At 36.8% G+C, this 72,089-nt stretch overlaps 1 protein-coding gene across 1 annotated transcript; it reads right to left on the bottom strand.

The window, feature by feature from the left end:
* Positions 1–35,710: 35,710 nt before the first annotated feature.
* Positions 35,711–62,243, bottom strand: HPGD (15-hydroxyprostaglandin dehydrogenase; the record flags this gene model as incomplete). Its single annotated transcript, XM_080631346.1, is given in 7 exon segments — positions 35,711–35,846; positions 36,999–37,162; positions 39,166–39,242; positions 47,243–47,339; positions 57,794–57,900; positions 61,866–62,147; positions 62,150–62,243. Coding segments are annotated over 7 exon segments (957 nt in total).
* Positions 62,244–72,089: the final 9,846 nt, after the last annotated feature.

The following is a 72,089-nucleotide window of genomic DNA, read 5'->3' as shown; positions in this document are numbered from 1 at the left end:
TAAAGTGAGTTTTAAATAATAGCTTAAAATAGAAGGATGGTAAGATGGGGGGAAAGCTGCTTAAGGAAGGTCATTGTATGATAGATATTTGCATGCAGTATGTGTATTTGCTGTTATCCATCTTAGGCAGTTTTTGCCAAGAGAGATTATTTGCATCAAATCACTTTCCCCTGGTTTACTTTAAATTAAACTGGTTTATTCATTTTGTCTCCATTCAAATGGCATAAACCCAATTAAAATGTGGATACCTTTATTTTCAGAGAGCATGTTTGCTTCATCTACTTTTCTCTGAACCATTTCATGTTTTCTTTTTAACTTCTCTTTTTTTTTTAGTTGTCTTTTGAACATATGCTCACCTGTTTCAATGGATCCAAAGCTAGTAATAAAAACACCCCTAAATATATAACAGATGCAGAAGTGAATATAAGTGGAAACAGTTGAATAAGGGAAGCAGACCCAGAGCTGTCATCAAGGTCTTCACAGTCACTTGATTTTTTTTCACCTGCTCATGCAGTGCTTGCTCAAGATCTGTTGGCAGTGACTATGTATTTCATATCTCACCATTTTTTTTTCTCTTCAACCTCACAGGCTCTTCCTGAGAGTTTGTGACTATATTAGAGTCATCTTTAAATCCTACTAAATGTGCTAAACAACGTAAAATGGTTGCCATTAAAAAGGCAAATTTATATGCTGCCAATAGTAATCTAGGGCCTCCTTCTAAAGTTTGTTCCTGGAGGCTCTCTGGAAATCTTCCAGCTTGTGAGAATCTGGTGTGAAAGGGTGCATGTCAGCTTGGTGAGTGGAGAACTGAAGAACTAGGAGTTCATGGGTTTGTTTTCCTATATAAACAAAATGCATTTTGTAAAGAAAGGTGGAAATACCACTTGGCAAACGTATTTTATGCAGTGTTTTGAATCCAAGGTGTGGTACATACAGAATCAATTAAAAATATCATGACCCTGTGTCATTGTGACTTAAGAGCAAAAGAAATCGCATTTGTCTTACTTCACAAATGTGTTTGAAAGCAATTGATGCTTGCTGTTCTCTGACACATTCCACATATGAGAGTTGTGTTTACAGAGATTTTTCTAGATGTGTGAAGAAACTTCTGGGCAAGATGGCTTTAAGCAGGGTGCAGAGAAGTTTTGATTTGGTTACAAAAATAAGGATTCCAGATATTATGATATCTGGATTATTATTTTATATGCATTCCTTTCTTTTCAGAAGCATTCCTAGATCCCACTAAATACACCAGGCCTTGTTGCCTTTTGTACTTCGTGAATACAAAAAAGAATATAGACGTATCAACACAAGCTTAACAATCTATGATTTGAGATAATAAAAACAATTATATGCTTCATTGTGATCTTTATCTCCATTTCTTGGTTGTAATAATGTAGTTGGACAGCAAACTCATCGTAAAAGGATTGTCTCAGTGGCACACCAGCATGATTCTATTAAGTTAAAAAAGAACACTTAAATGAAACCAAATTGACAATTTGCTTTTAAGTTCTGCCTACATAGACATAAGGGTCTTTTTAGAAGCATTTTCAGGGACATGTGATTGGACTTCCTCCGTCAGCAGCATAGAGTTCCCCGTTCCCTAACACAGAGTACAGACAGAAAAAACACTTTGGTCACCTTCCCTTTCTCTATCCCCTTACACGTATTCAAATGAAGTGAAATGCAGCATTCCAGTAAATAGTCACAGGGAATTTTTTCAGCCAATTAAACAATAGCATTCTGGTGCGTGTTCAAAGGCATTTTGTAATTTGTGGTGCTGATTGAATTGATCTATCTGTGTTCAACATGACTGCTTCATTATCCTTCCAGAACTGAGCTGCAGGGTCCTCTGCTTTCTATTCTATAGATCTCTTGAAACCACATTTTTTTCTTTGTTGTGCAATGTAGTGATCACTTGCCTGTACAGAGGCAGAGCAGGTCAGTAGTGAAAGTCAGTTTGATGGTGGCTTGTGAAACTGCTGCTCTTGTTATACTGTGGACTTCCTTTCCCCCTGCTGAATATATGCCTTTAAATATAAAGTTCAAACTAGCTTTGCCATACAGACCCATTTCTCTGTTTGTGGACAGATGCTTTGTCCACTGGGCATACAGACAATTTATAAGTAGAACTTTCCTTTGTTTGCAGCCTCATTAGTTCTATATGGTTCCAAAGCTCTAAATATGCATAGAAGTAACTGTACACTAAAACATATGGATCCAAGTGCTGACCTCAGTTACATCATTGTAAATCTAGACAGTAACTGTTATCATTTGGATTTATGCTAGTGCTATTAAAATGAGTGATTTATTAGCAAGGAACAGAGTTTTTATGGCCATGTCAGCCTTGCACAAGTTTATTAGGTTGTTTAAGTCCCGATACTCACAAGTTTAACTCTTTCTTTTATTATGTGTAAAGAAGTCTTTGGCAGCTCATTCATTGTGCAGTAAGTGAATGGTATCTAGAGTATATTAATTAAAAGTCCCCTTATTTGAGGAAATGGCTTGTTGGATTTTCTTTAGAGTCTCACACACAGTCTTTAATGCCTTTTTTTTTTTTTTTTTTTTTTTTTTTTTTAGTTATTTTTTTAGTCTTTATTTGACACATGCATCACCATTGCATGTGAATATCTTTGGCTCAAAGGAAGAGAATTAGCAAGACAGTGAGCATGTTTATAATTTCTTTCAGGGATACAGATGTGAAAGTATTCCCTGTGATACGTTTTTTTGCAGAAATTGTAACCAGCATTCATCAGCAAGAGCAGAGGGGGCCACAGGGAAAACTTGTTTCAGGGGTGTTGATTGTGATTCAGAATAAATACTGCTGTTAAGTCTATTGTCTTTCCATTCACAGCTCTTTGTGTTGTTCCAAACTGCACTGAAAAGGAGATATATAAATAGATTTACATATGTAGAAAGAATAATATAGGAGAATGATAATCAAGCTATAAAAAATTTTGTCTTTGATAAACACTTTAAATATGTGTTGAGCATAAAATGCTGTGATTTTATGTCTTTTAAGTAGTCTCTAAGTAAATTAATATCTTAGGATATACTTAATAACTACATTAATGAATGCTTTGAACATTGTAAACATTCTGTAATGTGCAAAAATAAGGCTCTTGTGAGAAAACTGCAGTAAAATAATATGAATTTAGAGTTCACAGAGAATAGGCAGTAGTGACTTCTCTTGTAAGACCTGATACACCACCGTTTAAGCCTGTGGCAATGCTGTCTTGTGCAGTAATCACTGACTCTCTGAATAAATCATACAATTTCTCTTTAAATGAGCACCACTGTCAATTCAGATTTAGGAGAATTTGAAGGCTCAAGCTGTATTTATGGACTTGAGCATAACAAAATCATAACTTTCAGGAGGAATGCTTTAAAAATAAATCTTTTAAAGAAGGTCCCTGATCTCTGCATCCTGAAGAGCTGTTCAGTGTCTAAGAGTATAGCACAGAAAGAATTGTGTACCATTGTGTCATTAATATAAGCAACATGTAGAAAGTAGGAATTTGTCTGAGATACATATATGAATAAATACAAAGTCAAGGCCCTAAAGCAGGCCAGAAATACTTAGCTCTCATGATGTCTACAGCTTTTCAGAATAGATCCTACTTTTACTGAAAAAAAAATATTGTAAGTGGCTATTCTCATCTTGATACACATGCATAAAAGCTCTATGAGTTCCCAAGAATCTGTGAGAAATTATGCAAGTATACTGTGGGGAAAAGGGGCACAAAATCCCCTAAAGGTAGGTGTTTAAATGATACAAAGAAATTGTGAACTAATATAAAATCCTGATTGAGGATACATAAGAAAGCGTGGAGCTGTAGTCTTTTCAGACACTGAATCAATAGATCTAAAATACTGAAGTGATTTCTGATGTCCAGCTCTAAGGCAATAAAAATAGATCTTCAGATTTTTATGTATGAAAACTGGGCTTATGGAATAATAATGGCCATCAGGAGGATGCTGCACATTTGCAGACCTGCTATTCTCAGTGCTGATATGCTACCCATATGTTTCTGTCTTCAACTTTGAGACCACTGAGGCTGCATAACAAAAGCTTTTGTTCATCCCCAGGCTCTGAGTAGCCTCCCTCTCTTCTGAGTACAAGCAAGGTAGTTTGGACTTTGTCTTGTGGGATTGCCTTGCAGTCAGCTGTCACTAAAACCAGTTATTGTACTGGACAAAACAGGTATTAATTAATTTCATTATCTCTAAGGAAGAAAATTCTGTCTTCATTTAAAATCAGTTTTCAAGAGAAGTGATTAAGTATAGCTGTCAAGGACTTCACCTGTAATTAGACATGTAGAAATGTTTTCTCATGGTGTTCTGCTGTATTGTGATTTTTAACTGCAGGATCTGCACAATTTGCATAATAACAGAGCACTGTGATTTGGTGGAGTTTCTGGTTTTGTGTGGTTTTTGTTTTGGGTTGTTTTTATTGTTTGCTTGCTTGTTTGTTTGTTTTGTTAGGCATGTGAAGTACCCCTGATATTTCATTCATGGATTTAAGCTTATGTCTGTGCCTAAGGTTTGAAAGATTCCAGTCACATGCTTCCTAAGAAATACATTAAGAAACACCATATGTATTTATACATGAAGCATATGATGAATTCTGAAGGTCTTCCAACTTATCTGAGCTAAATTCAAGGTAGAATTTCCCTGAGTTTAACTGAATTCTAATTTTAATGTGAGTTCTTTTCATTGCAACACATTTCACAGTAGCATTACATAGTTCTAATTTACTTTCAGCCCAGTTAGTGAGGTACAGTTGATATTTGGTCTGCTGTCAGGATAAGCCAGCAGGATAAGGTTATTTGTCCTTGGATTTCATCTGAGAGGATCTTAGTTTTCTGAGAAAGTTAATGCAGACCTTCCTCCTGTGGTAGATACTGATTTTTCTAAAAATACTGTGACAAAAAAATATTAGCATAATGCTTTCTGATTTCATTATTCCAATCTCTGGAACAGACTTAATGTCATTTTATTTTTGATAACACAATGAGAAAATACCACATGTGACAACATATATTTATAGAATTTATGTCATAGAAATAAAATTAGCTCATGACAACATTTTGCATGAGTATCCCTACAGGCATGTTGTGCTTGCTAGTTATTTTACAGGCAAGTATCCAATATATGTTATATCACATCCAGGAAACAGCAGCTCTTTGCCAGCCTTACTTCTGTCATGCCAAGTTCTATGTTTGAAGTGGAAATTATTTGCTAAAGTTTTATTTGTGTAGCCTATTAAAGTATGTTATACATTAACAAAGACAGATACAGAGATAGCTGATCTTATATTTGCAGGATAAAAATACAGCATATTTTTGATAGAATAGCACTTCTTGCTAATGCAGGCTCCAGCTCAGCCCAGGAGCTGTGAAAGAAATAAACACATTGAAGTTCCCTATCCATCTAGCCACTTGGGGATGGAGAACTACCTGGGGTTTGGGCGGTGGGTGGGGGGGGTGTTTTTGGTTTTTTAATGCATGACTGCAATAAAAAAAGCTGGGTTTTGTGATTGAGAATTGAACCCCTCTCCAGGCATGAGGTCCTATATGTCATAAGGATGATGGTAACTTTATTTTTACATTCAGCTCTGACTGTAAAGCCCTTGACAGTCTGTGTTCTACTTTGTCAGAAAATTTGCTGCCGTTTGTCTAGTTCTGAAGTGTACCATGCTGAGATGAACAGAATTTTATGGAAGTTTCAAGGTATCTTTGTAGAATCGTAGAATCACAGAATGGTTTGGATTGGAAAGGGCCTTGAGATCATCTAGTTCCAACCCCCCTGCTATGGGCAGGGACTACTCACACTAGACCATGTCGCCCAAGATTCCATCCAGCCTGGCCTTGAACACTGGGAAGGATGGAGCTTTTACCAGTTCTTTGGGCAACCTGTTCCAGTACCTCACCACCCTCTCTGATAATACCTCTATAAATGTATCTTGTAAAATACTGTATCATGGAAGCTAATTGTTATGGTACATACTTGAATTATCAGATTACCAACATCTACTTTCTCTTTGCTCTTCCAGTAGTAATTGGTATTTATGGTCTGAACTGGGCATAGTAGTGGTCTCTCAGTAGTCCCATCATAACTGAGGTGGGCCTCATTGTTTGTTCAATTTTTCACTCAAGTAAAATATGTTTCATCCTACTGTTGGTCTCCCAACCCCCTTTGCGCAGTAATCTCCTCTGCCCCATACATGATGGACAAAGGTTGGCTTGTTTGTGTTTTGAGGGCAGACAATCCCCAAATAGCCTCTCTTGTGACATTCAGGACCTTGGAATTCAGTAGTTTTCCTGCTGGGGAAAATAAAGTAATACTGTATTAAGAAAATGCTGTAGAATCTTCATCATCTTAAGAATGCCAAAGTATTTTCTTAGAGCTATTTGTGAGATGTATTGTAAGGGAAAAGAATTAGGGAAATTAACTTGAAGATAGAGTAGATCCAGGTGAAAGTGTGGAAGACTTCACATGTTTCTTAAATATATCAAACTGACAGCTCAGAAGAGGCATCAGAGCATATTTACAAAACTTTGGGCTTGATCCCAACTGTAGTTTTGCTGCAGTTGCAGTTCATGCTGCAAAGTTTTGTCCCTGTGTTGTGATACTTTGCTTTTTTAACTTCTATGGGTGATTCCTTCAACATTATCAATCTTGGTATCATGAAATTTTGGTAAATGGAAAATTGCACAAGGTCTTATCCTTTTGATGACTTCCTGATATAACCCTAATTGTAAATGAATAATGGTTGCTTATAAGACCTAAGTGAAAAAATACGTATGTTGTGGTTCTTACAAGGTGCAGATGGGAGGAAGTGTGTTTTAAACTGTGAAAGGTGATGGAGAGCTTCTTATACAGGTGCTTCCTTCATATTCGCAGCAAGAGCTGGTCCCAGTATGGCCATGAATTCTGCTCAGTGATGCTGGCCTTTTTAAACAACTTTTACATGTCTAATAAGAGCAACATACTAAAAGGAAAGGAAATTTCCCTTTGATATGGTGCTTGTTCCAGCAAAGTACAATCCACGAGATGGCGGTGTAGGTGCACTTTTAGCTTTTCGAAGCTAAACCAAACTGTCCTGCAAAAAACCAAAACAGTGTTGGGATAATCTAGCCATGTAAAAATGTAGGAATTCCAAAACAGGGCTTTTATAATGCAGATAAGTACGTTTTAAATAGAGCCTAGAGGCATCCAAAGACCTTAATTTTCAGACCTATGTGCCATTTTTGATATTATAAGATGTTCATCAGGGACTGTAGCGATAGGACAAGAGGGAATGGGTTTAAACTTAAATAGGGGAAGTTCAGATTAGGTATAAGGAAGAAGTTTTTTACTGTGACAGTGGTGAGGCACTGGAGCAGGTTGCCCAAAGAAGTGGTAAATGCTCCATCCTTGTCAGTGCTCAAGGCCAGGTTGGACAGAGCCTTGAATGAAGTGGTTTAGTGCAAGGTGGCCCTGCCCATAGCAGGAGGGTTGGAACTAGATGATCTTAAGGTCCGTTCCAACCCAAACCATTCTATGATTCTATGTTAATGTGTGTTCTGCCAGGCTTTTTTTTTTTCTTTTTTTTAGACTGTCCAGTAGGAAAAATGAGGAATAACCATATTTTCTTGTGGCCAAAGGATGATTGTTTTTTGTGCTTGTTACTTTGTTCATGACATCTGAGTGTTTTAATTTGTACAAAACTGGTGCAAACATTCAAAAGAAAATGAAGGACTCTGAAAACATTTGTATTTAGAATATTTTGCAATATCATCCTTAAGCACTTGAAAGAAATGTTCTATCTTACTTTCTGCATCATAAAGTAATAAATTACTGTAATACAATGTGTATTTGATACTAATAACATGGTTATTTATCTTAGAGTGGAAAAGGGAAATTATTTTTCCAGTCAGAATGACAATTAATGAGAATATAAGGCTTCAAATTAAATCTGGTTGCATTATCTCAGTTCTTTGGAAAATGTTAAGGGAACTTCTACTAATCATAAGCAGTCAGCAACTGTGTTGTCATGTCTTACAAATGTGGAAAATGGGCAATATATTTTGAAAATATCACTATTGGACTGATAAAACAGATTTTTTTCAAACGGGATAGTTAATGCTACTTTTTGTCTGAATTGGACTCACTAAATATTTGAAAACAGACTTCTGTGCAGTATTGTGCAGTCAGGATTTCTATGTTTATACACCTGTGGTCCTTTCTTTAGATACCTGTTCATCTGTGCAATTCTTAGAGGCCTGATAGTGCATTCAGTCTGTTTTTTTGCTACTGTCTGTGTTACAAGTTTAGAAGCAAGGCAGGATTATGCTCTTAAATAATAGGAACTGTAGTATACAAATATTCCATGCATGTTGTTCGAGTTTTTTACTATGCTTGTGGAATTGTTTCTGCCTATACTAATGGCATCATGATAAGAGTTAGAAATGAAAGCACTTTGAAACAAGGAAGGTGGAGAGGCAGAGAGACTGGAGGTTAAACATTTGTCAAGCAATAAATGTGACCGTAGAGTGTGTTTTGGAAATTGAACTATAAATGCTCTTCTGTAAATGTCATTGATCAATAAATGGCAGGAAAGTTTCTAAAGTTAAACTATATTTCCTGATTCATTTTTTTGCCTTTCTCTCAAAAAGGAGAAAAACTCCATTACCTTACATTAATCTTACATAAAATAATCTTACATAAACCTTCTGACATCTAGGAATTTCTACATACCACATTCAGTGGTATGTCAATCTAATCAGTATAATAAAAACTGTCCAATAATATGTGCTCCAGCTGGCTTTTGCACACAGTGCTTGAAACTTTTCAGTTAAGTGAGCTCAGTTGTAATATGTGAGTTATTTAGTTTTCTTGACTTGGATTAAAATGTGCTCTCCCACCTGTGTTCCCAAGTACCTGAAAAGGCAAACATACAGCTACAAAAGAATAAAGGTCAAACCATGGTCAGTGTGCCTTGCCCAAATAGGGCATTAAGAGCATATTGCATCTCTAGTGTATTATTTCTCTTTGATCTCAATTTGTAGAATTGTCGTTGAAGAAGAAGTGATAGAAAGTTTCTTGGGGTTTGGTTTGGTTGTTTGGGTTTTTTGTTGTTTTTTTTTTTTTTTTTTTTTTTAAGAATGGATGGGAACCAGATGATTGCTACAGAATACAATTTGACAGTGTAACAAATGCAACTGGGCCTTTAAATCCCATTAGTTCATTGGTTATCTGTTTTGCTCTAAATTTAGTGTAGCAGTAATGAAAATCCAGAATGTGAAAACGTGTTTCCTACAACTTGATTTGACTGCAGCCGTGGGAAAGTGGGGGAAAAAATAAGGGGGAGCTTCAGTAAGAAGGAACTATCTATCATCACTATTTAAAATGTAATGCTGTTTATCTGTATCAAATACCTTGCTGTGTTGTAACAGAGCACAATACCTGTGCTACAGTCTTGGAGGACTAACCAGTTTAGCTTTGTTCTTTTGGTCTATTTATTATCTGGTTGGCAGAGCCAAATCTGTATGGTTTTCAGGGAAATGTTGAGGCTTTTAGTGCTTTACACAGGTAGGTTATTGATTAACGTTGCAGCTGTTGTGTGTGTTATATGTCTCCATGAGTTTATTGAGATACGGTGGAGAGAACATCTTGCCGGTATATGGAAGATAGCTAACAAAGAATGCTTGGTTAATCCCAACAACCAGGATTTGGTGCAAATATGTTTACTATTTTGGTGCCCAGTAGGATTTGTGTTATGTTACCCAGGTTATTGAACAGTTTCAATATACTGCTTAGATTTATGTCAGCTTCTGAAGCTGATAGGATGTTCAGGATCTTCCCTAGTTTGCTGGCAATTATTATAGTGAAAAGTGTTTGGCAATCAGTGAAGTCATGGAAACTTACTGTACAGGTTAACTACTGGTGTTTGTTTAGCAGATTTCAGTACCTTGTTGAGGTTTCAATCACTGCCCTGAGGAATTTACAATCAAAGATACTTACAGATAACAAACCCACATTGCGTTTAATTGGTTGAAAATTGTTAGCCAAGCCAAGCATGACACATCAGGCATGCCAGATATCATATACCTTGCATTCCAGTATTAGTAAGCCAGTGAAAACAATTTGCCTATTTAAATTAAATACAGGAGGAATTAAATTGAAATTGGGACTGGAGGAATACAGTGGAAAATGAGGTAACTCGCATTGCTCAGTAAAAACTTTTAGAAGGGGTAGATTTTTGTATTCAAAAAAGGAGATGGAAGTTGGAGATAGGATTAGTTTATTCTTCAGAGCAAACTGTTTACACAGAAAAAGTGGCCCAGAGAAGTTTGACCTTCATTATTGTATATAAAAAATAATCCTGGAAGATTTTCAGTTATTCCTCAGCATTTTGAAGATGAAAAAATAGATATCAGCTTTGTGTGGGAAGTGGCTTATCTGACTGCCTTCAGAATAGGTTTGTTTTTTTTTTTTCTGGAAAGCAATTTGTCTCATTTGGTTTATTGGGTCAATGACAGCCCAGACTTGAAGCTGAATCACAAAGTGTGTCAATTACTTAGCGACCTAAATGCAAGCCTGCTCTGTGCGCAGTTTGCTCTGCTGAACACACTACTTCATCACATTGGTGTCAGTACTTCATGGAGCATTCAAGTGCAAGTCCTGCATAGTTGTGTGCTAAAACAGGCTATTGAATTTTAATGAAATTTAAAGCTGTCCTTTCTTATCTAATAGTGATAGTGATGTGTTTTATTGCTTACAGGAGAGTAACATAAAGTGAATGTCTTGTCAGTAAAACCATAACTATCTCTATAACACAATTGTTACAGATCCATCATCAAGGTCACCCAATTCTTGCTTGGTTTTACTGAACAGATTTATCTTGGCTTAGTGCAGTTAGATGGAGAAGATAAAAGATGAAAAATAGTTTTTCTTTAATATTAATTTGAAGGTTGGTAAGGTAGGTGGAGTGAGTAAATACTGATTTGCTTTATTGAAATTCTGCATGGTCTGCAAGAAGAGATAGAGGGAGGATCTGAGGAACTACAGGCCTGTCAGCCTGTCCTCGATGACAGGGAAGGTTATAGAGTAGATCAGCTTGAGTGTCATTATGTGGCATGTACAGGACAACCAGGTGATCAGGCCCAGTCAACATGGGTTTAGGAAAGACAGGTCCTGCTTGACTAACCTGATCTCCTTCTATGACTAGGTGACCTGTTTAGTGGATGAGGAAAAGGCTGTGGATGTTTTCGAAAACATAGAGTTTAGTAAAGCCTTTGGCAGTATTTCCAACAACATTCTCTTGGAGAAACTGGCTGCTCATGGCTTGGATGGGAATACCCTTCCCTGGGTAAAGATCTGGCTGGATGGCCAAGCCCAAAGAGTGATGGTGAATGGAGTTAAATCCAATTGGTGGCCAGTCACAAATGGTGTTCCCCAGGGCTCAGTACTGGGGCCAGTTCTGTTTAATATCTTTATCAATGGTCTGGATGAGGGGATCAAGTGCACCCTCAGTAAGTTTGCAGATGACACTGAGTTGGTTGGGAGTGTTGGTCTGTTTGAGGGTAGGAAGGCTCTGCAGAGGGATCTGGACATGCTGAGGCCAACTGTAACTCAACAAGGCTAAGTGCCAGGTCCTGCACTTGGGTCACAACACCCCATGCAATGCTACAGTCTTGGGGAAGAGTGGCTGGAAAGCTGCCCAGTGGAAATGGACCCAGGTGTGTTGGTCAACAGCCAGCTGAATGTGAGCCAGCTTGTGCCCAAATGGCAAAGAAGGCCAATGGCATCCTGTCTTGCATCAGAAATAGTGTGGGCATAGGGACTGGGGAATTGATCATCCCCCTGTACTTGGCACTGGTGAGGCTGCACCTCAAATACTGTGTCCAGTTCTGGGCCCTTCACTACAAGAAAGACATTGAGGTGCTGGAGCAAGTCCAAAGATGGGCAATGAAGCTGGTGAAGGGTCTGGAGCACAAGTCTTATGAAGAATGGCTGAGGGAACTGGGGTTGTTTAGCCTGGGGAAAAGGAGGCTTAGCGGGGACCAAGCTACTCTGTGGTAGACTTGGCAGTGCTAGGTTAATGGCTGGATTCAATGACCTTAAGGGAACAGGCCATCAGACTCAATGAAGGTAATTTCTTAGAATAAAATAAAGTAAAATTAAGTCTGGTTTTGACGGTGACGGAAGAGGGCTGATTACTAGTAATTAGGTTTATCCTTTATGGTAACTATGTTTGTGAATATTGAGTGTAATAATGTAGGTGAACTATCCTGTCCGGTAATCACACTTTATGTTAAATTCAGTAAGCAAATTTTTTTGATATTTCATTTACTAAAGGGAGGTATGAGAAGAAGGAAGAAGTATATTTTTATAACAAAGAGTAGTTATTTCTTCTGTCTTATCCTTCTGAACTCCATGTATAATAAAACCAGAATGAGATTAGAATAACACTCCCAAGGGGTCTGTACATTACAGTCTAAGCAAGCTCAGGAGTATGCTTAGTTAAGATTACCTCTCGATCTTGTGTATTGATGTACCTGTGAATTATTCTCCTATTCAGTTTCCTAGTGGCAAAAGCTAATGGGAAGAACAGGAAAGGAAAACATCACTTGGAAGACAAACCCAAGAAACTGCTCCACAGGAGTGGGAGGCTGATTTAGTGTAGAGGCAGTGACCATGTAATTGATCTGCTATTGAGCTTGGTAGGAGTTGCGGCTGTATTACCTGTGAACTGGATACACACTTTGTACTGATGGGAGTTACAGAAGGATTATTTGTAACCTGAAGCTAAATAGTCCATTAAGGGATCATGCTACTGCATTGTTACTTGTACTGTCTCTGAAATCCTTAGCAAAGGGTATTTGACAAATGGATCTAAGGAATAGCACCTTTTATTTTACGTGTTTCTAGTAAGGTAGTTCTGGAGTTGTAAAGACATGGAGCCCTGACAATCCTGACTTGCTCTCGATCTTGCTGTAAGCACCTATCATATGTAATTGGTAGGCTTATAGTAACACCCTTTAGAGCTTGCCAGGTATACACACATTTATATATACACATTTATAATAGATTCTTCAAGATTCTGGAGAAACGTGAATGAAAATGGTCCCTAGGGGTCAGAGTGCACTTCTGCTTTATTTTCTTGAGGCAAGAGCACAAATGGGGAAGCTTACAGTCGATGATGCCCTGCCTGCAAGTGAATGATTTCCTTCTCTATTTTCTTGGGACTTTGTAGGGCTCTTTTACCTTCTAATTCAATCTACATCACTCGAGCAGCAATGTATTGCTGAGAGCTGTCAATTACCTTGTTTAGTTGCTAATCCTTTAACAAAAACATTTCAGATTTCTGATTTTATTTTTTATTGTCCCATACATCCTGGAGTTACACTGTGCTCGCTGGCAATATGCTGTTTGGGATGAATCAGATATGTATTATGGCACTAGTAGTATGGACTAGAGTATCTCACTGGAGTCCCCATAATAATAATAATAGTGACTATGAGTCAGTGCAGGAGTGGCTAAGATTAACTCAGAGTTTTGAAGAGCCAAGAGGTGATTCATCCTTTGAAATAAAGAGAAGCTGCTAATAAACATTAATAGACATTTTCAGAGTTGTTTGCACTGTATCAGTACTTGCTGTAGTTAATGGGGAAGTAACACGAGGAACTGAGAATGTCATACCAGCAGCAGCTCAGTAGGCAATGACTTAGTAGATGCACACTGAGTTGTCATTGCTGTTGGTATCAGCACTCTCTAGTACCAGGATGTATCAACAAACTTTACTGGTTTTGCTAATGCAGCAGCTGACTTTTTTCCCCAGTCCTTAGTGCTGGTTTTTTACGCTTGAGATTTGCTGGATATTTGCTTGAATTACTGTATGTTAGGTGCATTTTGTCAACAGAATATATGTTTAATTTTATACAGTCATAGAATGGTGAGGATTGGAAAAGACCTGAAGTTCCAAACGCCCTGCCATGGGCAGGGACATATCGCACTAAACCATGTCACTCAAGACTCTCTCCAACCTGGCCTAGAACACTGCCAGGGATGGAGCATTTACCACCTATTTGGGCAACCCATTCCAGTGCCTCACCACCCTCACAGTAAAGAACTTCTTTCTTATATCTAACCTAAACTTCCCCTGTTTAAGTTTAGACCCATTATCCCTTTTCTTATGCTACAGTCCCTAATGAAGTGTCCCTCCCTGGTATCCTTGTAGCCCCCCTTCAGATACTGGAAGGCTGCTATGAGGTCTTCATGCCGCCTTCTCATCTCTAGGCTGAATGGCCTCAGCTTTCTCAGCCTGTTTTCATATGGGAAGTACTCCAGCCTGCTGATCATCCCTTGTGGCCCTCCTCTGGACTTGTTCTGACAGTTCCAGATCCTTTTTATGTTGAGGACACCAGAACTGTGCACAATACCTCCAAGTGAGGTCTCACGAGAGCAGAGTAGAGGGGCAGGATCACCTCCTTTGACCTGCTGGTCAGGCTCCTTTTGATGCATTGCAGGATACGGTTGGCTTTCTGAGCTGCAAGTGCACACTGAAGCCGGCTCATGTTCATTTTCTCATCAACCAGCATCCCCAAGTCCTTCTCCACCCCACCAGTAGCTGTGCATGGGATTGCCCCAACCCAGGTGTAGGACCTTGCACTTCAGTTTGTTGAACTTCATGAGGTTGGCATTGGCCCACCTCTCAAGCGTGTCAAGGTCCTTCTGGATGGCATCCCTTCCCTCCAGCGTATTGACTGAACTACACAGCTTGGTGTCATCGGCAAACCTGCTGAGAGTGCACTCAATCCCACTGTCCATGTCCCTGACAAAAGACGTTGAATAAGATCGGTCCCAACACTGGCCCCTGAGGGACACCAGTTGGACATTTTGCCCTTGATCACAACTCTTTGTGTGTGGTCATCCAGCCAATTCTTTATCCACTGAGTGGTCCACCCATCAAACTGATGTCTTTCCAATTTAGAGACAAGGATGTCATGCAGGACAGTGTCGAATGCTTTGCACAAGTCCAGGTAGATGACGTCAGCTGCTCTGCCCCTGTCCATCAGTTCCATAGCCCCATCATAGAAGGCCACCAAATTGGTCAGGCAGCATTTCCCCTTAGTGAAGCCATGCTGGCTGTCACCAACCACCTCCTTGTTTTTCATGTACCTTAGCATGCCTTCCAGGAGAATCTGCTCCAAGATTTTGCTAGGCACAGAGGTGAGACTGACTGTTCTGTAGTTCCCCGGGTTGTCCATTTTCCCCGTCTTGAAAATGGGGGTTATATTTCCCTTTTTCCAGTGGTTGGGACCTTCACCTGACTGCCATGATTTTTCAAATATGATGGTCAGTGGCTAAACAACTTCATTCGCCAGCTCCTTCAGGACCCGCAGATGGATTTCATCAGGTTCCATGGACTTGTGCACATTTTATGCATTATTTGTGGTGTTTAAAGCAGCAAATGACTCAGATAACAGGAAAGAAACTGAAGTAGATTCACTGGTCAGGAGAATGAATTTACTCTCCATAGGGTAGATGTGTTTGTTCCTCCAGCTTGCAGTAGTTTTTGCATATCTGCCAAATCATTTTAACTGGGATCTCATGCTACTCTGCCTGCTGTGACAGTCACTGTGAACCCCTACTGCCTCAAGCCATCTTCCCAATTCAATACTGAACTGTACCTGGCTGGTTTCCCATGTGCTTCCAGCTCACAAACTCATTTGCTTTAGATGAGCAACGGTGTGCCACTTATTTTGCCCAGCCATCAGACAATATCTTGGACTTTCTTGCTGGTGTGTCCACTTGTAAGAGAGCTTTTATGCTTTTTAGTTGTTTTAGATGTTTGCGTTTTATCTGGTCAATGGAAAGAGAGAGATCCAACCAGACTCGAGAGTATCATGATACACTCCAATTGGTATCCAGCGTGATACATCTGCCCACAGGGATTTTGTGCCTCCCTGCATGTTGCTCAAAGTAGAAGCTAGCATGATATGTCATAAACTGTCATTCTTTTTGTGGTATATCTAATACACATACAAGTGCTACTTTTGTTGTCTGTGCGGTGCCTCAGACTGTGGTGGCCAATGCTCTACCTTTTTTCAGACAAAATAGTTTAATTGTATAAACTAATAACTGATGTTACTTTTAGAGGCAGAGACAGGAAAAAAAGCACCAAGGATACTTTTACTGGCCGCATTTGTTTGTGTCTTTGATTTTTTAAATCATGTATTCATTTTCTTTTCCAGTATAAGGTGTTAAGTGGGCCAAGACCTACTTCACAAATGTTTCCAGAAAAAAAGTTGTCAGGCACTTTTCTTAACACTCATACACTACTCCCATCTATGTTACTGTAAAATTGATGGTTTTGAGACATGCTTTTAAGATGTGTTTTTCATTCTTTTTTATCAAGAAAAAGTTATGTAACTTTCATTGCAATTCATCTGCATTAAAGGCTTTTCACTGACTGTGTAGATGTTTTGAGGCCATCATTCACACAAACAACTGTCAAGCATTTTACTCAGCTTTCCTGTTTGTTTTTTTTGAACAGAATTCTCCTATACCATGGGGAAAACACCTTTGTGTCTGTAAACTCAGGAGTACTTTTGCAATTTGTCATCTCTTTCAATGCTCAGCTATCTCAAATTCAATGTGTACACTGTTGAATGTTTGCTAAATTCCTCCTTTTCAAGAAATGATTGGCTTAAAACCTTAGTTGGCTTAAAACCAAACAAGTGGTGTTTGGTTTGTGTCTGTATACCCCTGCTTTCACAGGAAAAATTCCTTTCAAAAGAAAGACTGTTAAGTACACATCTGCCCTTAGCATTTTATAATGTTTTACTTAAGGGGAAAATGTGGAGTAGATGGTGTTTCCAGAGGTACTTCCTTCACCCTTCCTTTTAAAGTTTTTTCTCTTCTCATGGTCTCTAACTGGCTGGTTTATAAATTGGGCTGAGCTGACTCTGATTACATATTTGACCTATATATTTTTAAAATATTTTGTTTGTTCTGATTTCTTTTGTGTGTGTGAGCACACTGGTTTTGGCTGGGATAGAGTTAATTTTCTTCACACAAGTTTGTAGGGTGCTACATTTTGTACCTGTGACCAAAACCAGTTTTGATGCAGGGGTGTTTTTATTGTTGCTGAGCAGTGCTTACACAGTGTCAAGGCCTTTTCTATTTTTCTCACTGCCTTGCCAGGTCACAAAAATGGCTGGGACAGCTGACCCTAACTGACCAAAGGGATATTGCATACCATATGAAGCTTGTGCTCAGCAATAAAAGCTGGGGGAAGGAGGAGGAAGAGGGGACATTTGGAGTGATGGCATTTGTCTTCTTAAGTAACCGTTACACGTGATGGAGCCCTGCTTTCCTGGAGATGGCTGAATACCTGCCTGCCAACAGGAAGTAATGAATAAATTCCTTGTTTTGCTTTGCTTGTGCCTGCAGCTTTCATTTCATCTATTAAACTGTCTTTATGTCAACCTAGGAGTTTTAACACTTTTACATTTCTGATTCTCTCCCCTAATCCACTGTAGAGGGAGTGAGTGAGAAGCTGGGTGCAGCTTTGCTGCCTGCAAGGGGTAACCCATAACAGTAAGTAGCCTTGCTCCCAAATTTTCTTATCAACTCTTTCTTAATGAACTCAGGAGTACTGTGCTGCATGTGAAGAGTTTGTTGATCCATCCTTCTTACATATTCGAAAGTGGATTGTCCTTGGCTTCAAGTGAGGAATCTGCTTGCAAGGAAAACATTCAGGTGACACTGTATGGGTAGCTACCACATAAGATTGCACAATGGAATTGTCTAAAAAAGAGATGGAGTTAAGAGCATGTAAAAACATTATTTTGTTTCACAAAAATGCAAAACATACTTTTGTGATCAGTGAAGTGATTACTATATTTTTTTAATGCTTTTGTTTTGCAGGCTTTGTTAAATCAGTAAGGCACCTGACTAGTTATGTCCCATCTGGCAACTCTTCTCTAAAAGAGTTTTGTATTATTGTAATAATGTATGTAATCTTAGTGAATTTCTATCCACCACAGGCACTAGGGATCTTTCTACCTTGGAAACTGAATTACTTTGTACAAATACTTTGGGTTTTTTTCTCACACTACTCATTTAGTACATGCTACTGCTGCAGCATTCAGGCAGATTAACTTTCATTTCACATTTGAGTATATACATACTCTTTTTCTCTTTCCTTGGTAGAACTGGTAAGCATTATATAAATCACATACTTCCCAAAACTCAGTGTTACTTAAGAAAACTATGCAAGTTTTTCCAAGTTGAGACATCTTTCTCCATACCTTCTTACAAAAGTTGTGTCAACTTTATTTAATTAGCATTGACGTGATATCAACGAGCGACTGTACAGGCTGTTCAGAGACCTTTGTGTTGCAATGTGGTGTTCCTTTTCGTTGTGGGATGACTAGATTGCTCTGCAGTACTGGCCTCCCTCACAACACATTAAAATTTAACCCATTCATGTTCTGCAAATGGCGGGGTTTGCCAGATACCATTACACTTCAGTGTAATAGTAGAAACCTTCCTTTGTGGAAAGGTTGCAGCTTGAATAATTTAGTGGGAAAAAATGTAATTAGTTTAGGATTCCTGACTATTTCTTAGACAACAGTTAGCAATACCCACATGTACAAAGCAGTTCATATTGTTGAACATGAAGGGAGAAGGGAAAGAAGAACAAAAGAAAAAGATGGAAAATTGTCTTTATGCTGAAGCTATTTCAAGTTCTTAGTAAGGTAGAGAAATAATCAGAAAACTACAAGACAGTTTAATATTGAGCTCTCAAGCAGGTGGAGTCTATTGTGTTTTTGTTCTACTCTAAACAGTTGATTAATTCCTTCAAATTAAATGGACGTTTCAAAGTAGGAACATTCCAGTGGCCTTGCGAAAGCCAGCCAAACTCAAAGTGATTCATAGTAAGACTCTCCTTTGTGGGGATCCTGAATTAATCAAAATACTTACAGAGAAAATAATGCAGATATCCAACATCCAGAAAGACTGTATAGTTTTATTCAATTTCTTTTGGTATGATCTATTTTTATTAATCTAACTCTGCGTGCACACTGGACATAAAATGATATTGCTACACAAAAAGAATGTAAACATACTTCCCCTCTTTCTATTGTGTAATAAGTCTTCACATTGTTTTTTATTTGGAAATTTAAAGTATATTAGTCTGTTACTAATTATTTATTAAACAGAATAGTTGGCAGTGCAAGTTATTTTGGAAGTTTGCATCTCTGTGCTGGCTCCCAGTGTATCTCATAATAACTGTGAGCTATTTCTCTTTACTCTGTGAGCACTTGGTGGCCTCTCTCTTCGCTGTCACTCTTCTTTCACACTCAGCTGTGATATGGCCTTCATCTCTGTCCTGAGATTGATTATTAGGTCAGAAAAGTGAAAGAAAAACAACAGATGAAAAAGAAAGCAAACATCAGCTTGTACTTGCTTATGTTTTTCATGTGCAGATACAAAGAATAAGAGGAATTATTTAGTATAATCCACTGAACTAGTAGCCAATACAACAGGATGAAATCTGTAAAATAAAATTAGGACTTGAACATGTGAAAGCTTCTTAAGAATAAAATGATGAAGAAAGAGACATTTGATTAAAAACTGTGGGAATTCCAGCAGGGTGGATTTTATAGAACAAACTACATCAAGTCCTTTCTGTAAAGAGCAGCCTGTATTGAGGTATGCTGGATGATCTAATCCAGCAGGTCTGTCTAGGTGTTCTGAGTTTTTTTGAGTGACGTAGAACGGCTGGATGCCAAAGATAAAGAACAAAAGTTACCTCTGAAATCCTAAACTAGTGCTCTAATTATCTAATGTGATAATATTCGGCAACAAGAGGAACAGAAGCCGGCATTAAGGTGAACTGCAAAACGAAAAGTCACTCCCAAATTTCATCTAAATCCTTCTGCTAAGTCACTTAATTCCCACTCAATACAAAAACATATTTTCATTGTAACTTTTCATTATCTTTAGAAACTATGTCTTTTTTTCACAAGAAATTGTACTTTTGTGACCTCAGTTGTCAGAGAATAACATTTTGGAAGCTTTTGATGGAGAAATTTAAATGAGTTCACAAAGGGTGATATTATTATTATAAAGCTTCTTTAAACTTATTTTATGCTGAATTTTCTTTGCAGTTTGTCCAGTGGGAACGTTCAACATTCATGTTGAAAAAGGTCCTTTTTCCATTTTGTTTTTCAATTCACATTTGAAATTACTTTGAAGAAGATACGACTTCTTAAAGGTAAAGAGACTATCAGAGCTGTGGAAAGAAAAAGAAATCATTCTTTAGACTGGTTTCGCAGGATGCCTTAAAAATTGGAAGCATTTTAGGAAGGTCAGAATGACTTTACCAAATTGTGATGTTGTCCTAAGAAGCAGGACTGGGCTCACTGAAGTCCTGTAGGCGGTTATTGTTAAAGTAGATAATATAAGGGGAACTACTTTGATATTGCTAGTACATTTCTCTAGAAAGTTGTGTAATATTTTATCCTGAATTTTAATGGTGACCAAACACACTGCATAATTCAAACCTCATTGATAGAGCTTGAGGGTGGTTGTAGAGTAAAAACCTCATACAATTTGTTTCTGTTTGCTACCATTGGCAATCTTGCATTAGAAGTGTGTGTGTCTTGGCTGGGAAAAAGAACGATCTTCTATCATTAGGCAATAGACTTGAGCAAGAGATGGGATCTTGTGCTGTGATGGAGAAATTAGATGTTTTTTTGGAAATACACCAAAAAGTCAAGAATTTTTATGTAGCATCGAAGCCAAAGGAGTGAAGAACAGGCTGATCCTTTGTAGAGGTAGCAAGATCATTCTTGGATTTTACAGTTATTTTCAGGATAAGTATCTTCTAGGCAGGAATGAGTCAGATAGTGGGAACAGCTTTCCAGGACAGGGATATCTTGTTACTGCTGCCTGTTTTCTTCTGACAGTAATAGGGACTACTATCAGTTTGACAGTTTCTGTGTACTCTGTAATACCTTAACTGTTTACACAAAGCAGAGGGAAATATTTTCACTCTACATTGCTTTTACTTTAAATGGAGAAAAGGAATCCAAAAAGACTAAATGAAAAGTCTGTGTGCCAGAGAAGTACTTTGTAAAACATGCAAGAGAAGCTGCATGCATTTCAGATATGAACTTTTTGAGTTTTCTTTTCTTACCCTGTAGGCAGAAGGAACAAAAAAGACTGTGCTGTCCCAATTGTTGGGATTTCATAACAATTTTGATCCTTTTTTCCTGTTTAACCCCCCCCCCCCCCCCCCAAAGACTGTAACCAGTTACAGAATGTTCCCACGTATGTCATCTGCCTGACTGTAGTCAGTTCTGGGGTTCAGGATCTGCCCTGTTTACAGTGACTGAAATTAATAGATTTTCCTAATTTATTTGGTTTGCTTCTCACAGAGTAAATTAATTTTTCTTACTCTTTTTTTTTGTTTGTTTCTTCAAAGTGGAAGCAAAAAAGAACAAAATTAGAATAATTATTATACAAAGTGTTCCCAGAAAGCACAGCAAACAAAAGACAGCCGAGATTGCGACAGATAAAATATGTCATTAGGAACATAGCTCAGAGCTATTGTGACTTGTGGCCATAAAAGCAGGAAGTAATTTTCCTCCTGGATCCTTTCTAACTATAGGAACAAAAAAAAAAAAAGGAAGTCTGGTGATTGCAGGTAAGATGTGTGGGAGATACTGAAAGGCCATATACATGTCTAAGCAATAGGATGGAGGTACCCCTGTATTTGAGCGCAGCAAAAGCTTTTGAAAGGATGAATGACTTTTGTTTGTATATGAATTAATAACTCTTAATTGTTAATTTTTTTTTAGGATGCTACCACTAATACACCAGCATCTGAGATGGAATTACTTAACTTCTTAACAGAACTTCCTTTCTTAACAGTAGAATAACATGGTATGCTGTTCTTAAGCCCTGAACAATATGTTCACAGAATTGCTTAGAAAAGCTCTTTCTGTTTCCATTATGTCAACATCCAGAAGTACGTGCACAAGCTGTAGGCATTTTAATAATGAACTGTCTAGGCTGATTAAAAACCGGAAGCAAATATCATGTATCTGAAACAAATTAACCCTGCTGAGATAATAAAACAATTTAATCTCCAGAACTTTACCTTCCTCTTCAGTACAGATAAAATAGCATTTATGTTTATCTCTGTATGTGTAGTGTATGTGTTTATCTCTATGTGTGTTATTTTCTATGATTAATAGGTAATTTTCAGCTTTTATTTAGAGTTCAACCAACAGAACTTTCACTTTCTCAGGAGACTTTATTATCATTTATGTTTGTATATTATATACATGCTCTTTAATCCCTCTGTAAATATATTCTTTATAGCAACTGATTTTTTGGTGCTAAAGTTTAGCTAAGTGTCTTGCTAGTGGGTTTTTGACTCAACTCCATGTTTTTCATGTTGTATTTCACAGTTAATTTGTGCAAATTCAAACTGGCATAATGTTCAGCAAAAAATACATATTTATCGCTTACTGGCCATCTCACTTTCCAGTTGCATCTTTCCTGCAGTTCACTGATTTTTCCTGAATGTTTTGAAAAAACTAAATTTTATCTGCAAATATTCCTCTTTTACTTTTATTCTGCATTTAAAGTAATTCTTCTCCAAATCTTTCTTTGTACTACACCCTGAGGGAAAACCAATTGCTTTCATTTTAGATTCATACAAGCAGCTTCTGGAACAAACAGAAATGAAGTTTTGGTGAGATAAGCAGAGTTTGCACATTGCAGGAACTCTTTCAATCTAGAAATCAAAGCTCCTAGAATATGAAATTAACCACACTTGGAGTGAAATAGTTGTCTGTGTGGTATCTGGGAAAGGCATTGGGGATGGTGGTAGTGTTGCAGGTTGTTTATTTTTTTTAGTGTTTCCCAGAGAAAGGTTGTTTTTCTTTCCTCCACTAATTAAATGCTTGCTAGATGCAAAGTGCAGCACTGTTTTCTTTAAAAAGGACAGGTGGTTAAAGAGCTACCCAGAAGTTTGTTTCAGTGCCCCATGGATATCAAGTGCCTGTGTGAATCTTGCCATACAAAATATCTCTATTCAAGAAAATAGTAAAAGCTTATAGACTTCTTGAAGGTAGAACTTTATCTTTAATGTCTCCCTGTTTCAGGTCCTCCCCTATATATTGCCATCATTTTTTATGGCACAATTGAGCATATAAAATAAAGAATATGCTTCAGTAATGTGAGGATGGTAATTGTAGTAAAATTTAAGATAGCAGTGCAGAATGTGATGATTGCAACACTGAGCGTTTTATTCAATTTTACTTATTTATCTCTTTGTGGATCCCCAGCAGGATTATGGATAGTGCAAAGAAGAAGTTTGAAGTAATCAGCATTCCAGAAATCGTACAGTGGACTCTGGAGGAAAGCATGCAAGCAAATTAAATAATGCATATTTAATTTCATTAGTGGTTAGACATTATGTTGATCAGAATATAAACAAAAGTTGGTGAATTTTGTCTCAAGGGAAACAATACTGAAGCTGAAGCATTTTAGAAACAATATACTTGGACTTGTTGAAAGGAAAAGTTTTACAACTTACATTTGTGATATTTCATGACAATTTTTTTCATACTTATAAATAGTTTTTCAAAGAAAAAAGTGGCAAATCTTATGCATATTTTTCATGAATTTTTAGTGACAGTATACTGGAACTTTAACCCTATCAGGTTCTGTGGGGAAAATGTAATCGAGGTCTTGATGTTCAAAGGAGATAAAGTAGCTTACAACACAGCCTTAAGTCAAGATTGACTATTACTAGCTCTTACAATGTAAATTTAAAGTTAAGATATTGTAGGGCTTTTTGGAAGCAGTGGGGAGTCTTCTAAACTAGCCCAAGATGCTACGTTTGAGAAACTTGCCAAAGGAGCGTAAAATCATCACTGCAAGTTTCATCATGATTCTTGTGAAAAAGCTTGGTTTTTTTTCCTTTAGGCTGCTTTTCCTAGAAAAGGCTTATCTACGTAACCCCTATTCAGCAAAAGCTGTATTTTTGAGGGAGAGGTTCTTGGTAAGTGTTTTGAGAAAGATTTTTGGTTTTGCTGCAGTATTAGTCATGTAAATGTTTAGGGGCTATGTCAAAACAAGAGCTGAGTAAGAGATGAAAACAGAAAACGTGTAATATTTCTATTGTATTTTTTTCTGTTATTTGGAATTTCAGGTTTTTTTCTTGAGATCTTTGTTATTCAGTCTGTGTTTTCTGGTTTGATTTCTAAATCCCTTTGCTAATCCCAGCCAGAAGCTGCTGGGTACTGTTAGCTTTTGAGAGTTCCTTTTCTTCAGTGTGGGCAGTTTGAGAAAGATTTAGGATCAAGGTCAGCGGTTTGGTAGACCAAGGACAGAGTAAAGGACTCCCAACGAGCTCCTGAATGAAAGATGCACTTGTGTGTGGTCTAGCAAAGAAGAGGAGAAGGTGCGTGATTCAAAATTACCTGCCCCATTTTTTGTGTTCTTGTTCTGTCTCTTGCTGAGAAGAGCTTGTTGAGAGAAGACAAAAGAAAGGGCAGTCTGCCTCTGCCACTCTGCCACTTAGTACTTCATCAGTTTTCCCTATCTTTAAACACATACACACACACATGCTCTAGGAAGGCAGTGCCTGCAAACCTTGTAGCAGGAAGTCAGGTCTTGTAATGAACATATTTTTTCTGCATCAAACTTTTTTACTTAAATTAAGGCTACTGATTTTATGCTGTACTATTTCTCCTGAGAATAAATTTCACATGAAAATGCCCCAGGACTTAGGAATTTCACAAGACATGTTACTTGTAGCGTTTTTCTTTTGGTGTTTGGTCCATAGACCTTTCATATTCTTCTGTAGCATTGGCTGGTGCAAGGTTTCCAGTGGGAGACAGGATGGTCATATTTATTAAAAAATGGTTTCGTAGCATGCCAGAAATCACAAATTGTTTGGAAACCAAAGATACATGGAATCCTATGATTCAAATCGTACAAGTACAGAGAAATTGAAGAATTTTTTAAAACAAACTAGCAGCAGACAGCTAAGTCAGAGGAAAAACCTGAAGGCAAATAGAGAAAACTATAAACGTGCCATTTAATTCCCCCAAAATTCCAGGAGCTCTACATTGGCAAGCACCCTTTGTGGTTTGGAAATTAAATATTATTAAAAGTTAATCCAGTAAGCTTTTCTCCTCAGGCCAAGTGTAAGAAAGAAAAGCCGAACATGCAAGCCTGGTCATATACTTACAAATATCTTCTTGCATGGTCAGGATGTGGGCTCCTTGTGCCTCCATGATCCCGTTCTAGTGCTGATGCTGATGCTCCCTAGTTGTATGAACTGGCTCAGCCTTCTGAAAGCTGAGTCGCACATATTGTGAGGTACAAAAGACTGTGGAGAAGCTCTTCGATTATTTGTGCCACTTTATCAGAAGCTGGCTTGTTTACAGGAACAGCTCATTGAGAAAGCCTGTAATGTGACCATGAACATCTGGCAGTGAAGGAACAGGGACAATATGGTTATAGTCAGGTCCTTGATTTGTTTTTCCCTTTTTACCTGCCATCCTAAATCTCAGCCCTATCTGTGCATTTAACCATGACCACCAAAGCTGTAGCTTTTCAGTAACCTTACTTGTATTACTCTTGTTTCACACAAGAAACAGAAGACAGAATACATCTGTTCCATTTTTTTCTCATGGAGCCTGCATAGTTAAAAGTTATTAGATGTGAGCTGGAAAAAAGAAAACCCAAACCAATAAACAAACACATGGAGCTATCTAAAGTATGTTTCTTTTTTCAAAAACTTATGACTTACACAATCTATGGTACGGGTCACATGGTTGTTACTATGTATTTGCACATATGATAGCAGAAACATTGCAATTCAGCCTTTTTTCTGAATAATATTACAATGTGACCTTCAAAAACCTGCCTGGCTACTTTAAGTGTTTACAAAAGAGTAAGGAAGATAAGGTGTGCTCTGTTATATAGGTGTTTTTAAATATTACTAGAATGAAATATTTTTCAACTCTTTCCCCAACCTTCTTTCCTTCTAAAATATGTTGTACCTTGAAGCCTAATCTGTTTGCAATGCAGTATGATAAATGTATGACAACTAGTGTTCATGAGAAAATAGAAATCATATTTGAGTATCAGTTAAAAAATAGAATTGCTACACCTACACGGTAAGGTAGTCACAGCACTTAGTTATGCAGGTCAAAGTGAGTTTCAGTTTCAAACAGGTCACAGATTCTTAATAAATGATATGAGCTGAGGCAAGTAATGCTGGAAATGATGTAACAGCACAAATTATCTCTGAAATAGAAGTGTTTTGCCTTGAGCTTCTCTACCTGCCAAGAAAAATAATGTAAGTGCTTCTAGTACCTCAGTCTCAAATAGAGCAGAGAAAAAAATCAGCATTGTGTTTATCACTGAAAATAAAATTCCATTTATGAAGTATTTTTTATCTTTTGGATAAAATGAAACTCCTACTTTTCCCTTTAATGCTTAAAAATATGAAAAGCCATTTGAACATGATGCTAGCACAGCAAACAGTGTCTTCTGAGAAATAAAAGATTAAAGAGAAATCAGAGATATAAGAATATTTAACTAATAAAGAATTTGATCTTTTTATGTGAGGAAGCCTGCCTTACTAAAGTAATCCTATTTAATTTGCCTTCCATTTTGAAAACTGTCTGGTTTACAAAGCTAAAAAATATTGTCTCAGAAAATGCTGCAGCATTTCAGTCCATTTTCTCTGCTTGCTTTCTGAGCTTGCAGCTCTGTTTTTGCCATGATTTGCACAGCATAGAATTAAGACCAGCCAAGGATGTACTTGTTGCGTACTCCAGATTGTACTGGCAGGAATTGCTCAGCTATAGGCCAAGAAAGGAAAAGGCAGGCAGGTACAATAATGTCCCAGATCTCCTGGGCGAAGTTGATATTGGAAAGTATACAGGCATTCAGGTTATGCTACTTCATTCCAGTTTGTCAAGTCTGCAGTTTCCTTAATGTAGGAGTGTATTGCTGCTAAGGAAGCCCTTTGAAATGTTAGATACCTCCTTAATGACTACTACCCCTTCTCATCCTTGACCATTGGACACCCTACCTCAAAGTGTAAAAACATGAAGTTGTAGGTGTGGAGGGCTCAAATATATTAAAAATAATATAATTTTTATTTTTAAAATAAAATGTTTTTTAAATATTTTTAAAATATCTTTAGAATATTTTAAAAGTTCAGCCTGGCACTAGCAGCACATGAAATTAAAAACAATGCTTTACTAGATAAGGAAGAACTGATTGTACATCGAGAGGCCCCAGTCCTCAACTATCAAATGTTCTATCTGACTCTAACCCACATCATGTAGAACAGGAAACCCAGAAAAATCTGTTTCCTCCAGATCATGTAGACGTAATGGTATACAAGCTAATTAATATTCTGGATTTCAAACTGGCCTACTGGAATCCTCAAAAGCAAAATAAGACAAGAAAGCAAACAAAGCATTTCCTTTCTTTTCCAGAGAAAGATAAATAGGAACAGCTAAGCAAGCTCTGACAAGCTTTAAAATCTGATATGAAATTGGATTGTATTATGCCACCAAAGGAGGATGCCAAAGTCATCAAATTGATAAGAGTTGGTTGTTCCACTAAATAAACTCCTGTTTTAGGAGGGAAAAAGTAACAGTTGGTGACTAGAAACTCTTTTAATCCAGAACTGATATGCTGTCTATGAAACTATAAGGTGATGGTTTAAAAAGCCTAACAACCATTTGCTAGATATTAAAGGAAGCAAAGCAAAGCAGATCAGCTCTCAAAACTTTTTTTTTTTTTTTTTTTTGATCTTGAGCCATTTAGTTAGGAAACAGCTCCCCGAGGTATGAAATCTGCAGGAAAATAGTGGAACAGATCTCTGAATGGTGGAGACCAGGTACTTTGGTGTTACTTCCAACTTTGGCTTAAAAAGCGAACAAACATGCTTGAAGTTTACTACCCTTTCCCCTGTCTTTTCCTTAATTCAGCTAAGTACTTGGAGAGAACGCACAAGACACATAGAATGTGTTTTCTCTGCACAGAGGTGGCTGTTGGTATGCAGCTTGCTAAAGCCAGTGATACTTGTGATGAATTGATTTTGTTATTTTAGTATATCTACCAACTTCTGCTATCAGGCAAGATGCAGGATCCTGATGGATTTTAATGCTTTTATTTTAATCAAAAGAGTGACATATGGAAAGAGTTTGCTTTTTACCAGCTTCAGGTTTTTTCCCCTTTCATTGGCCACTAAGTAAAAGGGTGGTGCAGGATGTAAAAAAACTACACTGATCTCTGCTCAATTTAATGAGTACAGTTTTAAAATTACACAAATTTATCACTCCATTTCATTTTTTGTGATATGTGAGTAGAGTTATGTATCAAACAACAGATATGCAAAACCCTCAAATACTGCCAAAGAATACAAGTTATACAAGCGGGCATGTCACAGGCTGACTTTGTGACTCAAATCTTGGCAGCTGCCCTATAAACAAAGCTACTGAATTAGTTTGAATCTATCTCGTCTTAGCTTCTTATGCAGCTCAGTTTCAATGGTATGCTTTAAAGAATTACTAGAGAGTGAAAACTTGATCAAAATGCATGAATTACTAATCAGTTGAAAAATTAGCGTAAGCTTTAGAAATCCATTCATATTGGTTATATTTCAGTCTCTGAGTTTAAATCAGACAAGAATGCATGCTAAATCAAAATGCATTCTTTCTGTATTACTGTAATTTGTATTTCTGCTTTGGGACTCAGGCTGCAACTCCTGTACCACTGTTAGAATTTCTGATCACCTACAAAAATTGATTTTGAATATCAAGCAAACATTGAGGATGCAGGACCCAATGGAGTAAGTTGCTTTGTGGATGATTAGAGGCATGTTCACACATTCTGTGTCTTAAATTTACAAAAAAAAAATAGTGTGCAAGGGAAAAAAGTAAATAATTAGAAACCAGTCACTGTGAATTTTCAGGTTAGATCTTTCATCAAAGTTATAGTGTTATAGAGGTAGCTGACTTCCAACAAAGGGTAGTCATGCTGTTTATTGTTATTTGCCAGTTTATAGAAGTGTAAAATGCATTTATACTCCAGAGTGCAATACCACTGAGTGTTAAGTATTCATATTTGTTGAAGATACATCTGCTAGCATAAAATTTCCTACTTGATTGATAGCAACCCACCTTAAGTAGATACCTATAAATATTAAAAATTTAGAATGATTGGTATACTATAGTATTGGAGTCTTTTTAGGCAGATTTGTGCTAAACTGCACCTGAAACTATAGTCTCATTTTATGACAGTTTTTACTTCCTCTTTTCATTTCTTCTAGAATGTTGTTTGTTGGCTTACAGAACTGGGGATTCAGTCACCTCTCCCTGGAGACAAGGGAAAGGGTATTTGTGGTTCATTTGGCATTTCATTTAGAAATTGAATGTGAGATCTCAGTTTATGTGTGTTTTCAACTACAATTAGTGAAACTTGATGGTTTGTCACATGCTCTGGAGCAGCATTTACTATTTGTAAGTGCCCAAGCCCACATAAGTTAACACTTTTTACGTTTTTTTAAAAGTTGTGCAGGTCAGAAGCTGTGGCCCAATACATTTGGAGATGAACTTCAGTTTTCTGGGATAGGCCAAAAATTACTTTTAACTGAATGTTTCTCTGGATATTCAGAATTTACGGGAAGCTGGAGGCGAAGATCTAAGACTAAGAGAGCTAACAAAGCTGCTTTTCTCCAGAAGGCAGAGACCCATGTCATGCAGCAGGAGCTGGAGGCAGTCAGAAAATTCCACCTCGTTTCTCTGTGGGATTCTTACATAGTTCTCATCTTCCCTGCAGGTGCTGTCCAAAATGCTTAGTCCTCACAGGAAGATCTGACAAAGCAGGAAAGCTCCACACCTTTAGGACCTGTATGCAGTTAGTGCCTTGCTGCTATATGCTCTCTCACACCTTTTTGTCTATAGCACAGAGGGAGGATCTGATTCTGTTGACTTGTACACTGGTTTCAGTCTCACTGAAGTTGATGTGATCTAAGAATTTCCATGAAGCTGAGTGAGCATTTTCAAATATTGGTTTACATACAGATTTCTGCAAAATGACTAATGCTTCAGTGCTGAAGTTCCATTTAATTTTAGAACAAAAACATTTTGTTGTAAATGTCGCACCAAGGCTTGAAATTTACAGAAATTAAAACACATTTAATTTATCTAAACAACTGCGACTGCTTTTCAAATTATCATTAATTGAAAATTCAATTTAAAAAGTCCAATATGTTTTCAGTCTCTGTGTCTGTCAAACCGACCCCACAGATCTTTGTTGGCACCCTGTAATATTTTAATTTATACTCCTAACATATTTTCATTTTCATATGTTCTAAGAAACTCTCCTTGGAAGCAAAGTAACTCTGCTAAATCAAAACAACTGCGATAGTTTTGATAAGTGTCAGCTAATTTGTAAGCATTGCTGAGGGCAGTGTATTTAAAAAGCCTTACAAATGCAGAGCAGAAAAAAAGCTCCATAAAGGAACACTATATCTGTTTGAAGTGAAATTGCCAGAAGGATTTTGTGCAAGGAAGCTGATTTGCTTTTGTAAGAGCTGTTCCAGAATAAGTTGCAGAGATTTCAGTATTCTCTGCCCATCTGTGGGTCTTTCTTGAGAACTGCAGTATTCATGTGTATGTGAGGTTAATTTTTTGTGGTCTTAATTGCAGAAATATGTCTTCAAGGTCAAACACTGTACAGGATTCTGAAATGTTAGTCATTTATGTAAATAGGAATGGCTAGATGAGCTAAAATACAACTATTTTTCTGAAAAGTGTTACATTCCTATGTTCCAAAAATATCTTTATTTCCTCTTCTCCTCTGTGGGTTTTGTTTGCAGCTGTGGGAAAGTGCGCTCAAACTTCTCTTTGTGCTTTTTTTTTGAAAGCAAACAGAAGTGTGCTTAGTCTCATGTCCTATAGTGAAGGGTTCAAACTGAGTAACTGAGAGCCTTATTTCCTATTCTTCTTTATTTAGTTTCTCATGATTGTGGCTGGTAGGAAAAGCTCACTGAAAAGATAAAAATGCTACTGAGATACCTGGAGCCACTTCCGCAGAGTGGAGCATCATGTGAGCTAATAGACTAGCCTTACAGTTTATCTGAAGTCAGTGAAATGAGCAGTGTCTTAAGCGAACATGTTCTTGGTGACTGCTGAATAGGTGCAGTTGTGTTTTCGTGCAGCTGGAGTGTAGTTCACTGCTGAAATGCTTGTGTTTAAGGTGGTCCAAAGGAAAGATGCAGAGAAGGCAGTGGCAAGATCAGGGTAATATATAAGAGATTCAATAGATGTTTTGCATTCTTCTGGGCTGTCACTACGATAATTGTCTGCTTCATGAGGCTAAATCTAGAGCCTTAAACCATCCAGAAAGCCTGGGCTAGATACCAGATGATCATCCTATCCTGTGTGGCCTCTCTTCTATGTGAAAGCAAGAGGGCTAGGAACCCTATGATGAAAGTGAAAGCTGAAAAAGTGCAGTTCAGTAGCAAGAAATTTATTCTGCCGCTGTAGTGATAATAGTCTGTAAGGTTTGCCCAGCAGATGCCAGCAGTGAATTAGTACAGAGCTTGTGGAAGAATAGAAAGAGCTGAATAAATAACTGCTTAAAGGATGACTTCTTGAAATAAATATTTTTCATTAAGGTTAATTTTTGCTCTGAAGATGCTTTCTTTAGCCTCTGAATCTCCGAGACTGTCTCTACACAAGTCAGAGAACATTCAAGTTTAAGTTTCGTCCAGTTCATAATACTGGCCTTCCACATAAACCGTGGGGTTAAGTTACTTATTTTAAAGATGTTTTAGGTTTTACCTTTTTTGCATCTTATATATTTTTAGTTGACCTGTTTTCTTCCTGTTTACTCTCCCCTTCAGAGTATGAGCATAACTTTTCTTATTTACTGTCCCTCTCAGTTTGAATTATAAATTTGACCTGACATTAAGCTGTTCCTTTTTGTACTGGAGGGATAAAAATTAGTAATCTAAGTCATGTGGTATTATCCTTCACTTTCATTGAACCATCTGGACTTCTGGAGCTGGAGCTGAAAACTGTCAACATCTCTTGATGCAAAGCAAATAGACTTAGCTAAAAAGGAAGTTCAAGCTGGAGAATCATCCTGTAGAAAGTTTAGAGCAGTTCAGCACTGGAGGAAGGAAATCGTTATCTGTCCGAAGAGCCCCATCCTGCCCAAAAGCCATAGCATTAGATAAATAATGCTGTTCCTTTAAAGATTAGGCTCACATTCAAGATTTCAGTGGAAACCAGATTTTGGTTTCATTAAAGTTTATTTTTGGTCTGCTGTTTGCAAAGCTTATGTTCCAAGCAAGAGCAAGAAATCTAGGCTTTCATATCGGGACTTTCTTAATTTAAGGAAACTACAAGAAGGATGACTTATGGCATGGATCGCCCCCTCAATAATAAAATTGATACACATATGATTTTATAATACACGTAATAGAAGTCAATTCCAGGTCCTTCTGAACTTTACAAGGTATAGTGTGTTGTCCACTTAATAATGTTGATGACTGTGGTTTTGTACCTTTTTTAAAAGATTTCCTTGAATCAAGGGGTTAAAGAATACAAAGTAACACTGTCACGTCTCAAAGTGGTGGAAATGCCTTATGATTTAGGCCCTCTGATTTTATATAGGATCATAAGCACTGAAAAAATGGAGGTCACTGGTAATATTTATTCTTTACTTGTAAGATTCCTATTTGAAACTGTAAGGATCCAATGAAAGTAAACTTGTGTCACATGGGATTGAATGTTCAGTACAAACAATGATCATTATATAAGTCTAGATTATTACTTGTCATTTTATGTTCTTGGCAATTAGTGTATCTCGTTTGAAATATTTATTTTTTCCTTTTGGCTGAGTTTCCCTACAAAACTGGAACAGTCATCTTAAAAGCAATGATCTCCCAGGCAAAATAAATTAAGTCTTGGAAATATGTCAAGACTTTTAACTGAAGACAAAATTTCAGAACAAGCTTTGCGCAAAAATGAAACTCGCTTTCTCCCTTTAACTCATCTTTTTACCTACTGTTTGTCTGGGTGTTTCTGTCTGTAAATCAAACATATGCTCTTCTCTTGTTTTCTGGAAGACTTCCAAAGGTTGGGTGGAAGTCTTGCAGGAAACCTTTCCAAAACATATTTAGGACTGTGCAGATAAAACCCTCAGATGTGTTTTAGTACAGACTAAATGAAACTGAAAAACTGTGATAGTTGGTTTGGGGCATTTATTTTTTTTTAATTAAAAGGTAGAAATTTGATGGCTATTTTTCCTATTAGAGTTTGCATCAAGAGTTTTGCTTCATTGTAACTTCCTTGTTTCTTTCAGTGAGTTCCACATGTGCTAATAATTTGGGATTTATCTTAGTATAAATGCTTATTTGATCAAACAAGCATGTATTGCATTCTAAGACTTCCTTATCAGATTATCATATGGAAAAGAATGCAGTATCTGCCTTTCATGAAGTTTTCTGTAATGCTTTGATTTGAAAATGTGGCTTTGAGTTACAAAACTAATCCAGAAGACCTATATATACAAGAAAGATATGGATTTAATTCTTTCCCAGATATAGCCTTAGATTTTCCAGGTGTCCTGGAGTATAATTACATATTTTATTATTTTTTTGTCTTGTGTTAATTATTGATATACCACATAAATGGAATCCATTCTTAGAATACTGCCAATACAAGAATTAGATTTTTGTACTAGTGCAACACCATGAGTTATTTGTGCAATGTCTAAAGTGATTGGCTGTAATTAACTCTACATTTATTTGTTTTTCTTCCTTCAGAGAGCATACACCAGACTTTTGGTCTATTACTGACATTATTATATATTTTTTTCATTGATCCCTTGGAAAACTCAACCCTCTTTGTTTAACAGATACTGCTTTTGCGGCAGCAAGGAGTAACAAGCAACAAGCATTCAAGGCAACAATGTATCATGAAGATACATACTGACATTTACAATATTCTCATTGTTATTTGAAGTATGTTTTTAAAAGAAGCTTCAGAGTTACTATCTAATTTAGTGTGGTGTTTGCTAGTTACCGTGGTTTGCATATGAAACCTTCCCTGGTTTATAAACTACACTGAAATGCTGCCTAACAAAGAGAGAAGAGGTAGATAATGATCAGTGCTAGAACCTAACTAAAGCAACATGCTGACTTTAAGTTTACATAATTTTTTCTGTCATGTATTAGGAAAAGCTCTGATTTTAATAAGACAAAAGTAGAAATTGATGCAATCAAATTACAGAGTAGTTTCTAGTCCACAGGGATATACAGGTGCTTTCAGGGATACTAGTGGTGTAGCTAGCATCATGTATTCATTCAAGATAGGCATTAAAAATAGTGTTAACATTGTAAGAAATAGAGGTGGGGGAGAATGATGAGTAATTAATGGTATGCATGTCTGCTTCTTTTCCCCACAGTCTTATTACTCCCTGACTTCTATAGAAGGTAAATATTAGTTACTCCTCTTTTTCACTTACAATGCTGAAAAAAACAGTGCTTCTGTCAGTGAAATTGAAGTCAGTACTCCTAAGGAGTGTAAATATTAAATGTTGCCAGCTTTACTAGGAGTTATTAAATCTCGTTATGCTATAAGCCTAAATAAATAACCATGTAAATTAATTTTTCCCAAGCATGTAACCCATAGAGTATCAAGGTTTATTTCATAAATGTAACCGGGGATTGACCTGGATTCAAAAGGTCCAGTGATGTTCAGGAGGTAGGAAGCTCATTTTTTATTTTCATTGCCACTATATGACATGTTGCATCTAAGAATATGTATCATGATACCAAAATAGACATATGTTAAACATGAAAAAATCAGATAATTCAGGATTTAATAGAGGTTTTAATGAATCAAGGCAAGAAATTAGATTTAAAGTTTTATAAAATTTGATTTAATGAGTAAGTAAACATTTCAGTCAATGCTGAAGTATTCATCCTTGTATATACAGAAAGAGAAAATTCATACGTATATATCTATAAAAGAAAACAAAAATATTACTGAACTTTTTTATAAATAGCTAAAATCTAGGAAGATAAAAATCTGTAGTTTTTTTGTGTCATATGCAACATATTCAGTTGCGTATATAAAGGAGGAAAGAAAATTTTGCCCTGTGTCCTATTTTATGTTTCATAAGAAAAAGTAAATTCTGAACTCCTTATAGGTATATTTGTGTTCTAGATTCCTGAACTGAATCCCAGTTTGAAGAATTCAAGATATAAATACGTAGACAGTTACGAGAATGAAAAGAATTATATGAAGTAAGTCAGGTCCACCAAAATATGCTTGGAGTATGTAGATCAGAACTACCAGAAGGGAAAAAAACTGGCCCCTATTACTATATAATCAAAAATCTTCAGAGCAGTGTGTTTATTCTACTGAATAAATACTATTATTAGTGCTTATAGTATTAAAATAAGATGGTAACATCTGCCCACACCAGATTTTCTTGTCCATCTCTTTGTTATTAGGATGTGAACGTTTGAACAGTCACTGCTCTAGATACAGCACTAACCATTTTTTTCCAAAAATTACTCTTCAAAATTCTCTATATTTAAGAAAAGACCAAAATAATCAGCATAAACCAATATTTATCTCTTTGATGTAAAAGGTGTTTGGCTGTATTGTTGAAAATGAATCCCTTGGGATGCTGTAATCTTCATAACTTCTCCATTTAGAGTATCATCTTCAATAATTGTTATCAGTCCCTCAGCTATTCTTGATGGGCTGAAAAAAAAAAAAAGTAAATTGTTATTTGACAATCATGATGTAATAGAACATGTGAAAAGGACAAGTAAAGAAACTCAGTGTAAATCTGTATATCCTGAAAATTAAATAAACCGGTATTTGAACAAGTTTATTTTCAAGTCAAGCAGAGGTGGTGGAGAATTTCAGGAGACAAATTCAGTCTCCTCAATCAGGACATACAGTGTAAAACAACAGCGGCTTTGCAAATCATCATTTGTTTGCTCTAGTTACTGCTAAATCCCTGTGAACGTCCAGCTGCCCTTTGAATCCTATTAAAGTTTTCTCTTTCAGGGCAGAGGACAGAAGTAATCCTCACACAATCCTCTGCAGCTCTTTGCTGTTGATTTATCCTGTTCCTGTATTGGGACTGACATGAAAATTAGCGTAAGGAGAATTTCCTCACATGCTGTTTGCTGTGATTAATAGGTGCAATATGCTTTGCATACGAAAAAGTGTAGGTGAAATAACACAACCGTACAATTTCCTTTGTGCAGAAGTATCTGAGCAGCTAATTGTTAGAGACCGAGAAAGTGTTTAAAAAAGTACTCCTCTGTGCTACTGGTCTTGTTCTCACATGTTTTGCTAGCTGTCTGGTTTTGGCCTTTGCTTGCAATACCATAATGGGCTAGGTAACTCTTTGATCCAATCCACCATTGTTGCTACTATCCTCATGTGAACTTAGTCCAGTTTTCTAAGTTCTTGGTCTGATTTCTATCTTGATTCACTTATTTTTTTCACTTAAATTTTGTGGAAATTCAATAGAAATTATATACCCTGTATCTAACAACAAGTTTGGTTAAATACTGGAAGTACACCAAAGGCTTTTAAAAACTAAACCCATCACCTTTAACTTTTGAATTTGATTTGCACTTTGCTGGGAAATAGGAATGGGAAATATCTATGTAGATAGGGAAATAGGGAAATATCGCTATGTAGATAATACTCTTAAAATAGCCTTAGATATCTGTAATTTGTTCCTTGTACAGAGAACATTTGTATAGAGAACAGATTTGATAGGCTTTTATCTGAAGCAGGGTTTCCTTTTTATTTTCAATTTGCTGAAACTGCAATTTTGTCTTCTTGTTCTTCATTAACAAAGGGCAAAAAACCACTGTATCTGACTTGACTTACTCCATCACGCCGTAGAATCGCATCATATTTTTGATCTCATCCTTATATGAATAATATTGTCCCATATTCTCTTCTTTATCTATTGACTGAAGAATTGGTGTGTTGACGAATCCTGGACAAATTGTGTTGAGTCTTACACCGTAGTTTTCCATATTAGCAGCTAACTAGGAAAAAAAAAAAAAAGAAGTTAAGCATTTATCATCAATGTTTTAAACCAGCATTGTGTAAGGAACTTTTCAAAGAATGAGACTTACCACTAAGTACTTTCAGCCCTTGCCTAGTAAGCAAATCTTGTTTCAACAACCAAATTTGAAGCATGTTTTGTCTAGTAATGTACTAGATTACTAGGAAAAAGAAGATCCTTTTTGCTTGGAATGCAGCTGGTTTTGTTTTTGTTTTTTTGTTTGGGTGTTTTGGGTTTTTCTCTTGTTGTTGTTTGGGGTTTTTTTCCCGAATATTTTTGTTATTATTTTGTTATTAGTGCTATTGGCATGTCATTAACAGTATTCTGTGGTGATGATATAAATCTGTTAAGCAAAATGAAGTAAAAAAAAAGATAAAAATCTTCAAAATGTATGCTTCCAATCATAAGAACTTTCTTATTGAAAGGAAACTATCTGAAATCAAATTAAAAAAAAAACCAACCAACAAAAAAACAAACTAAAAAGCCAAAACACTTAAACAGAAATAGCATTTGGCCTGTACCCCAAGAACTGTGATGCTGAACCTTTCTGGATGCTCTATTGTCACTGCGAAGGGACAAATCTGTCACTGAGCATCTCCACAGGAAAGTCCCTGTGAACTCCAGGAAAGAGGCAGGAGGATTGTTTTTTTCAGGAAGCACTTCAGGAACACGATGAAGGCAAGCAGCACAAATTGTTCTAGGAATGGTGGAACACTTCATTTGTGGTGCTACCAATGCATGTGTGTTGCAAAGAAGTCTGATCAGCATCCAGACCTATGTTGAATGCTGGATGAACTTTCTTAGTGATGACACAGAACTTACAAATTATACATGATACATGCAAGATAAATCATAACAAGTGTTCAGCACTAAGTTCTGTTTATTTTAACACTTAACAGGAATCTTTTCTGGTATTGCATAAATCACGCCATTTTCATGATATGGTAGCCTGCCCTTTTGGTCTGGGGGAGAAAAGAAACTGAAGTCCTAGATGTTTTGCATCATACCTGCCCAGCGTTGGGCTGTACTGCCTTTCCTGGTAAATACAGTGATTTGCTATGTTTATTATTCTTTTTATCCTCGGCATTATCATGTTCCATAGAGACAGCATGTACTCTAATTTTTTAGCAGACCCTTTATTTTTGAACTTAGATGGTGGTGTTTATTTTATAATGAGAAAACAAATAGAAAATCAGGTGTTGGGTTCATTCTCTGGCTAATATGTTATATGCAACACTTATCCATCCTAATCTGTTTAGGTTAAACTAAAAAAGAATCTATTAGGATGGGAGTAGGGGCATAAAATATGGATAAACCATACAAATGATCAGTTCGGGTAGTTTATTCTTTAAATTAGATTGGAAATCTTATATAAGTAGGCTATTTTTAAGCTTAGTCTGTGAAAGTGTAGTCATATTTGCTCCCTCCAGGTTATTTTATCATACTGCTTGTTCAAATTAACTAGAAAGTTATGGAGTCAGAGGCTAAGGCTTACTGTATGATCATATAACATCTAACATGTCCCATTCTGAATATGTCATTTTGCATTTTCACTGTTTAAAGAGTTGGTATGCATAAATAATGGCAAACATTTTTGATTTCAAGTCACTTTCTCTACACTTTAGCACCTATTTCTCATTAAAAAGTCATCAACCTGACTTAGAAATACCGAAACCAAAATGTTAAATGACCGGGATGGAGTTATGAAAAAATATTTTTAAAACTTGGATTAGAATTTGACTTTTGGGCTCCTCCCATTGTCCTTAAATTACTTTGCAACATCTTTTCTCCATGCTCTCAGAATCTCAGATCAGTCATAAACACAAGGACTGACTTATTTCATCTTTGTGAAAGGAAGGAACCTCCTGTGCTTCAGACATTTAGTTTTCTTTAAGTAAATTAGTTCCAGTTGTGTGACAATAGAGAGGGAACATGAGAAGCTTAGCAAAGCAGCTGATACTGTTTCCAAAAACACATACTTACTGCTATGGACCGTGTGAATCCGATTACACCATGCTTTGTAGCACAATACACAGGTTGAAATGCAACAGGCATGAGTCCTTTAAAATAAAAAGGTAGCTGAATAAAGATGCTGGGTACTTCTATTTATGGTTACCTTAAACACACATATAGGTCTGTACTGTACAAAATAAGTGATGGATTTAGAGATGCAACAAAATAGATTAGTTACAATTTTCAAATTATATTTTGTAATCTGAGGTTTGCTGGGAAAAGGTATGAGAAGGATAAAAATGTGAAGAGGCTAAAGAAGAGTAATAAAATGTATAACTTTTTAGAGGAAAAGTTATATCTATAAAGTATGACTTAAAATTGAGGAGAGGATCTGGAAGAAAACTCAAGGATGAGATTTTTGAACCTTCTTTGAATCTGTAAAGCACTTAAAGAATGTAAAGTATGTTAAGTTTTTTGTATAAACTTTGATTGTTGACACCCTAGGTACTGCTATGTAAACTGAACACCTGCAATCATTTACAGTGAACTCAGGGAGGAAGTGTGGAAAAAAGTAAGGGAAACAGCAAAATCCATTTTAACTAACGTAACTGCTTTAAAATCTTTATATCAAAACATAAAAGCCCTTAAAGCCCTTGCTTATATTGCTTCTGTGGAATAATTACAAAACTCAGCCTCAGATAAAACTTTTCCCCTCACTCTAATGTGAGAGATGAGAATAAGTATGCTGCACAGCTGACTGAAGCACAGTCAGCTGGTACATCTACCCATGCAATATTGTTACTGCTTATTTATTTGACAATGTGGTTAATACTGTAACAATTACACCGCACTTTTCTGCATAATGGGTTTTGCTCTAGGGAGCAACTATAAACAAAGAAATTCAGACTTGATGCACCACCTGAGGCATTGTAAAATTTATTTTACTTACAATAATACTCGGATAATATTTCATAAGCGATAGGCTTTTTTGGTTATCTTTTTAAAGAGAGCAAAATTAAATAGGAAAGCTGTTTTGCAATAAACAAATGGAAAAAGTACTGAGAAGTGAATGTAGAACCTCAGTGCAGAGAGAGTATAGATATAAGTGAGTAAACACTGTGAATGGAATGGTAAGATGAAGGCTTCAGATACTGAGCATAAAGAAATGAAAGCAGAGATGTATATAGAAAAGGTTTTTGAAGCATTATCTAGATTGAATTAGGTTGGCTTAAAAAGATTTCATGGTATGGTACCTCCTACAGTGGGCCCTGTTCAACGAAAGAACAAGATGAAGATTTTTCAGGAGGGAACAGGAAAAAGGTAACAGTGCTGGGTAATATCACTGCTATCTTTTGTAAGGAAAAGGAGAAACAAAATAAAGAAATGACTGCTAATATTTTGAACCTTTATGGTGGGAGTGGGAGAGCATAAAGTGAATATTTATAGCGGAGAAAGAAGACAGAAGTTTTGCAGGAAAAATAAGAAATTAATTCTAGTAAGACTGAGTTTGATGTCAAAAAGCTGGTCAAGGGGAGATGACAGACCATAAGTGCATATAAACTTCTGCCCATTATGCCAGCAATTCCCACTATAGAGTGACAGCTGAACTGGACCACATGAATGCTGTAATTCCACCTGAAATCTAAGGTCTTGTGAATAGCAAATCACAACCTGTCATAAAATTAGAGGATAAAATTTTCCTGCATTACTGAATGTGGCATTGTAAAACTGGATACCGGTTTTGATGCATTAATATTTGATTCTAATGGCAGTCATCACAACTAATATCTCAGATATTTTTTTTATTCTTCATATTTCGTATCTTTAAGTGATATAATGAAGAAGGGGTGTGCCTTACCTCAGTGGAGATGAAGAATACATTACCCAGCTTTAAAAGTGGATTTGCCAGAAAAATTATGTATGCCAGACACTTGCATGGGCTCTTTGCTCTGGAATACATTTTGTCTGAAGGAAAAACTTTCTAAGACAGCACAAAGTTCTAATTACAACCCTGACAGCTTCAAGATTTTATCTTGGTTTGAATGCTACACTGGTGATCCAGTGACAGCAACACTGTTATTAGCACTGTTAAATGCTAAGTAATTTAATGGCTGGTTGTTCTCTTAAACTTGTGTTTATCTACTTAGCTTGGATTAATGTGTTATGTTTCTGATTGAGAACTTGCTTTGTGAAAGTGGCTTTTGTGTTGTGTTCTGTGGGTTGTCATGGCAATATAGGCTTAATATTCCATGATTTGGTGACTTTTGATAATCATCACCATTCTTCAAATAACTGGAAAGCTTGGAATATTAGCACATTAGAAGTATTACAATAGTAATTTTTAAAAAATCCTGAATAGTTTTACATGTTTTGAATAAAAACCCCAAACAATCCCAATGAGGCTGCAGCTGATAGAAATCCGGAAGGCAAACTACTGGGGAACACAGGGGAGGAATTTAGAGGGGGGTTTTTTTGGTTGGTTTTTTTTTTTTTTAAACACAGACAAATTACTTGTTACTTGAGAGGGAAGAGAAACAAAGTCAAGAAATAAACAAAGGAAGGGCACAGCTCACAATAATGAAGTGGAATAAAGTTCAAAGACTTACACTTAAATGTCAAAAGACAGCAGGAATAACTAAGCAGGAAGGGAGGAACAAGTAATTTATTTTTTTTTTTAATCAAAGCATTAAAACCAGTTACTTTCTGACACTATTATTTTTGCTGAAGTGGAGAACCAAGAAAAAAAACACTGATTGACTCACTTTGAGCCAAAGCAGTGACAATGAAGACTAGTCCTAGCATTCCTCACCCAAAACAATGACAGTTGTGTCTCACTTTTGTTCCTGAGTTCAGTACACAAAGCCATGGTGTGGGATTTTCAGCTCTGAGCCTTTTCGCATCCCTGGGAAGAGCTGAACCTCTCTATCTGTTAGCGGTGTGTCTTAGGGAATCTGCTAGCAAGTATTTTGAGATGAATCATGTGACATTGAGCCTGCTCTGCCTGTGCATTTATTCAACCAGTGAGCAAGGATGAGCTCATAGCATATTAATTAGGGCATTCATTTATTAAAAAATCTGGATTCTATTAGCTTCTCCATGAAGATTTAATTATCTTATGCAAAATGGAACGGCAATAAAACAGACTGGAGAACATTGTGCACAAAATAACGGTGGGAGGAAGGGGACGGTGTTCAAATCGACGGTCATGGAGCAGCGTGCCCCTGGAAAGTGATAATGTGCTTCTCAATCTCTCTTAGCAAGTAGAGGCAACAATGCTGCATCACTGAACTGTTACATGAATGGGGACAGGGAAATTCCTTCTCCCCTGAAATGATCTTCATTGAGAACCAATTGGGGAACTGCAAATAATTTCATGACTGAAGGTGCTGAAAGTGCTCTTTGGTTTATGAAAATAAGGTAACCGTGAGCCAGTGTCAGCTGTGCTCTTCTCTATTTTTCTTAGCTCCTGGCAGGCTGACAGAGACTAGCCCCTGGTTATCCTCTAGTCCTCTTTATCAAGACCACTGTACCATTTGAGACATGGTGTCAGGCTTCTCACTACAGGTCAATAGTTTCAAATCCACAGCTTGAGAAATTAGTATTGGAGGTGGAGAATGGTATCAATAAGCTCAGTTTTTATCAGTAAGCTTTGTTGAAACCAGAATTTTCTTTCAGTCCACTGAAGAGCTTTGATAAATACAGAATTAATAATTTTTCCCCAGGCATGATGTCCCACATGTTGCCCTCAGAGATTTAAATAAGTCTCTTTCTTTGAATAGGATTTGTTAAGTTTTAGATTACCTTTCTACCCTCTATTTGCTCCATGGGTGCACTTAGGCAGCTTGAGACAAACATAATTTCTGTTTAATAGTATCTTTAAATTTCATTAATTGTTGGAAGAGTGTACTTCATGTTTGCATGAGTATGGCACACAGAATGAAGAACCATAGTCTGTTTTCTAACTTGGCTGTTGATTTCATGGAGGCTTTTGATTCATCAGAAAGCACTGCTTCTACGCTATGATTTTGCAGTGGTTAAGCTCTATTCCCAGTTATACTTTAGAAAAATATATTCACTGTAAAAACATTTAAATATTCCATTAAATATTTAAATATTCTCTCACTAATGTATGAGCATCAGTGCCGTGTGGCATCCTAAAATTCTAAATTTTTCCTTGTTTAGGAAAGAGACATGTGAAAATACTGAAAAGTTTTGGCAAACTGGCGGAACTTATTTAAAAGCAAACCAAAACTGTGCTTTCTTCTGTCCTGGGAAATATTGCCAAAATAATTTGTTTTCTTTTCTGTATTAGATTTGGTTTATAAAATATACTTATCAAAGCCTATTGCAAAACATAGAATACTTATAAGGAACATCACAAGATTTAACTGTATTTATTTAAATTAAATGTGTTTCCAAACCACATTACAGAAATCTCCTCTGTTGCCCTTAAGCAAAAGTCTGGATACAGAGTATGGAATATGCTTACAGTGTTCTTTAAAGGCAAAACCCACTTTTGAAGAAGCGGATATGTAACTAGAGAAAGAAGCTCGGGGCATTATGGTCCTACAGAGCAATGACAGAATTGATTAAAGGGGTTTATATATCATACTCTATTCTTAAGAACAGGAAGGCGTACAAGATCATGTTCATTGTGTCAGTTATATACTGCTGTGATCTGTGTCAAAACAAAGGAGACACAGAAATCCTTGCAACAATTTTAAGCTGTGTCATTTCTAGGAAATTTTTTTAATATGAACTGAAGTCTCAAGGGAATAATTTCTACATTTCCTAACCTCATTCCTGTGGATACTGCTCAGGATCCTACTTTTTACAAAGGTTGGTATGTGGGGGGACAGACACCATAAGCTTTTTCATGATGCTGAGCTGAAGGCCCCAGCTATATAGCCATTTACCCCTTTGCTCCACTGTATCACTGTGATAAAGTCTTGCCTTTACTCAATGATATTAACCATATGTTTAGCTCTGTTCTTGCAATATATATAGAACCAGGTCCTAAAGAAGCCTGTTTGCTGTGAGGGGTACTTTAAGTATTTCTTTTGCCTGAAGCTTTCTATAGGAGGAGGACAAATGGCTGCTTGTGAAGCCCAAGTGCTTGAAGTTGAGTGCAATCAAACTGCACATACGGCTCTACAACAGGAAGTTATCCAGACACACTACACATGGAACAACCTCTCAAAAAACCTAGTGTGATCTTATATTAAGAGTTTTACCACTTTTTAAGACACTTATGAATACTTTGATTTGATTTTATCTGCTAGAATCCAGACAGATACAAATTCAGTTTTACAGAATACCTTCTTGAAAATATGAAAGCTGTCAAAACAAAAGTGCATGCATAAACGAGTTCCTTTCCCCTTTACTTCCTAGAAGTATACAGGTACCAGCCACCAAAAAAGTAAGAGACAAAGCTAAATTTAATCATGTAAATAATCTCATTTAGTTTTATGTCTTTTTTTCTGCTGGTTGTAACTATTCTGTTAAAAGTAAAATTAATGTGCAGCTTCTTACTGGAGAAATTTTAAGTAATTTTACTCTTTGAATTTGAAATGAAGTTTACTACAATGCAAAAACCTGTGGTCATTGGCATTATCTCTTATGGGGAAAAGTTGGCAGTAATGTACATTTCCCATTATCTCAGCTGTTTAGCGGCATTACTTCCTCTTGAAATGAATGCACAAATTTCCATAAAATAAATAATTTTTTATAGCTTTGAGATGCAGTGGGTTAGGAGTTGGGTGCTTGCTGCATGTGCTTGCATATTTCTCTCCCTTTCTTGCTTAGTCCCATCTTGTGGAGACACTGAAGGAGGGAAAATTCATTACTGGAAAGGGTGGATGCTCTGGCCTCCATCCAGCTGAATGAACACTTTAAGCATCCACTTCATAGGAAATATTTAAGTAGTTCTGTGGATGTTTGGAAATATAAACCAGTAAGGCATGATTATGTCCCCAGTTCAAATCATTGGCAAAATTCCCATGGTGAAGAACTGGAAACTAATTAATGTGTAAAGCAAATACTGAATGTTATGTAAGCACTAAATACAACTCTTCTTGTTCTGCAGGACACAAGAATATTTGCTGTCTGCAAACTGTATCTCATAAAACTCTTATAGAGAACTTGGATTGGAGGGATCAAAACCACTCAGAAGTTTAATGATCAACAGAAGCTAGCTCTGAGAAAACACTCAAAAGTAATGTTAAGCAACCTAATGGCAGTTTTTATTTTATATATAGAATAAAATGCAAGACTTATACCTTCAGATTGAAAAGGAGAATTAGAGTCACAAAGCACAAACAGTAGTAAATAAATAAACTATACAAAATAGTATATTTCAGCTTTTATAACATGCCTTTCCTTATGACCTTGGAAACAATTGCTAAATACAAGCCATGTGAAAGGAAACATAGCAGAGAACACTTTGTTTTTGACAGATACCCACAATCATTATGGCACAATGTTAATGTTAAAGAAAAGGAAGCAAATAAATGCAAATTTTAATCAAATAATTAAAAGAGCACTTAAGATCTTGACAAACCAAGAACAGCCTTAAAATCATTTTGTGTTCGTTTGAGACTAGTTAGAAAAGGAGTCAAACTATTTGCTACCTCTGACCTTTCTTAAACACTGCATGGGCTTCTGCACTTCTGTGAAAATGTTTAATCTTTTACTTGTGCTGATGAACTCTTGTACTGCAATAGCAGTTTCCTTCAGGTTAATTTGGTCCCAATACAATGTCTATTTGAGCCAACAGAGATGAACTTACTGGCATCAGTAAGCAATGTGTTAGGCACTATTGCAAGTGCTGGCTTAAAGGTATATGGAGGCTTTATAAAGACCCCCTTGTCCATATGAGATATGTGCATGTATTAAGTCAGATCCTCAAGATCTACATGCATAATATCAATAGGGTTTACTGGACTTCCCATCACAAAAGCTAAGGTTTACAGAAGAATTTAATACTACTTGGAACTTTCACGTCTATCCACAATCAGGAACTATGTCCGCTGCTGTTTTACTGGTTTTTCATTGTTAAAACGCATAGGAATACCTAGAATAAGGTTACTATCATTTGGTATTCTGCATGTATACCAAAGAGAACACTGACAATCCATGTGTAAGCTAGCATATGTATTGCTTTTTCCAGGCAGTATGACAGGAGCAAGAGAGAACAAACCCTTCAAACAAAGAAGAGAAAATACAGGTTTTACCCTACACATTTTTTGAGGAAGGGTGTCAGGTGCATCCTTCTCCATTCATTTGCCCTTCAGTTGTGCTTTTTTGCTGTGAGCCCAGCCATTGCAATGTTGAGCATACCTACAGGAAAGGATGCAGAATTCTGCTTCATGACTAAGCAGCAGTAATCCTGACTAACTTAAAAAGCACGTAATTCTATTTTTATTTCAATAAAATGAAATACAGTTCTAACATAGATAAGTAGTGAGAAAAGAATGTTCTTGCTTAAGGTCAAAGAAATATGACAATCATCACTAATAAAATAGACACAGTCTAATCGTAAGTATTCCTACAGTTGTGCTCCTATGGAGTTGAATGGAGGACATCCTATTGCTTTCTCTCTTTCTGTGAAAAAAAGATTATCTGATTTTTCATATTTGATAACTTCATAATAGAAAAAAACCAGATTTAAAGTAACCCTGTATTTAATTAGGTATCTACATTAGACATTTTTTATACACACTGTGGTGTATATTATCTTTTGATTCAGCAGTGTTATTTAGTAGTGTTGAATAAGCATGATGAATTGAGGCTAGTTAGGTTTTCCTTAATGTGTGGCAGTATTGAATCCTGAAAAAACTCTATTTACATCAAGCTTAAGATTATTAAGTATGAGACTGATAAGTTTGGAAAAATACTGAATTTTTCATTGAGCTGAGTTTGAATAAAAGCAACTGAAGGTAGTGGTCCTTTGATATTATTTCTGTTGCTGTGATGAAAACCAAATCAAAATGGGAATAAACAGAGAAGAGCCATAAAAGAGAAGAAAAATTATGACTGATCAGTATGATGCACTTATTTTAGAAACACTCCAGTGAGTAGAAAGTGTTTACATAGAAAATATTCCCACCTGCCAAAGATGAGATATTAATGATTACTCCTCCATCACCTCCGTTTCCTTTTCTCATGTATTCTAGGCCGAGGTAGGTTCCTCTAATCACAGATGTCTAAAATAGGGGGGAAAAGGGACAATTATATTCAAAATGTCTATCTTCTGTACTCCTAAGAAATGAAATTTGCTTTTATTGTGGTGCCTAGAACCTATATTGCTTTTGCAGCGATCTTATTTATAATATGCGGATTATAAATGCAGCAGACTCCACAGTAATACAACTCAATAACTTCAGAAGCACACTTGCAATAGAGAGAAATAATATCAGCTTTATTATTTTTCTTAATAAGATACCAATCAAACTAAAATGCTACAATGTGAAATGAGTGGCAGATGAACTGATCCAAATTGCAGCATTTTTGTTGGGACACACTGCTCTACATTATAAAAAAATATATGGACTGAATCTGAAGATTCACACTAACACTAATACCTTTATTTGGCTCAAGGCATGAGAAATTTACACTTTTTAGGATCATATGATATATTAATATCACAATATTTTAATATTATGCTATTAAAAATTTGAACTATTTTCTGACTGAAGTTGCTGGAGTTTTACCATGCCTCTCAAATGAAAGTTAGCCTAAACAGACAAGTACAGAGAAGGTAAAAAAGTATTCTAATAGATGCAACATGTTATTAGCATAATATTTGCTGCAACATGTGATTTTTAAATAAATTTTTTTACTTTTTTTCTTTTTTAAACTAAAGACTTTGAGGAAGACAATTTTATTGAGACCTGTATAGTCATGATTCCTTAAGATCTGTTTCTGAACCCTGTTGCAGTGAGAAATTTTGCTAGGATTCCTCTCACTGAAATTCAGACATTTAAACTGAGATGCCTAAAGATACACCAAGCCTGGGGTTATCAGCCTCCTGAACGAATCAAGGCAGTCTCTCCCAGAAAGTAAGCTGCTTGATCTGAGATTTTATCAAGTTGTAATAGAAAGTCAGCAGGCAGTGCTCCTAGTGGAAGATGCGAACTTCTGTGAAATATTGCAATGTTACTGCATTAATGATGTGTTTCATAATTATTTACTGAGAGTTTTAGATCTCCTTGTAATCAGTTTACAACTTCAACTTAAAATGAACAAATGTTTGGAACATTTCTATTGTTATTGAAATATTATTTCACCTTTTAAACACCATTTATGTCTTATTACTGTTTAGTGCTATTTCCTTGACCTAAGTAAAGATGTTAAAAAGATGAAGTGATGATGAACTCAGATGAACTGAGACTTTTGACTGGAGAAGGTCTACAGAACTGTGAATTGTGGAGAGGAAAATTTGTCAAAGTAATAAAAAAATACAGTGTAAATCTGTATATGCCTAAGACCTAATGGAAAGTGGCTAGTTGTACTGGGAAAAAAAAGCTTTTAAAATCAGAATATTAAGAACTTTTATATCGTTATCTAAATTCCCAATTCAAAACTGGAATAATTTAAAGATAGGTTTTACATTTGGGTATTACCTTTCATTTTTATTACCTGATATTTTTAGACATGCATGTTATAAAACATGAAGTATAACTTCTAATTTAATTTCATGCTTTTTGGTTTTAACATGAATGAGATTGGGAAGACTGCATGTCCTGCTTTATTATTATTACTTGTTCATTTTCCACCTAAAGTATAGTTAAGCTGTCCATTGATAGAGATAAAAGAACCTAGGACCTCATTACCAAGTTTGCTTTGGAATTTTGATAATGAATCAGCTTTTTTCTTTTTCTATAGTTACAGCATTTTATGTGATATTTTCCTTATTAATATATTTCCTTTTTAATATATTTAATATATATTTTCTAGGAAACAAGTATATTACTTATTTCATAGAATAGTGTAAAAAAAATCACAAAATATTAATATTTCAAAATTCTGAAATGTCATTTTAAATTTGTCTTAAAAAAAAATTCCCATGAAAACACCCTTTTGTTTCTCTCCTGGAAAGTTTTGTTTCAGGTAACATGCTTTTTTAAAATGTTTTCATTAATACGAAAAGACTGTTACTGATTAAATGTTTTAACAGAAACTTTCCAAAGAACTAGCTTCCGTGGTTTGAAAAATACTAAACTAAATCTGATTTCTCTTGCATGACCTGGAAAGTAGCAGAGCCCTTATAAACAGTGCAGTGCTGTTTAATGTTGTCACATATAAATTTCAAAGGATTAATTGAAAACCAAGATCACTAATGCCTGGTAGTGTTGCGGTAGTGGATGCTTATTCTGAACCTAAATTCATCAGCAGCTCAACTGAAATTAGATTTGGACTTAAGGGTGGGTGATGTTTTTTTAATATAATAGGCTCTACACAAGACATTTTAGAATGTTTATGGAGAGTAGGTGCAGGTCCTGTCATGCCCTGGAGCAGTGGCTCAGCCTGCAAAACAGACAAAATTCCACTTAGGATGATTAGAGGATATAAATCAGTTGCAGAACAAAGTAGCTTGGGGCTCCTTGAGGATTTTTCTATTCCTCTGGACTACTAATCCAAAGAGATAAGAAAGCTAGATGAGTCCTTGGCCAGACCACAGTTGTAAGACAAGAAAAAAGTGAGTACCTTCACTCTACTATCAAACTCACTGTACTGCGCTTTTTTCTGTCTGGAATCCACTAACTTAGCATTTCTTCAGGTCTCTGGATAAGCCTTCACTTTTATGTAGGTATTATGAGAGGCTGTCTTCAGAATAATTGCAGACTTTCATTTGGATATTGCCCTTACACTTGCTGTCATACTTGCATCATCAACTGTGGCTGGTCTAAGGTGACATGGCTATTTCTGATGTTTGGGTTGATAACATAAAGGATTACTCTGGAGATAAACTCTGAACCAAATATACAGGTTGAGAACCACCTAGCTGTCTGTGCAGTCAGCAGATGACACTTCAGATGAAAGGCACTATGTGATAATTCTCCTGTTCTTTTGCCAGAATTACCTCCTCTCCAGGAGAGAAAGTCCTCTCAATAGTTCTCCAGGGAATAATAGCAGTGGCTGAAGTTACTATAGTATGAAAGTTGTACAGTGTGTGCTTAGAAGTCTTAGTGCCGCTTTCTGTTTGAGCCTGTTGATCCAGCTGAGTTAATCAAGTGAAGCTAGCTTTCATATCTGGGTGCCAAACACTCAGATGGGAAAGAGGTTTTCCAAAGAAAAATAACATTTGAACTATTGTTTTCCAAAGAACAGCAGCAGCATATTGGGTTTTTATTTTGACTATTTTGAGATGAAAATATGTTGGGAGACTGAACTTTGTACAAGAAAGTGTGATGCATTTTACAGTTAAATTTTTTACAATTCCTTTGTTTACAACTGCATTTAGCTGCATGGATGTTGTCCATAAACATGTCAACAACAAAGAGTAGGAAAATACTCAAATTTGCCAGTAAATGCAGGTAAAAGGAAAGTTAGGACAGCTGACTCTTACCTATTTTTTTTTTTTGCTCCTGGCTACTGAAAAACTATTATGATTAAATTAGGAGAATAATATAAATGGTTGTCTTCCAAGCTTCTGAAAAACCTACAATCGTAGTGTTACTGCTGTTTTCTTACCAAAGTATAGTGTTTTATTATAGCACATAATGAAGATGGACCATCGAGGTGCACTGCAGTCTGAGTCTGCTCCTGAGAGGCAATTTTACTCTTCAACTGCCAGAGTAAAAAAATTGGGATTTTTTTGTTTGGATTCTTTCCAATGAAGTTATAATAGTGAGTGTGGGACTCTCTCCTTGTATTAGCTTCCATAAATTACAGATTTAAATTAGAGGAGATCAGACATTCTGAAATACCATATAGTAATTAATCCAAAACTTAGTGCCTGACAGCATGGTAAACATTGCAAAATCACTGTGCAAATACTCAAAGCATTTGCAGTTGCTTTTGGAAGTATCATCAATAATTGGTAACTTATTTAACAAATGGTTAAATAGCAATTTAGGTACAAGTTTCAAAGTCAGAAACAAAATTTACAAAATCTGTGATTCTTGACGTGTTTCTAAATCCCATGGCTGTATAGATTTAATTGTATTGTTTTAAAAAAAAAATTAAAAATCCTTCAGTGCTGAAGATGAGTACTGTATTGTTACCAAGGTCATAAGGCAATATGAATTGCTTTGAGGAACAAAATTGTAACCAGTCCTAACACTTTGTGTAGTTTTCTGAGCTAATCTAGTTCAGTGCTAGGAATACCAAACAATAAACAAATGAAAGAGCTATTGGCTTGTGGTTTCATAAAGCAGGTTAGGACAGAGCTGGCATTTGACCCAAGACCATTTCACTTCCATACTGTGATGTTGTAAATTCATGGCTATCTATAAAGGAACATTTCAAAGTACTTTATGAACTGTGTAAGATGAACTTCAAAAGTCTGAAACTAAGTGCTGCTAGTGATATCCAAAATTTTAGCATTTTCCTACTGAATAGGGAGGTGGGACTGATATTGTCTTTAATGTAGATTTTCTAGGAAGCAGATAGGTTGTAGCAAGCATGAAAGTCCCTTGGCATTCCTAGGTATAGGTTAGTTTACGTGCTCTATGAAGTGAAATTTCAGGCTCTTGAATTTTAATTTCCTGCTCAAAGTATGGAAGACAAAAAGCTTAGGGAGAGAGAGGGAAAAAGGAATAGGAATGTGCAGTAGGATTTGATCATTTTCTAGAAATCAGTAGCTTTTGTACTGTTTTAGTTTTTTACTATTCAGATTTCTTTACTTCCCTGTCCTTACCCCTCCAACACACATCCCTGGAAAACTGAGGAATAGTGTTGTAATTTGAGTAGCTGGGCTTAAGTAGTTCTTAGTTCAAATAAATTTGCCTTTCATTGTACTTCTATATTGGTTACTGAAAACATACATTAAAACTGTAAGCTAAGACATACAGTGACTTACTGTGCAATTAAGGTAAGTCTATGTCCTTCCTAGTGCAGTATGAACAACAGAAATATACTAACAGGCTTCTTTACCCACTTGGAGGATTGAACCTCATGCCACTGATTTCAAGGTAAGTGGTACTTTTCACTTTTTGGTGGACATGTGTCTCTCAATAGACACTTTGGTCCTCTTTCTGACATCAAATTGTGTTGAAGAATAAGCAACTAAGCTATTGAACAAGAGAGCAAGGTGTGTGGACCAGAAGGTTGCAGCATACTCCCAATGGATGCCTTTCATAGCTTGCACAATAGAGCAGTCTTATGATGATCATGAAGTCTTTGTCCCAAAAATAAATAAAATTAATCACTTCTGAAGTTTGCCTAGTTACCCTTATGGTTTCTACCAAGACATTAATTGGCCTTTTGAGCAATAATTCCTCACTAATGAAGAAATGAATTGATTTTGGAAGGTTTACTAGTTGGTGGTACCTTTATTTCACCATGAGCTGTATTGAAAAGAGACACACATATGTAGATACGGCGTTGCGTTCTATTCTCTGTAGTACCAATCTATTTTGCAGGGACAAAGCCTGAATTAGGTAGACTTAATTTTAGAAAAGGGCTTTCCTAAATTCACAGAAATTTGTTAGCTTTGCCATTTATGGAAGCTAATTATGCAATGCCGTGAAAAATGTAAAAATTTGGAATTGTTGGGTATTACCACATTGTGCCTAGTAATGTAGGGTGGGACAGGTCACACACCTGAACAAATCTTACACGTGTTTGAATTCCACTCGTGTCTGGCCATCACTTTAATACTTGAATCTCATATGACTGTGTTTTTTGATATGGCCAAGTTATGGCCTGCAGTTTAAAATTTTACCAGAATAATGTGTTAAAATGTGCAAAATCACCACATAAACAGGAGTTAATTATGATTTTGCTGTCAAATCCTTTCATGAGTCTCATTGCATTTGGGAACTGGTTTGAATATATCTGCAAAATAAGTAATATATTGGCATAAAAAACCAATAAGATAGTTAAAATGATATGTAAAGTGCTTTGGTACTTTTGATTCAGGTAGTTAGAATGTAAGCATATTGTGATACCAATACTGCTACATTTAACTGCATTTTGCAACTTATGTCAGTTTTCAGAAACCTCTGATAAAAGCATGAAAATGGAACCTGAAAGTAATTTTTGGGATTGTCTTAGTGTAAAATGTGCTAAGTGCATTTGTAAAGAGAAAAGATACTGTAATTATAGCAGCTACTATAATTACAGTGGTTCCAGAAAGCCTACATCATCAACACGAGATAAAATTAGGGAAGCTTCTTAGAACACCAAATTGTGTTTAACCAACACACATGTGCAAGGCCCAGAAAGACGTGGCACTTTTTTTAGGGACTTGAGGGGAAAAAATAATAAATATCAGATTATAAAATTTCTAGATTCCTTAGGCATAAGTTCTTATAAAACTGAATGCAAGAAACACTGTTCTTATGCTGGAGGACTGTAGGTAGGACTCTTGATAAGAATGTATGTGTCATATGTCCTTGCCCTAGTCTGTGCTTGGGTGTGTGTGTGGTGGACTTTTGAAATGATGTTAGTAATATACATTTAAAATTAAATTCCTGTATGGTTGCCAAGATCTTTTTTTATATACTGTAATAACAAGAATGTACATTTGTAAGGGAATGAGTAGTTGAAGCTGCCATTGATCAAGCTGATATCGATCAAGTCAACACTTATCAGCTTTGGAATTTTGAGATGAGGAATAGATGGCATTGCTGGAATATGTAACTAAAAAGGTTATTAGAAATATTAATAAAGTAATGAAAAGGTGGTGTAGTTTAGCACAAAATACAGCAAAATGGTAAAAAGCACTGCAACAGAAATCAATTTTTAGTGACTGATGTTTCCCTCTGTCTCCCCCCACTTTATCATAATGTCTTTTCTTTCCCTTAGAAAACTGTAGTGAATACAAGTAGGAATTGTTTATTATATCTCTTTTTCCTTCTGACTTAAGTCCCACTTTTTGAGCCTTCTTCTTTGTTTCTGTTTTTCAAGCTTTCTCAAGCAGTAGTACCAGGGAACTTCCTTACACTCCTTTAAAAATGTTCCTGAAGACCAACCGGTTCTGTGAACTGTTTCAGCCATAAAGAACACACCCCACACATTTGTTCCAATTTATCTTGCTCTGTATTGCTCTAGTTTTGTACTTTGTACTTTAAACGGAGGCAGGGAATATTTGTTGTATTGATATATAAATTATATCACTAAGATGAAGACTGGCATGCAAAGAACTTTTTTTCTCCTTTGTTCAAGTAGAAAATATATGCATAATGTGCATCAAAATGTGTGGCCATAGAAGTTATTCCTGTTCTTGGTGATAATACAAAGGATATGATGTCAGGGAAATAGAGACATTTTAAGATAATGTTTTTTATATATGTTTTGTTCCTTTCTTTACAAGAAGCAAAAAATATTTATGGAACCAACCAATATAACATATTACATGCAGCAGCTGTTATTCTTTTATTGTTATCATTAAAAAGCAAAAAAGTACAACATGTCATGTATTAGTTTATGGAAACTAAAGCAACTAAATAGAGAGAAATGAGTTAGTCAACTCAAGTTTAGACTTTCTTAGAGGAAAGAATATTAAATTAAAGATAAATGATCTTCGTGTCCTTGATTTAACCCACATGGGTGTACTTCTACTCTGCTTGATCATTTTAGACATTCTTAATCCAGTCACCAGCATGTATTGATGAAATCTTTCAACTCTTAACCATGAATTAAGTCATGAGGACGTTTATGGTGAATTTACCTATACAATAATGTATAAACTATATGATCTTCCTTTTTTTTTTTTTTTTTATTTTTTTATTTTTTTTACCCACCTGTGGTTGGCTTCAGCCCAATCACTGGTAATAAGACAAAAAAAGAGTAGAATCAGAATCATTTGGGTTGGAAAAGACCCTTAAAGCCATTGAGTCCAACTGTTAACCCAGCACTGCCAAGTCCACCTCTAAACCATGTCCCTAAGCACCACATCTACATGTATTTTAAATACCATCAGGGACAGTGACTCAGCCATTTTCCTGGGCAACCTCTTCCAATGCTTCACAATCCTTTTGGTGAAGAAATTTTTCCTAATATCCAATCTAAACCTCCCCTGGCACAACTTGAGGCCTTTACCTCATGTCGTATCACTTGTTACTTGGGAGAAAAGACCAACACTCACCTCACTACAACCTCCTTTCAGATAGTTGTAGAGTGATAAGATCTCCCCTGAGCCTCTTTTTCTCCTGGCTAAACAACCCCAGTTCCCTCAGCCCTTCCTCATCAGACTTGTGCTCCAGACCCTTCACCAGCTTTGCTGCCCTTCTCTGGACCTGCTCCAGCACCTGACTATCTCTCTTGTAGTGAGGAGCCGGAACTCACCACGGTATTCTAGGTGCAGCCTCACCAGTACTCAGTACAAGGGGACAATCACTTTCCTAGTCCTGCTGGCTACGCTATTTCTGATACAGGCCAGGATGCTGTTGGCCACTTTGGCTATCCAGGCACAAGCTTACTCATGTTCAGCTACTGCTGACCAACACCCCCAGGTCCTTTTCTGCTGAGCAGCTTCCCAGCCACAATTCCCCAAGCCTGGAGCATTGTATGAGGCTGTTGTGACCCAAGCACAGGACCCAGGACTGAGCTTTGTGGAACTTCAGACAATTGGCTTCAGCCCATCAATCCAACCTCTCCAGGTCCTTCTGCAGAGCCTTCCTACCCTCCAGCAGACCAACACTCCTACCCAACTTGGTGTTATCTGCAAAATAGCAGAAGAGGTTCTCAGTGCCTTCTGTTTGAAGCTCTTGCAATTGAAAAATTACTTAATCATCACTCTAGGTTAGGAAATCTACCTGGACATTACATATCTTCAAGAGATGCTGCTCAAATATGCCTTCATTTTTTGAGCTAAATTTAAAGGTGAATCACAGACAAATGCGTTTCCCGCAGACTTCAGTTTTTCTGCTAATGACTATCTGTGCTTGGAAATTTGACAGGTAGATGGCTGCCTACAGTAACTTATATCCTGTGTGAAGCCAGGCACTAAGATAGAGAAATAACTCATCCAGAACACAGCTAAATTATTCTTTCAAATTCAAGGGATCTGTACTAATAGATATTGATGTTGTATAGCACTGAGGATGCCACATTCCTGTTATTTCACAGTGTAAATTTTACTGATGTTTAATTTGTCAGAATATTTTAGAAATGAAAGAGGATGAAATATATGCAGTTAAGTCTTAAAGAAAATGTAAAGAAAAGACAAAGGAAATTGAACAAATGTATTTCTCCTATTGCAAAGATTTTAATCTGTGGTCTAAGTTCAGTCCCTTCCAAGATAAGGAAATCTGACCTTGGATAGATACAAAAGATCAGGAAAAACTAAATTATTAAATTCTAACTTTTTTTCCCCAAATACATATTTTCCCATTATTTTTTCTGTAAGTTGTCTCATACACAGCTTGTGCTGCTTTTCCTGTTTTTGGTTGGTTTTGTTTGGTTGGTTTTTGTTTGGCTGGGGTTTTTTTTTGTTTTGTTTTGTTTTGGTTTGGTTTTTTTTTTTTTTAGTTTATTTATCATAGAGTCATTAGGATTCGAAGACTTGGTTGTCTTTGTCCTTAAAACTTTCCTCAAAAACTAACTCTTAATTTTCTTATCATGAGCTTTCTTTTCTGCATTGACAAATTACAAATGATTACTTGGAGAAAACTCCACTCTTACAAACTTCCTTTTGCTACTTTCTTTGCAGATCATGATGATAACACCCTGTGAGGATGGTCAGAGGTGGCTTGCTGAATTGCAATCAAATTAAAACTTCACATCTGGTAAAATACAAGCTAGTCAGAATTTTACTAACCTGGAAAGCTAACCTTTCCTTTGGAGCTTAGCTCTCCTAGCAGTGTAGTCTAAATTAATGTTTTTCTTCCTGAGAAACAGATATTGTGGTCTCACCTGATGAGATACCAGATAATATCAGAGAACTGGTAATAGTCTGAAAATAAATTTTACAGGCTTATTGAATGTACTGGATTTTAGTAAGTGCTCTTAAGTGGTGTGCTTCTATCAGTAACAATGGTGAAATGGCCTATATTAAAAGCTCAGACTGTATGCTTGCTTCATTGGTGAAGCAAATGAGGAGCTCTTGGTTTAAGTTTTCTTGTAATACCAACAAATGACAGTTTACTCTCTAATGCAGGCCAGCTGAGTCTCACAGGTAACTAAATGTTCTAAAACATTCATATAAACAGACTGGCCTCCTGTAAGTGCAACTCTTCTGCTTTTGGCACCAAATTGTTACACCAACCTGGGATTCCATTGGGTTTTACAGATAGAGAATGTTTGGTACTAGCCTGAGTACCTCTACACAGTTCTGTATGTCTTGGATAGGAAACTTAAAGGACCCACCACACACATACGTATTAGTTAGTACATATGCAGTTATGTGGTTATGGTTTCAATAGCTGTGCTTACTAATCCAGTAAACAATGTTCTGTGATATGGCACAGTCTGTACCAGCCAAGGGCTGTTAAGTGTATTCCAGCATTAAATACTGAAGTATGAACATGTGAAAGGAGATAATGCTTACCAAGTTAATTTGTATAGTGCTTTCCCAGTCCTTCTCATTGTTCACTCCAGCATTATTAACCACAATATCCAGCCTTCCAAAATGTTCAATTACTTTTTTGAATGCACCTACAGTAAGATCCAAGGGTGAAATTTCTTAGCACTTACGGAAAGTAAGACTTAAAAATACAATGCATGCATACAAATTAATGTTCTTTTAGTCTACCAAAATGTCTTCACTGTTTTCTTAATAACTAATGAGCAATATGCAATGAAGTTCTTTGTCTAACCACTCACCAATATTAAACATATTCAGGAAAAATTAAAGAATCAAGATACCATAGTTGCCTTTTCATTCAGTTTTATAACGCCTGATAACAGGAGCTAATGAAATTTCTTAGTACCCATACATTTTGTATTAGATAGGATATTTGACACCCTAATTATATAAATTAAACATTTATAACTTGATTTGTAATAGTTTGATATATCTAGTGAATTCAAGATTTAGCATCATCTATTTTAAATGCAAAATAAAAGCCTTGTGTTTGGAACCATTTTCTTGGCTAAGTCTGAATTCAACCTAAGAACCCAATTCTTATTCAGTGATGTAACTAATATGAATCTTTCAGCATAAAATTCAGCATAAATGGATAAATTTCTATACCTCTCACTTGTTATGTAACTTTAATAATGTGTTTCTCAAATTCAAATCTTCTTCCTTCTGTGGATGAAGATAGTGACCCATCTTCCAAAGAATTTCAAAATAAAGAACTGGGAAACTTCCACAATCACGTTGTGTTCTCCTAGGTGACAGTGTTTGAACTAAGATAAAATGTGTATGGAAAAACATGATGATGTCATAGTGATGAGCAAACTCATCTAGGCTGGCTCTGCTTTGACAGGATAGTTGGACAAGATGACCTCCAGATGTTCATTCCAGACTAAGATTTTCCACTACTGCAGACATTAACTGACATGCATATACAGCTTTGCTTTTTTTTTTCCCCCAAAATATTGTTCCTCATCACTAAATATTTATTATGCAAACAAGATGTCCCCCTCCCCCGTGTTGTTTTAAAAAATATCGTTTGGTGACTGAAAAAAACCCCCAATCATAGAGTATTTCAGGTACGCTGAAATTATGCTTGACAGGCCTTAATGAAACCACTTCATTAAAAGGTAATCCCAGGACCATCTTAATTCTCTGACCTTTACTCTTTGGCTATTAGTGTCAACCAGGAGCATAGCAGCAGCTTTGAGACATATACCTTTTTGCAGCAGTTGCAGGGGCTTACAGAGTTTTTTTTCTTTGCACCAGATGGTCAGTACTGCTACAGCCTTTTCTTTGCCTGAATGCTGCAGGTCCATCTCAGTCATCATCTTGTCATCAGAACAAGAGCTGGGCAGCTGATGGGAAAGGTTTTATTTGTTCAACTGCCTTTATTGTACAGCTTTTTCTAATATTCTTATTCCGTACTAGAATACTTTAATATTACTAAAACTCTATTTTTGGCTGTCTGCCTTTTTGGCTTCTGCTATGTCTGTTGCTAGTTCATTCTCTGGTTTCTCACTTAACTCTGCAATCACTTCTCATCCTTCCAATCCTACATCAGTATGGCCACATGAAAACCTTTGGCTTTATCAGGAGCAGAACTGATAATTTAATATAGTTTCAGTGAGTAAAATAAGTACAAAAGAGCTTCCAAATTTTGCATAGCAAAGAAATAGCATCTTTTATCAACCTCATTCTTAACAGAATATTTTGCCTTCAAAACCCACCATGGATAGTTGTACTTTTACCTATTACTTTTGCCTATTATTTGTTAAATCTATGCAGTCTTAACTAATTGTAGTTTTCTAGTTTACACATTGAGAAATGATACGAATGCTTTTCAGCTGTTTTCATATCCAAATAAAGAACGATTACCAAATTTGGAATTTTTCTCATGAAAGTTTGCCTTCCTACAGTAATCCCATATGTTCCCTATAAATAAAAAGAAGAATCTCTTTATAAATCCTTTATAAGGTTACCACCTGCACATCAGTTTAAACTGACTTGTTCTTCCCCTTTTGAATATAGAATAATCCTGTGCATACATTGCACGCTAGTTAGTGCTCATGGAATCATAAAAATTAAAATGAGATGGTCATGTATGAAGAAAATGAAAAATTAAGAGGACAATCCATTTTAGAGGAGAGGTAAGAAAGAGTGGAAAGTAGGTACAGACACCAGTGGGCTTCCTAAACATTCACAGAGAGCAAAAGTACACATATGTTTGTTTTTCAAAAGTAGGACAAGGCAGATTTTTGTGGGGGACTATGTGAAAAAGCCACTAGAGAAAAAAGCAGAGGCAAGACTTGAAAGTAGATGAAACAGCTAATTTCCTACCCATAAGCCTTATATACCTACAGATACTAGTTCTAGTACTGTGACTTGTTTCATATCGAGAGGGCTAAAGTTAAAATAAGAGGAAATTCTTTCATACACTGACCTTTCACATAAAGGACAAGTACAGGACTTGATGCATCCACTAAGAACTTTAAACACTAGAATGAAATTAATCCAAGTGTATTAAGTAGTGGCTTGTAATTACAAGTGCAAAATTAGGAAAATAAAGCAATAAAAATAATCATAACCAACAAAATCACTTAAAAAATGCCCCAGAAATCCCAAAGGATTGTAAAACATGATTGCAAATTTATGCTTCCTTCTTCAGGATTAATGCAGTATCAGAGAAGCATAAGTTCTTGCTCTCATTCTTTGTGAGAGCCCATTCTTATCCTATTCCAATTGCTCTTCTACTAACTTAGTTCCGAAACCTCCCCTGCAGACCTGTCCTGCTCCCTCCAGTTCCCCACATACACCCCTGTTGGTCTTGCACCAACCTGACACTAAAGGAAGGAGTGATCATGGGGGAGAAAGCACACTGAGGTAACACCCAACCTGCAGCACATGCTATTCCTACCTCTTGGATGCTTTTTTTTGCTCCTGGTTTACTCTTCCCACTTGCAGAAAAAATCAATAATCAGCCTACCTGATAAAAACTTTGCTTGTCGATTAGAGCAGAGCTCAAATTTAAAGTCCAGCACCTCTCTTACAGACAGACAATATAAAGCTTTGAAATTAAGCATAATCGTGTTAGGTTGGAGTGGTGAAGACTATTGCCGAATCCTGAACTGGTTGCAATGATTTGTGAAAGAGGAATGGATATGCTCAATCACTGCTGCTGTTGAGGAAGTGGCCAGCTAAGTGTAGTGAATAAAAGCAGAACTAAAAATGTTCACATCTAGCCCGACAAAAAAATTAATCTGGGGAACGGGCACTGACAAAAGCGATGTCAAAATCTGAATCTGAGTCATTACCTATGAATGCATCATTTAATAATGAAACTTTGAGAAGTGATGTGCCCGATATGAAATATTGTAAAGAGCACATTGACGTTATATGATACTCTAAGAGCTCAGTAGGGAACGCGATTTATTTACTAAGTGAAAACAAATGCAGATCATGCCTGAGGGGAGCTCTTTGCCATGCTCTGCATCTGCAAAATGTGTGTGAAATGTTATCAACCCATACTTAACACCGTGTAAAGCAGCGTGCCATCTTTTGCCAGCCCAGCTTTCAGCTACGGCAGCACACGTTGAAAGTAATTGTGCTGTATGGAAAGAGCAGTACAACCCAGAGTAGAATTTATTACTCCTGTGACGAGGGAATGCAGCTTGGAGTCGGTACTGAAGCCTCATAAAAAGCAAGTCCGTGCTTTAAAGTTTATATATATTACTCATAAAATAACAATTATCTTCTGTAGAGGCTTTCATGCAAAAATATCACACACAGCGCTCAATGAAAATGGTTTCTTTGGCTTTTCTTTACGATGTGCCAAGTAACACAGTGAAATACATGCATACTGGTAGCGATATTTCACATCTGCAGGTTCAGAAACAAATCCTTTTTGAGTCACTGTCAGAAGAGATTGGGAGTAAGCTATCCTCCAGAAACCTTAATTGCACACTTATTGGTGCAGCAGCCCAGGCTCCTTCAGGTTGCTGCATGTTAAGCCGGAGCCCAGCACTGACAGTTTTCTTCTTACCTTTCAGCTGCTCCTGGTCCGTAACGTCGCACTGGATGAACACCGTCCTCTGCGCTTCAAACTGCTCGTCCAGGGCCGCCTTGCTCTCCTGCCCAGCCTCGGAGTTGCGATCCAGCAGAGCCACCTGAGCGGGGAAGGAGCGGCGGGTGGGCAGACGGACGGATTGGCGGGTCCCCCAGCGAGGAGAGCCCGGGGGCTGCTGCCGCCGCCCCGCACCCGCGGGTGCCGGGCGGAGGGGAGAGGCGGGAGGCGGAGGAGAGAGCAGGGGCTCCTCCCGAGGCTTACCTTGGCGCCCTTGCCCAGCAGCGCCTGGACGAAAGCCCGACCGATGCCCTGCGCCCCGCCGGTGACCAGAGCCACCTTCCCATTGACGTGCATGGCCTTCGCTGCCGGCCCCGCTCCCGCCGAGCCGGAGCCAACCTAGCGCGGTGTCACCTGCCCGGTTTCCTCCCTCCTTCGCTCGCTCGTTCGTTCACTCGCTTTCTCCCTCCCTCCCGCCCTCCCTTTTTCCCTCCTCCTCCTGCTGCTGCCGCCGCCGCCGCGGCTCATTCCCCCTAGCTCCCCTCTCGTGTGACCGAGGGCAGCCCGACGCAGCCTGGGCGGGGGGAGCAGGGGTGGAGTAGGTCATTAAATCGTTCTCCCGAGTGCCTGGATTACCCCCAAAATTGAAGGGCCAGAGAGGGGATCATCTTCAAACTCTCTTCAGTCCCTGGGCTGCCGGTGAGGACCGGCTGCCGCCCGGCAGCCCCAGGGCAGGGGTCTGGGGCACCCGCCGCTCCTCTTGGCGTGGGGGAAAAGCCTTTGCACCTCCATAAATCGCGTGAGAAGCGACTATGAGCTCTGATAAGGGCTCTTGGCAGCTCTTAAGGCTGTGTACGTTTTGGTTGGCCCAAGTTGTATGAGCAGCGGGGTGAGGAATTAAAAGAAAGTTCAACTTCGGAAGAAAAACAAACATAGTACCTTTTATTCACACTTCACAATACACGACCAGGCTTCTCCCTTTCAGTCTGTCAGTAAGTAGAATTAGTGTGTATGATAAAAACCCAGCCATTAGAAGTTATTGATATCAGACAAATTGAGATAAGCACTTTCTAGATGTTTTCAGCTCTATGGCTAACCTAATTGTACCTTAAAATATGTTTAACCAGTATTGCAGTTTATAAGCCAAATTCTTTTACATGATGTGATTTATATGCAACTAAAATTTATCAATGCAGTAGAAATAAGAGCAACTTTAATGGTCTAAAATATTAAATAAATTTTCTTGTTTGCTAGCCTGTTATGAGATTCACAAATGGCATCTCATAGAAAATAACAATGTTGTGGAGTGTTGGGTAGATGGGAAAAGCCCATTGCTCCAGTCTTCAGCTGTATGATGTATGTACATCATGTACGTGTGTGTGTATATGAACACATGGCTGCCTTTTGGGTTCTCTTTTCTTTTGTCTGGTGTACCAGTTGTAAACTTTGTGTTTTCAGCCCTGAAGTACTCTGACTCAGACTTCACCTCTATCGTTAATGCTTGTTGCCATTTTAACTTGCTTCTCAGAAACAGTGTGCCTATTTTGTTCATCTCTTATCCCAGCAGCCTGTTTTCTACTAGGTTGCCTTCATGTATGGAATGCCTTTCTTTTGTAGTCCCTAGAAGAAACAAATTATATTGTTTCTAACACCAGCAAACTGTTAGAGAACCATTAAGGTAACTATGTTACCTAATTGAGTAAATTGAGTAACACACGATCTTGTTATTATAACCTTTGTCCTTAAAAATGTGAACTAATACAATCCAGCTGCTAAATTGGACTGCAGCCATTTAGTTTTCCTAAAGATCATGATTCACTTCATAAAAGCAGTCAGAGCTGGCCTCTGGGATTAGTGATCTGTTTGAATATGATACCTGTGTTTCTGTGAGGCCTCCAGATTGCTTTGGAGCTGTGAAATTTGTGCCACCTAAAGTGCCATGCCTAATGAGCTCTTTCCCAACCAGCTGAGCCAGCTTCCCTGATTTGTTGAGAGACAAGTACAGTGTCAGGTCAAAGGCGCATCATGAAAAAAATATTACCACATTAGGGACCTAACAAAAGCCTTACAGTGGAGTCTTTCACCCTCAACCCAACCCTAAAAAGCCCCCTTCCCACCCCCTTTAGCTAAGTCGTGATCAACATCTGTCATAGTCTTTATTTCTAGGACATACTAGTATTTTTTCAAGTGCTGAGCAAAGGAAAAGATCAATAAACCCCCTCTGTGTTTCCAAACAGCTGTAGCTGGAATGATCTTTGGCAACTGCACTTTCTAAGTTGTTGGTAACTTGGCATGAATGTTAAGAACAATCTGGACTCTTCTGAGATGCTGGAATGCTTTAAGAGCTGAGTGCACACAATGTTTCTGTAAAACAAATCTTACAAGCTTGTGTCCCAAAGATCAGTTTTATTGAATGTAATGCTGGGTGTCATATGTTGAAATAGTTTAAAAGTATTGTGATAAACTAACCCAGGGCTTCTAACCCTGGTTTTATTGGCTGAATGGACTATTTCCATGATTCCATTAAAGGACCTATCTTCCTAAGTGGCCAACTAACAGAAGACAGAGCATATACTTTGGGTACCTTATTCTGTGTGTGAGAGAAGCTGATATGCTCATTTAAGAAAATGTGAGATAGTTAAAACTGATGTTGCTGTATTCAACGGTAGAGTTAAACCAAATCATATCACATTTAAGTTTTTGGTTTTTTTTCCACTGAAAGGTGCTCTAACACTTGTCCAAGGGGTTTATTATCCAACCATGGCAAACTACATTTGAAATTAGAGACAGGTGATGCTAGCTAGACTCAAAAATATGACAACTATTATCTGAAATCGCAAGCATGAAAAGATATTAAATGACTGTGAATGTTTGATTTGGGTGCTTTGGGAGTCAAATAATGCACTTTCTGTTTAAAGTTAAGAAATAACAATAACACTAAATAATGTCTTATATGCCAAAGCTGTTCAGATGTTGAATACATGTTAACACTTGCATGTTATTTGTGTGCAGAATATGATTTCATTTACTGTTTTCTGGTAGACCTTTTGTCTAGCAATACAACATCTTTTTTGCTTTCGTTTTATGGCTGTGGTGCTTCCTCTTCCATTTCATTCCGTTTACTTACATTTATTCTTTTCCATGGCCCATGGCTTATGTTCCACTGTTCCACATAAACCACTGTGGCATCAAAGCATGAAGAGGTTCCAGGTGGTTTTAATCTGTTTTTGAAAAGGAGAATGGAATATGACCTCTCACAGACATATGCCACCCTATTAATTCAAAAATAGTTTTTCAAATGCCTCATTTTTATTACCATCGTGCAAGGTGCTACTCAAGTTGCTATGAAAACTAAATAAGTGATAGCACACCTGCAAATGGATCACAAGGCAATGCTTTTAGGACAGTGTTCAAACACAGTTATGCAGCATGTGCACTTTGATACGTAGTTTTGGTATGTAGTTCACTTCCACAACTTCTACTGAAAAGAATGGTTGGAAAACAAAGCTAGAGAAATGCCACAAATGTCTAGCATTGTGTGGGGTAATTAAATGATGTTTCAGGTCACCTACTGAATATGGTCCCAGACCTTCCTGAACAAGAAACTTAATTGTTCAGCAAATATAAGACAGTTTTGCATGTCCAAGAGTTGGGTTTTTGTTTTTATTATGTGATTTCTGTGTAATCTTTCTATATGCAATAAGGTAGAAAGGCAGCAATTACTGCATAAGAAAATGAGGTTATATAGCTATGCTTTATTTCAGATATTCTACCTAGCTATTAAAGCAAAATAATTCAAGACAGATAGACTGTCTGCCAGAAATGTCAAACTAACTTAAAGGGCAAGAAACTGAATGAACACCAGGCTTAGAGACTTTGCCAAAATGCATTTTTGCAGCATATCATATTGTCTCATGCTAAGTCAGTAGCTAGATTATTTTACTCATCCAGAACAACAGCAGTTCATATACTTAAGGAAAATGAGAACACAGGATACATCAAAGCAGAGTATAAGAAAATAGTTATGGAAAATCTATTACTAGAGCTCATATTGTATGAGTTCTTCAAGACGTCAAGACTTCCATGGCGACATTTGGAGGAAGACAGAAAACCAAACAGCCCTGTGGTTGTCTGTCTCTTCAAAAATAGCAGGCAGGATAGGAGAAAATAGAATGTGTTTTTTGAAAATATGAGAAATAGCAATCATAACTAGTAGTATTGTCAGAATAGAAATAGAAGTTAATGCCTTAGGAATATATGAATATAAAGGGGCTTGCTTGGCCTAGGAGTTTATGAAGGATCATGAAATGAAGACTAGATCACTTTGCTTTATAAAGTAGAAAAGGGAAATCACTGGAGACATTCCAAAACAGAATGAGAAACTTTTACACTGGATTTCCTGATTTGCAAGAATGCTTAGAAAGTATGCAATTCTTGTGAAAAGGTTTGTCAGAGCACGTGGGAGGTTGTTACAGTAAATGAGGTGAGAGAGATAATAACTGTTTTTTAGATTATATGTAACCAGTATTAAAGAAGGAATGCTAAGAGTTAGAGAGCTGTCTGCTACTTTGGAAACACCTGCTACAACTGAAAGAGAGGCTTTGGAGTGAAGAATATTATCTAGTGGAAAATATCTAGTGAAGAGGGGCTAGGAATTAGCTGCCTAGGAAGCTAATAACAAGGGGATTTAGCAATTCAGTCTCAGATACCTATTCAGAGTGGCTTTTTCAGCTTTCCAGCATGCCTTTCCTTCATCAAATTCCTACTGTCATGATTCACATTAACATAGCCTGTATCTTAGGCATCATAATAGTACATTTTTCAATTGGTTGTCCTGCATATAGATCAAATAACTGGGGAACAATAAGCTGCTAGTGTTTCATTTTAAATGCTTAATGCTTTTAAAGAAAACCCCTTAAAGCAATTAAGTAACAATGGTCAATGAGGATACAAGTACTATTATTTAAAACCCTTTAAAAGTCACTAGATAACTTCGGGAGTTTGGAGTTAATTCCATGCCTGAAAGCCAATAACACATTTAAGAAACAATTATAGTCTACTAGAAGAATACGAACACGATCACAAATGTCTATGGCCAGGGCAGCACAGGCCTTGCTAGGAAGACAATTCTGCAAGGTGTTAAAACTTCCCAAGTCTCGAGCCAGGCCCTAAATGCATAAGGAAGTATTCAGTGTTAAAGCATGCCCTGCCCTTTCTCTATCTGATATAATTATAGGAGAACCTTTAAAACCCTGTATTTCATGCTGTCTTTAAACACCACAGCAGTATGGCAGCTGGCAGTAAAAGCAAAACAAAAATATGTGAACCCCTCCCATGCCTCTTGCAACTTTGGCAACATGCTATATGAAGGACTGACTGTCTACTCTATTCATCTGATTATCAACTCAAGTAGTGCAAATGTCTATACATTTGGAAATTGTTCTATGCTTAGACTCAAACTGTAAAAGGCTTCTTGAAAAGCTAGTGCGAGCAAGTTAAAGCAGACCAGCCACCCCGTAAAGTAACGTGTATTAGAACCATGTAATTCTGGTGCAACTAAATTGTTGTGTATTTCCCTAAAGGATTACAACCACATGCATAAAAATCATGCTTTTTTATATTGGTTGAAATACTACTACTATGCATTCTTTGACTAATATCCATTTGAAGAGAGAAGGAATGCATTTTTGATTATGTTTTAACTTCTAAAAAGCAAGAAACACCCTCCTACCTCTCTAAAACGAAAAGAAAGAAGGAGAAATCCCACAAAACCTTCATTCCAACTTTGAAAAATGAATTTGCAGGGAGCCTTGAATCCAGTGAGTCCTCCTTATTCTGCCCTCCAAATTTCTGCAGGGGCTGACAGTGATAGTTGTCTTTCTAAACAATGTTTTGGCTCCCTCTTTTGTTTTCTTTTTTTTTCTTCACACACAATCACTGTCTAGGTACATCAATTTCTGGGTGGTCCGTTTCAAGATAAAAAATATCACATACAGAACTTGTTTTGAGTTGGTGCAGAGTATTTTGTGCTGCAGAGTTATTGTTATATGTATGTTTTAGGGAAGTCAGAGAACTTCCACAATTATCTTGTGCAAAAAAACCTGGAAGTGCTGCAGAATACTTGTAATGTACTACATCTTACCATCTGATCAGAATGACGATGGGGTGACATTCAGAAATAATACAGAAACATGGACCAGAACTCAAAGAAAAGGTGTGAAAAAAGGAAGCAAAACAACTGATGAGTAATGTACTTAATAGAAATAACACTTTTCACTTCAAATGAAATTGAGAAATTAGTTGAAAATCTCATACGTCAACACCATGGCACTTTTTTTTTATAAGAAGTTTATGATTTGAAATAATTTTTTATGCTTAGTGTTATGAAATACAGGAAAGTGAATCAAGAACTGAGTAACAACAAAAAATCATACAAAACTACCAGAATCAAGTTATTAATTTCACAAGGAAATGTAACTGTGATATGATTTGGTGAAAATAAAAAAAAAAAAAGCATAAATCTTTTTGTCCTGGGTTCAGCAGTAGCAGTCAGTTTTTCTCCTTCTTAGTAGCTGTTGCAGCACTGTGTTTTTGACTTTTGGCCTAGGAACAGCTGATGACACTGATGTTTAGACTGACCAAGGACTTTGTGAGTCTCATGCTCTGCCAGGGAGGAGGGGGGGCCGGGAGGAAGCAGGGACAGGACGCCTGACCCAAACTAGCCAAAGAGGTATTCCATACCACAGCACGTCATGCCCGGGGATGTAACTGGGAGCTACCCGGAAGGGCACGTCCTCTTTTCGGTCGGGCTCTTTTCCGGCGAGCGGTATCATATTTTCTTCCCTTGTTATTTCTCTTATCATTATTATTATTGGTGGCAGCAGTAGTGATTTGTGTTATACCTGAGTTACTGGACTGTTCTTATCTCAACCCGTGGGAGTTACATTCTTTCGATTCTCCTCCCCATCCCTCTGGGGAGGGGGGGGGGGGGGAGTAGACTGCGTGGTTCTAATTTACAGCCGGGGCTTAAACCACGACACTTTTTATGAAGACAGGCTGAGAAAGTTGGGGCTGTTCAGCCTGCAGAAGAGAAGGCTGCGTGGAGACCTCATAGCAGCCTTCCAGTATCTGAAGGGGGGCTATAGGGATGCTGGGGATGGACTCTTCATTAGGGACTGTAGTGACAGGACAAGGGGTAACGGGTTCACACTTAAACAGGGGAAGTTTAGATTGGCTCTAAGGAAGAAATTCTTTACTGTTAGGGTGGTGAGGCACTGGAATGGGTTGCCCAGGGAAGTTGTGAATGCTCCATCCCTGTCGGTGTTCAAGACCAGGCTGGTCAAAGCCTTGAGTGACATGGTTTAGTGTGAGGTGTCCCTGCCCATGGCAGGGGGATTGGAACTAGATGATCTTAAGGTCCTTTCCAACCCTAACTATTCTATGATTCTATGATTTCAGGCATGGCCAGTGTAACCTTAAATGTAGATATTAAAAATAACAGCAGTTATTTTAAGAAAATATATATATTAAAATGTGAAATAAGTTAGTTCTATGTCAAAAGAGAGCCCATAGCTAATACTTTAAATTTAAGCCAGTAGGTTGTTTGTAAAGTATTTTAACTATTAGAAGTTTACAGTCAAGTACTGGATATTATTTTTGATAATTAAAAATGTTTACAGATACAAAATAAACTACATTTGCCATTCAATACTGAGATCCTTAGCTGAATCTTGACTTAAAAAATGCAGAACATTCCAGGTTTTAAGGAAGTCAGCTGTGCAGCTTGATGAAAGGAGCATGTTATGTTGGTATAAGCACCTTTATTTTTAATGAATGCAGTCACATTCATCCTTCCATCCATGTTAAAAGATCTAACCAAAATATTTAGTTCAAATTTATGCTACATCTGTACATGCTGAATTCATTTGATGAGACCTACTAATTACTTCATAATACCATCTAGAAGAAAGCAAAATCTTCAATGTAATTATTAAGCTAAGTACAAATTTGCTGTTATATTCTTGGATATCTGGAAATCTTACTAATAAGTACATTCTTCTATCATAAATAACTAGATATCTGTCTTCCATTTTATATTTCTACTATACAAACATTCAAATAAACATCAATTTTCAGAAGTAAAGACATCTGAAAGTCTTTTTTGCTACTGGAAAATAATACCTCTTTGACTATGTTATAAAACTTGAAACCTTCTGACATAGTTGTTGAATTGCAAAAGTTTTTATGTGAAGCCATATAAGTAAGTCTTCCAAGATATTTCAGAAATCATATAAAAACAAGATCCAAAGCCACATCAAATATGGTAACATACTTAAGTCTTCAATAAGGTCTTCATTTAAATGACAATGCAGAAAACCTAATGGAGAATTATTGTAAAATAAATTAGGATCTGGAATTTTTCTCTACAACCCATTAATGTAACATTATGCATTTGCATTTGCAGAGCAACCTGGGAACACTTTGTAGAAACAAAGAAGGAAAGCAGATCACTGCCACGTTTTTCAGAAAATGACTTTTACTGAATACAAATGTGGAAGGAACTTTTGAACATGCACCACAGCAACTAAAAGGTGCTCAACAAAGCAATGCACTTACTTCAAACTAGAAAAGTAATTGACTACAATGGTGAAGAAACCCCACTAATACCAAGGTATGCTGGATTACATAAAAACCCCATATGAGGCTTCCTCACTTAGGAAGCTGCTTTGGTTTGCAATGTGTGTATTGTCCAGAGATGTCTCTGATGCATACTGTGCACTTCTTTGGAAGCTGAGTCAGACAGTTTCTGACAGAAAAGTAACTGATGCACTCTTCTTAATGTTTCCATTTTTTTTTCAATTAGTAGCTACAGTACAGAATTAATCTAAACTCAACAATTATTGGATTAATTCCATCTTGAGGTAAATAGTTTAACCTTACTTCATCTCATATATGCACATTCATAAAAAGAATGATATAAAAAGATTAAAGTCTTGTATATCAATAAACTGGGGACAATAAAAAAAGATCTCCGGAAAACACTTTATTTTGTTCATGCACTGAAATCACAGTAGTGTATAATTATTTTTTTTTTTTCCAAATACAGTGGTTTTAAAAAATTATATTATTTTTAAGTTTCACAAGTATAGATCTTAATGGAAGAAAACATGAAACATTTGCTTAGAAATTATTATGTAGGTAAATATAAACAGGATTGGTAGCATATTCTAAGAAGTAGTCTCACCTTTCTTATTACAATTAGTCCATTTAAAATTCTTCATAATTCTATCATGTCAAAAGTAAGAAATTTTCATATCATATGCTTTCCTTAAATTAGAAAACTGCATGTAAAGACAAGTTAAATGAGAATTGAGACTACTAAGATTTGTCTGGCTAAGTCTGCTGAACAGTAATCAGAAATTTGAATTAGCTCTGGTCTGCCATGGAGTTCCACAAGAAAGGAAGGGAAGCCTTGGAAGCTTCATAGTCTACATTGCTGCATTATTTTGGGACAATTAACAAGTCTTTACCTTTTTCTGCTCCACTTTCCTGTTCATTCCTCCATCTGATTCCCAACACTAGGTATGTCCTTCCATGCTTAAGCAACTGTGCAAAAAGACAGTATATAAATATATCTGTCAATAATAGTATCTTGTTGTGTGCTTTACAACAGCTAACACAATTTTCATATTTATTAAATCTGCTAAAAATGTTTAATTTTTAAATATAGCATTGATAATTATTTTTTACTTTCCAGTTCTGTTTTGTTTTGTTTTTAACATTTCACTGCAGCATTGAGAAACCTGAATGAGTACATTCAGGTTTGAGAACAGAACTCAGGTATGAGAACAAATAAATTGGGAAACTGTCTTTTGGGGATAAAATGCATGATGTAATAGTATTTATTTTCCTAAACCTTTTCTTTAATTTAAGATTTTGAAGATGATGTTTAGAGCTAAAACTGTGTGTGTAAGAGCATACTAGAACATTGAGGATTAAAATAAAAAAAAAATGGAATTAATGTACGTAAAGACACTGGAATGAAAATTAGTTTAACACAGGAATATTCCATTTAAACCCAACCACTTTTCTGTTGATGGTGGGATTAAGTAAGGAGTATATCAACACTGACAATATGAAGCATTGGTTGCCTTGGAGAAAGTGAACAGGTAAGGACATTGCTAGTTATGTTTATATGGATTA

The sequence above is a fragment of the Psittacula echo genome, assembly GCF_963264785.1.
Source record: "Psittacula echo genome assembly, chromosome: 1".
Taxonomy (NCBI): domain Eukaryota; kingdom Metazoa; phylum Chordata; class Aves; order Psittaciformes; family Psittacidae; genus Psittacula; species Psittacula echo.
This window is presented reverse-complemented; position numbering and strand designations above follow the sequence as displayed.